At 34.5% G+C, this 56145-nt stretch overlaps 1 long non-coding RNA gene across 1 annotated transcript; it reads right to left on the reverse strand.

Annotated features, from left to right (window-relative positions):
- Positions 1-2106: 2106 nt before the first annotated feature.
- LOC102029684 lies at positions 2107-32912 on the reverse strand. The gene is made up of 3 exons (XR_259104.2): positions 32681-32912; positions 6706-6798; positions 2107-2366 (listed from the first exon to the last, which is right to left on the reverse strand). It is a non-coding gene; the product is annotated as an uncharacterized LOC102029684 (long non-coding RNA).
- Between the last annotated feature and the right edge of the window lie 23233 nt (positions 32913-56145).

Raw genomic sequence — 56145 nt, forward strand, 5'->3', positions numbered from 1 at the left:
TATCATTAAAATATCATTACATTAATAATAGTTATATATTATACATAGTGCTATGTATAATTGTATATGTATGTACTGCATATTATTTCATAGTTAATGATATATTTCAATAGTTAATGACACATAAGTACTAATGATATAAGTACTCCAATACTTCATGATATATAGAATTGATAATAGTGTAAATTTCGTTTTCTCCTTCCAATTGGTAGGAAAAGTCAGGTCTCATAGGTAGAGTTAGCTTAGGGAGCTGAAGCCCTTTCAAAAACTAGCACAGGAAATAGCCTCTGTATTGCAGCAAGCAGCAGAGCTGACAGTGCGAGAAGCACTGTTCCTCCTCGTGCAGGCAGTTGCCAAGCCCATCCGAGTTCCTCTAAGGGCCCTCAAAATTAAACTCCTAACAACAAGCCTGATATTCAGTGACTCAACCCATGACTCTCCTGAGGGTGGAGATAGGACTGCTAACCCCTGAAATAGGACTGCAGCCCAAGATTCCATGCTGCTCCGGTGCTCGACCCCATACTTTCCGGAGTGGCTTTTGTACAACGTCCTCTTGCAATACCTGTAATAAAGTTTTGCTTTTGCTTGCCATCAGTCTTCTGTCTCCTCTGCCCCTTTCTTCTTCAGAGAGAGAGATGAGCTCAGCGAAGGTCAGACTGGGAACACCCCCCCCCAAGACCCCAGAATCACCAGATGTACAAATTGCTGTCATGCTGTAGCAGTAAGGAGAATATTAAAAGAGTTACCATGCAATATATTTTACCAATTTGTTTTGCTACTTAAACAGTGAATTTTTTCTTTAGACAGTGACAAAAATCCCACAGTTTGTAACAGCAAATTAAACCATTCAAAAACATTCTATTAAGTACAGTTTAATTATGTTGAATGAAAAGAGAGGCTTCTGATTTGAAATAAAAATCATTCTGTAATATTCATGCTCATTTACATTGGAAGTTGAAACAAACTCATTGCCACATTACAGAAATACCTAACTGTTTATGGGCTAAATACTGCAAGTGATTTATTTTGGGGCCAATTGTTTAGAACTCAAGAGGATCAATTCCTAAAAGATATGTTAAGTGACTTATTTTTTAAATCACCATTTATTTGTGTTTTTAATGCCTTTCAATGTTTTTATGACTGTTTTCAGATAATTTAACCACTACAGATAGTTTAATGTTTATAATGCAGAATCTAACAATTATTGATATTATTAGAAACAGTCTCTTTTTTGTTAACTAAAACTCCCCATGTTTCTTCAATTGACATTTTGTCATGAGGGTACAATTAGTCCAGTAAGAAACAGGGTCACTTGAGTGACCTAGTAGATATGATCTCATAAAATGTTGAAATATAGAACATTGCTTTTAAAATTTCAATTAAGAATCTGACAAAGGATTATGAATTATCTTCAGCTGCATGGAATTTCATCCAAGGAATTTCTTGTCTTTTTAGCTTAGTGACAGATTTCATTATAACTAAACTGCTTTTAGTTTGCTCATGTAATTAGTAGTCTTTTAGCTAAGGAAAAAAGTCTCAAAAAATGTAAACAGAAATACCATAAAATCTAGAAATACTACTGCTGGGTATATAGTCAAAGGAAATAAACACAATGAAAAGAACCATATACCCATTTTTATTGTGTCATTGTTCACTATAGCCAGGGTCTGGAATTAACCTAAATGTTCATCATCAGATAAATAGATTTCTTAAATGTGATTTATAAACAGAAAAAAGCACTATTCAGTCTTTACAAGTACAAAGTCTTATTTTGCTACAACATTGATGGATCTGAAGAACATCATGTTACCTGAAAGAAATCAAGCATAGAAAAACAACCTCACCATTTATTTTCATAAAAGGAATAAAATAACTAATCTGATATACGTTAATGGAAGAGTGTAGTTATATGAAACTGAGCAGAGCTAGAGATAAGTCAATAGATTGATACAATTTTGTTTGACAGAAATAAGAAATATAAATTCCACGTTATTATAGCACAGCAGGATAAGCATAATTAACAACGATGCATTATGTCTCAAAATAGTTAGAAAAGTCTGAACGTACACACCACAAAGAAATGATAACTTTTTTTGAAAAAAATGATAACTTTCTGTGTTTCATTTAATAATTACTCTGAGTTGATTCCATTCCAATAAGTACATTAGCCAAAACATTCATTGTGCCTCATAAACAATTTGGTTTGAAAACAGAAGCGTATGGCAAAACTTTGTTTTTGTTTGCAAACTCTGCAACCAGTGATGGGAGCGACTCCGACATCTTTCCCACATGAACAGGAGCTTGGTTATCACTTCCAGAATCATAGAATGAATGAAGTTGGTGAACTGAGATACCACTGTGCAATACTGTGACAATAAAATATCAACAATAGATCAATATTAAACAATCATAGAAATTACAATACCACACACGTATAAAATCTATGCGCTTAGTGTGACCTCTTGGACAGTCACATGAACTGTAGGAAGACACTTTCATTTTCACATCCCAAGAAGATAAGTATACTGCCATTAGGGAAAAGACAAAGCAAATTAGTCTCATCCTTAGAGAAATAATTGTTGCTCTGTGACCTCACAGAAAATATGTGTAGAAATAAGTTTTGGGCTATTTCACTGAGCTTATTTTGCTCCTCTTGTCTGACGGTATAACTTCCTTTCCTCACACCATATCTGATTACCTTCCTTTATCTGCCTCCCTCAATTTTGCATTGCCAATTTCTGGTCTCTTCTCAGCTTGCTGGGTTTAGGCACACACCAGCTATGGGGGTCCAGAGCCTCACTTCCATTATTGCGCATGCTTATTATCCCTCAAATCTACTCAGATTTCTGAAGCTTTGTGGAAACCTCCATTAATATAATTTTTCCTCTTATTTATGTGCACTAAAATCTGCTATATCAAAACAGAAGCCATATACCACCCTTGACACTCTGTTACCTTTGTTCAAGAACCAGAAAAGATATGGCTATAACAAGAAAAATCTGACCCACACTTTTGGCTACAAATCAGGAAGGCTCAGAGGATTGATATGCTTTTTTCCATTAAGACGATAATTTTTACCTAAATTTCAACTCTTCCTGAAATAGAAAATGTTGGACTCTTTGTTAGATTACCATAACCATTTTGTTAAACTAGCAAGTCTAGAAACAGTGAAATTTTTAGTGTTAATTTCTCATACTTATTTAATTCCATTACCAACTTTACATCTTCCAGATAGCTCAGGAGTTTATTTCGTTTCCCCCTTAAGAAGCTACTTTTTCCTTACTTTATCAAATGAAGTTCTAGATCTCAACTTAGTACAGTTAATTTTTCCATTTGAGGAGCATTACACTAAGCAGAGATGAATGTCGGTTCTCTACATTTTTAAAATATTTTTAATTGCAGTAAATAAATAAAATTATGTCTTGTCAAGAGTTGCCTATATAATGAATAGTTAGTAGTCATACTTTAAAGAAAAAAAAAATCAAAGCCCGGGGATGCAGTTAGCAATAGATTTCTGGCTTAGCAGGTTTAAAGCCGTGTACTCAATCTCCAGAACTGCAAATAAATAGATAAATAAAGTTAAAAATGTATAGTATAAGAGTCAATGTAGTTATTATAATTAAATTTAGTTTAAATATGTTTGAAGTACTATATTACTATGGTGATCACTTAGCTGACTTTTTTTTTATAAGTTATCAGCCTTGGAATACAGATTCCACCCTTTTGTATAATCACATTTAATGAATAGCTTGTTCCATTCACCAGTTGTACACATCTAGGGGAGTAACCATACTGTTGGGTTTTGCTTAATGATCCACAAAATTGATAAAATAGAACTACTGAATTCGAAAGGTTGATTCAAAGACAAAATATAAGTCAACATATGCAAAGACCTCAGAGCAGCGCTCACTCCCCAGCTTATACCAAAAATACCATCTTGCTTGTCATCATCATCATCATTATCAGTAATAGCAACAGCAATGTCCATATGTTTCCAATCATTTCATTTTTCTCACTCTAAGTACATAGCATCTTTCTGAGTCTAAAGCATACTCATTAGTTTTGCTTTGTGAACTTAATTGATGCAGTGTACATAGACCTCAAGACACTGATGAGACATAGCTTTATTTTTCCTTTAGTCTTTTCAAAGAATGGAATCACCAAGTAGATACTTTCAGTTATAGCAGTTTTTGCCCAGGAGATAGCAAAACCGATATCATGTATCTGCACAACAGGTCTAATAAACTAATGCTATCAGCATCAGACACCTTTGACAGATGCTTACTGTACTCAGTGAAGACACTTTCCAATACAGTGAGCAATGGGACTTATTTTCACCAACTGTGTACAACTGGACTAATTCTGTCTCCTTGAATGTTGCATTTTTAAATGATCAGGCTGTCATAAATCCTTGTTTTCTTGTGCTTAAAATCTCCTGATTTTTCCCTCAGTAATCACTCAAGTGAAATTCTTCTTTTATTTTCTGAAAGCTTTGAATTTTAAAAGTTTCAGAAGTTGCATGATTTACTTATTTATGTAGTGGTGCTGGAATGGCACCCAGGGCTTTGTGCATGCAAGGTAAGAGTTTTACCACTGAGCCACATCCCCAGCCCACTGGAAGCTGAATTTTAGGAAGTAAATGCTAGAAATTCTTTTCAGACCATTTCCCTTTATCTTTTTTAAAAATTTATTTTAAAAATAAAAGAAGGAAAACATATTAACAAACAGACATTCATTTACAAAACAGCATAAGAACAATACAAACAATACAAGGTTACAGACAAAGTGGTAGGAAATTAACAATGGTTGTTGTATTACGTAATGATATCTTCAAAGTGATTTCTCAGGAGAACAATTAGACATAAGCAAGATTGATCAAATAAGTAATCATTAACTGTTCCTTACAGTAAAGCAATAGAAGTCAGTAGTACAACTATGTTAGCTATCCTGTATATACATACGTACATAATTTCCCCTTCTTTCCCTGCTCTTTTCCCACACCCCCGTTGCTCTTTATATTTGAGCATTTTTCTTTCATTTCACAATGTCTATCATACCTCCTAATTTTTATTCAGTCTTTCAGGTTCTTTCACTAGTGAGACAATTCATTGCTTACACATGGAGGTCTGGCTTATTTCACTTATGCAATTTGTAATTGCTAAATTGTGGATGTAACCCAAATGTCCATCCCCTGAAGAATGGATAAAAAATTGTGATATTTTTACATAATGGAATACTACTCAGCTATAAAGAAAGATATACTCAAGGCTTTTACAGGTAAATGGTCATAACTAGAGACCATCCTTTATCCTTTTTGATAGCATAAAGAAATTGCTCTCCTTTGGAGGTGAAGTTTATGGCAGTATGGAAACAAAGAATGACGAAGACACCTAGCAACTTTAAATGTGCTGAAATAGGTCACCCTAGGCCCAGAGAATATTCTTTTTTAAAATCTTTTTTTTTTTAATTTTAAAGAAAAGAGTGCAAAAAAAAGAACAATAGCAAAATACATACAACACAAAGCAAAGACATTAAAAATGATACAGAGTTTCAACTCAAATGATAAAGATTAACAGTGGTTTTTATATTACACACTGTTATTCTTAATGGTTCTCTACCTTTGTTTGACAACATCCAGTGTTAAATGCTATAACTAAAGACATGTAAACCAAGATCAGAATTTTGTGAAAAAAATAAACGTTTGATCTGCTTTTTTAAACCTTTACCTATTGTAAGATTATTACAACTGAGCACAATTTTTTAGTATTTGAATATCATGTACACAGTGTAATACATGAAAATCAATGAATAAATTCAATTTTTAAAGCATTTAAAGCTCATCGCAAACTTATTCAATTATACCTTTCAAAAGTTCACCTCTTCATACGTCATAATTGTAAGATAACTTTAAATACCTAAATCCTTATAAAGTTACATAATCATGGCAGTCATTACAATTACCCCCTCTAAACTCAATAGTAGCAGCAATATTTTTAAATATGTGCTCATATAATGTCATATACATATTCTTACCATGATTTTATTTTTCTTATATAATTGAGCTTCCATTTTTACCCCTACAATTTTATAAACTTCTGAACTCATCTTTTTTTTTTGAAGTTATGTTCTTATTCCTAATGCTTTTCTATTCTATTCTATTCTCTTCTTGGAATTAAAATTCTTTTTCCTTTGAGATGATTTATAGATTTGTTAGCTGTGTATCTGTGACTATAACAGGCGCTTTCAAAAACTTAAAATGAAGAAAGGATTATTTTGGCTCACAGCCGCAGAGGTTCCAGTCCTTGACAAGTTGGGTCTTTGACGAGGCATCATGGTAGCAGCACGTGGTAGAGTAACGTGCTCACTTAACTGCTGCCGTGAAGCAGGCTGAGAAAAGGGTTGTGATCTGGGTACTAGCACACCTCCGAAGGACGTTTCAATGACTTGACTTGCTTCCACTAGACTCCAGCTTCTAAAAGTTCCCTACAATGCACCACGGCCTGGGGAGCAAACTGTCCACACACGGGCCTTGGGGGAACCTAGATCTATCTAACCACGATTCAAACAACAACGCAAGCAATCTATCCAGGTTTAAGAAAACTCGCAAGCTTGTGCTTTTAGAACAAATCAGTAATGATTTATTTTATCTAAATCTTATGAGCCACTTGGAGGATTTATCTCTATAATTTAAATGGTTAATCTTACCTTTTCTTTGTTATATTACAGGGTCAGTCCTGATTTGTGGTCAGGATTCCAATTTCCATAAATATTTTTGCTTCCATTAGACTACTCAAAACCCTGTATAGCAAACAAGGAAGTGTTTAACATATTTTATTAATGAAAAATATTATTTAGTCCCCACCTGTGTTATAAGTAGACATATATGTATGCCTACCTATATATAGTTGCTAACATATTCAATTAGCCTGAAGCCATTTTATTTTGCAGCTAATAAATGCAGTATAGTTTTGTAGATGAATTCATGATGGATAAGTTGCAAACTGATTTTCCTTTACCTCATTTCAAAGATTATATAATTATAAAATGAATACTAAGAAGAATTCCTTGTATTTTCCTGGCAAAACAATCAAAGATAACATCATTAGGTCTCTTACAGTGATCTTAGGTGCACCTCTTACAAATGACATCAAATCATGCAAGTGTCAATCATGTATATTTCCTTTTCCTTTTCCAATCACTAATTAACTATATTTCTTCTACTTCCTTGTGCACAGAAATTCAACAAGAAGGATTATATACTTTTTCTCTTTTGAAGTATGCTGTCAGGTAGATTAATTCAGATATTCAGCCAATACCCAGGAAGCTAAGGATTTAAGAAATTATGTTTTGGCCCGAAAATTACTCTAACTTCAAGTATTGTACTTCATTTTCTGAGTATTTCTAAATAAAAACTTTATAGAAATAATTAAAGAAATGCACAACATTTACCCAAGCTGTACAAAAATATAAAGAATTTCATAGGCTTGAAGTGAAAAACACATTTTTGAAAATGCTATAAGTGTAATTTCAGCTATATGTCTCCTATTTGTCAATGGATTTTTTAAAACTAATTTTGAAAAATAATAATTTGTTAAAAATCATAAGCCCTTAAGAACCCCAACAGAGTGGTTCACTCTATGTCCTCCACTTATCAGATACTAAATTTAACATTTCATTTTACATTAAGGGATATTTATAGGGAATTGAACACCTGAATATAAGTGAAAGCAACTGTGCAACAACTGAGAGCATGGCAAGGTATCATGCAAGAAACATAAAATGCAGAGAGAAAGCCCGAGCCTAACAGTTAATTTTAAAAATAAAAAAAGACATGATAGAAAGATAGGTTAGCTTTAAAGATACTTCCAGAATCATAAATATATGGTATAAAAGAAATAAAATTAAAAATCTATGTGTAGGGGCTGGGGATTTAGCTCAGCAGCAAAAGCGCCTGCCTGGCAAGCGCAAGGTCGTGAGTTCGGTTCCCGGTACCGGAGAAAAACAAACAAACAAACAAACAAAAAAAAACAAAAACAATCTATGTGTAACAAAGCAGAAGTGGCATAAATAAATTAAAATTCCTACATATTATTATTTTCTGCTTTATATTTCTGAATCACTACTAGATATGTCAGGGTAATTTAGTTCACCAAATTGTCTAAACGAAAATTGTTTCCAAAATATTAGTCTAGAAAATAATGAAAATGTGCACTTACCACTGTCAGTTTCTGAGTTCTATTTTATAAGAAACACTTGCAGAATATATGAATTATATACAGTAGCATAAAGTGACATTTCTTACAGCTTACTGGAATTCTAAACTTTTAGTATTGGTGTCATGACTTTTCTCTCTAATGCAGTGAGCTTTGTTAATTATAATCATTGTTAATTAAGAATGTTAGGATATATGGCATTTCCCCAGGTTACTCTGCTTATATGATTAAAAATTGGCTTCTCCATAAGGAAATATTTCAGCTTGATTTACATTTCTATTGTGGCAACTTTAATATGCTCAACACTGCTACCTGATGGCAATGCTTAATGTGAACAAAATAGTCTCTGTTTCCTCCATACAGAAGGGAATTTATCAGAGGCTTTGTTTTGTGAAGATCATCCTATTTCTCAGTTACTCACCATTGGCAGGACTTCAAGTTTTGTGAGCTTAAAGAGCATACAAATAGTGTATATGTATAGATTTACAAATAAGGATGAATACAAAATCAGTACAATTTTACTTGATGACATTATTTCACATTTTCCAAGTTACCCTATGCTTTCAGTTTTGGTAGAAAGAAGGATAAACTTGAATCATTTGCAGGAATATGGGCACACCTGCAGATCATACTGTTAAGTGAAGTAAATCAGACACACAAGCTTAAGTATCACATGGTTTCTTTTATATAAAAACAAAATAGGTAAATACATTACAAAGTAAAAGACAAACAGGAAAAGATAGACCAAAAAAAAATTGTAATCCAGCATGTGCAATGTATCTAAAAAGGTACCTTGATTCAATACAATATTCTTATTTTTTTTCTGTGCTTTTTGTCCTATGAGTGTGGTTATTAATGTGTACATACGATAATTCATTTTATAAGGACTCGTAAGATAAATGAATCTAATGTCGGGAAAATAAAAGGTGTTGGGACGAAGGGGAAAAATGAAATGTGTAATGTTCATGTACCAATTCCCTGCAGTGAATGTTATCATTATGTACTACAAGTATCTTCAATATGGTACTAATAAAATTTTTAAAATTTTAAAAAAGTATTAATGTATTCAATTTTATTTTAAAGAGAAAAAAGAAACAAGACGATAGGAAATTAACATTAGTTATTATATTGCATATTGTTACCTGCAAAGTAGTTGCTCAGATTACCAGATATAGGCATGCTAAATTGATCAAACAATACAATCGTTAACTGTTCCTTTATGTGAATTAATGCAAATTAGTAGTACAATTCGCTATCTTGTGTTTATATATATATATATATATTTTTTTCCTTACTTCTTGTCTCCTGTCCCCACCCCAGTTCTTTCCTTTTGAGCAGTTTAACTACTGTGTAGGGGTGTGTGTGTGTGTGTGTGTGTGTGTGTGTTACTGAGGATTGAATTCTGTGATTTCTCACTGAGCTATACCCTTAACCCCAACAACTTTTTCTTGAGACAAGGCCTTACCAAATTGCTAAATTTTCCATTCTAGGCTCAAACTGATATTCTTTCTGCCTCAACTTTCCAAAACCTGGGATTACAGGTATGTTCCACCATGCCTAGCTTTAAATTAACTTTATAACTTTTCATCTCACTATAAGCACAAAACAGGAGACACAGTACATTGTTTTACAGACACACCACAGATATATATGATAATGCCTAGAACATGGTAGATGCTTTATAATAGAATTGGTTGAATTGCATTTCTTAATCACTATACATTCTTACTGGTTAACATTGATTTACATACAATAGGTGATTGACTTAATATATTAGATATATACTCATAATGATATATTGTCTATGTATGGAAAGATTATATATAATATAAATATGTATGTTGGATACACAATACATAATATGTACATGTAAATTAGAGAAAAACATTCATTTTCTAGGCTAGTTATGCCATTAGATATTTTGAATTTAAAATAATTTTAAAAGAATCCTTGTCAAGGCTCAGAGCTTCTGCTCTTCTGCATTTGTTTTTTGTTAAGACCATTAATGTAGACAGTAAAGATGTGATCAACCTCACAATACATCCTGACAATTACACAATAGTCAGTCTTCATCTTAGGAATGTACACATAATTCTGTTTTTTCTCTTTCACTTTCTATTTATTTATTCATTTAACATAAAATAACTCAGTCAAAGAATAAACATATTCTATTGTAAAACACAATGTTTAATGCCATATATTCGGGAAAATTTACTTTACAAATTTATGTCCCTACAAAAGTAGAATTAGAGGGACTTCTCCCCAAATTCATATCAAATCCTAATTTATCAGTATGCATCAATCTACTAATTTCATCAATCTACTAATAGGGAAAAAGTAGTAACCCAATTCTTTAATTTACCTTTTTCTGATTACAGAGTTATCTCATTTTCATATATATACTGTTCAGTTGTTTTCTATTTCTGTAAAATATACATACAGCCACACCCATAGTGTTCCTATTTTGTAATGTGTTAGTATTAATTTGTAAAAATAAATGCTTAGATTATATGTATCATTTCACATGTCGAATAAATTTTGGATAATTCACCATAGACTACATACTTTGTTTTCTGTGTAAATCTTCATGTATGCTTACTAACTAACTCACAAAGGTCATATTTGTCATTTTCCTAAATATTCTCTTGTACTTTATCATGTTTATGCAGACTGCTCACACAATCAATAATACTTTTTCCTAGATGCTATTATTTTTGTCTGTAGGTGACTGAAACAGATTCTAGTTATCTACACTGGATAATAGATTATAGGGAGGACGTCACACAGCTGATAAGGTGGCTGAGGGAAAAAAAAGCTCAGCATAAGAGCAGCCCCATAGGGATAATGCCTGGGAAGGGAAGTGAAATCTCCTGCACCATACACTGTGGAAGGGAAACTTCTGCCACCGTGGACATTTGCTACACACAAGCTTCATATACTAGGTGATAAGCTTGTGCTTCTCTGTGATGAATACATATGTCCTCATTTCTGAGTCTTGAACCTTCAAAGTTTCAAATTTGCAGCGAAGACGTCTGCATTAATTTTCTATCCTGCCATAACACACAGCAAAAATCAACATATAAAACAACAGACATTTACTTATTCACATTTCCGGAGGTCAGAAGTCCAAAAGCAGTGTTAGCAGAGCTCCGCTTCTCAACGCATTCAGCGGCAAATTCATTTTAGCTCGTGCAGCTGCTGGCAGCTCCGGCTGTTTCTTGGAAATACCCTTGACTATTTAAAGTTAATTGCAATTTATTTAACATTTAAAAAGCACTAAACGTTCAGTTCACCCATGTCACCAGTTGTATTTCAAATGCTGAAAATCATGTGAATTGTGGGTCCCATATTTGCTGTGCAAGAGTAGACCATGCTAGTTAACATACAACATTCATCTGGAGACTCTTACACTGATATATCCCAAAAAATGATAGGGTTTTACTCGCTGGGGATCAAACAACAGAAATCCTACATCTGCCTATGACTTGTACAGTAAATCCACCATTTATTTCTTTTCCTGTCCTGGAGAGCTGTCTTCTCCATATTTGGACATTGTTTCATTGCTTGTTGTGCCTTAGCCAGCATCGCCAAGCAGGGATTCAAAGGTACCCTTATCCATGCTGGCTGGCGGTTGTTTACCCAGACTCACAGAATTTACTTTACCCGGCCAGCCCCATGTGGGAGGATTCTTTTAGGAGGCCAAATAACATTCCATTGTTTGTGTATCACAGTTTGTACATTTATGTATTGAGGGACACTTCAGTTCCGTATTTGGGCTATTATGAACAGTGTTGAAATGAAGTGAAGATAGATGAAAGCGGAAGGCATTATGCCAAATTATCTGAGCTAAGCAGAAAGAAAACAGGGTGATTTTACTTCTATGTGGAACAAGGTGTAGGAGGATAGGCAGGGGGCAGGGGGCAGGAGAAATGGGGAAACCTTGGTTAAAAGGTGCAGATTTGCAATTCTAAGGTGAATTATTTATAAAAAAACGAATGTACATCATAATCAATAATATATAATGGTAATGTATACTTGAAATTTTCTTAGAAAGCATATCTGAAATGTTCTTTCCCACTCACATATACACATATAGGTCAACTGCCTGGGGGTGCACTAATTGATAAGATTGGAAAAAGCCACTGTGAAGCATGCTGCCTTTTTTATATCTGATGTGCAATAGCTGGTATGTGGAAATCTGATTTTTGTATTTTTCAAAATAATCTTTACCTGACACATAAGTCAATGTACCCCCAATAAAGAAAATGATAAATTAACTTTGTGGGGAGAAAAGCTAACTTTGAGACCACTGATATTTTAATGAACTTCATAGTGTTAAAAGTTTCACAATGTATGCGTATAGCAATATATCATATTGTTTGATGTGTATTTTGAAAAGTTATAGTTTTTGTTTCTGAATTATACCTCAATAAAGTGGGGAAACCAAAGAGAAAACTTAGTTCACAATCAAAATGTTATCTACCCATTAGGCTAATTTAAAAGTCTCTCATTTTAACATATATGCTCCAAAGTAAAACCACCTGGCCTTACAGAAGGAGAAATAGGCTGTTAAAATCTCAATTATCTCTCTAAGTGCATTACAGGCTGTTGTACGTGCTCAAAATAGCAGTCGATGATATTTTCTTAACCTTCCCAAAGTCAATGAAATATCTCCAAGTAAAGTGAGCTGTACTTCAAGTCATTATGCCAAGTAATTTTCAAACAAATAACGTGGCTAGCACTACATTACATAAAGATTTCAACAGAAAAAATGAGATTTATTATACATCAAAAAGTGAAATAAATTCTTACCAAGAATTATCCTGCATATTTATGATAATGATTAGTTTTCTTTCTTAGTTTTATTCATATTTTCTAAGGATATAAATCTTGATTTTTCATAATTGGCTACTCTTCATCAATTAAGCATTTTTCTGAAGTCTCAAATGCTACTAATTTAAATATTTCCTCTTTGTCCTGTGTCATTTTGTTTTCACATGTGGGGTTGAGTTGGATGGCTATATTTCCTAAATTAATTATTTAGTGTTTGTCTAATATTAAATACATATTTGCAACTTACTAGTCAATTTTAAGAACAAATAACTAAGCTGATAACATTTGATGATCAGATTTTACATCTTACACCATGCAATGACTGTATTTGTGTGCATGGGCTATCATTAAATGCAGAGTTCTGATAATCACTTGGTAATCCTGGTGATGTGAGGAAGAAGGTTAAGGGTTTATTGTATGGTGGGTTTCTCTCCAATGTGTTTCAGTGATGGTTCTTTTTTATCATGATGCCTATTTCCTCGGAGAGCTGGACTACTGAAGAAAAACACTTGTTTTTTTCAGACCTGGTATTTAAGCAGAGATCTTACCTGTAAGGTTTTCTTCCTCAGAGAACTGTATTTGTGGCACTGAGGTGAACTGCAGAAGCAAGTTGCTATGGATTATGTAGCATGTGGAGACATTATTCTGATGTTTTGCTTTCTTTTAGTTTTTACTTTTATCAGTACATAATGATTAGATTCCCTGTGAGGAATTGGTACAAACACCTTAATTCCTTTATTCAATACTTTTCCTATTCTTCCTTCTCCCCTCGATCCATCTCTTGATTCCTTTACTTTTTCTTTTTTGGTACATGTTCCCAATCAATAGCATTCACATTTGTGTGAAGTGGGTACGTTTCATAGAGTGTCTTAATCCTTTTCATCCTCCTTCCCTCTTCTCCTTTCCCTCCCTTCATCTCTTTATCATCTCCCCCTTATAGAAAGATTGACCACACTACTTCCTATCATCTGCCCTTTATTTTGCCCTTTACATATACTTTAGGTATTTATATAACAGAAACTGCAATATTTAAGCTTCTGTGTCTGATTTATTTCATTTAAAATTGTGGCTTCAAAATGAATCCATGGTTCTACAAATGACTCAAGTTTATCTTTATGGCACAGTAGTACTCCATTATGTGTACAAACCAAATTTCCTTTATCCATTTATCTGCTGGTGGACATTTAGGCCACCTCCAAGACTGAGCTATTATGAGCTATGATGTTCTAAAGAGGGGTATGCATGTACTGCTGTAATGTGGTATCTTTAACTCTTTAAGAAGAAACATAGAAGAGGAATAACTGAGTCAAAGGCAATTTCTCATTTTAAGGAATCTTCATACTGATTTCCATAGTAGTCGTATTGCTTTATATTCCCACCTTTGTGACTATTACACTCAATTTACAGATCCCTTCAGATCATTTCTGCTTGGAAAATTCACTTTTATGGAAATTACTCTGTTTTCTACTGGAATCCAATCTTCCTCAGTTCAGTTTAGTTAAACTGTCAATCTAACACACTTTATATATTCCAGGGATTCATTGCAGTGCTGGTCTATGATGACTTTTGGTGGTTTTTCAGTATCATCACGCATTCTCTTGCTGCTTTACATTCCCCATTTGTTGCATTTTAACCCCCAACACATTTACAAGGAAAAGGATAAGTATGCGGTGATCCGCTACTGCTTTTGGAGTCCCCCCACCCTCCACAACAAAATAAATTAAGTCTACGGGGCTTTTTCCTCTATGAAATTCCATAGTATATATAATACATACAATATATAACACATAACATATTATATATAATAAAGTGTGTGTGCATGTTTCAACAGCACTGTCTTCCCATTTAGCATCAATAAATGTATTTTAAGAAATAAATATGCCATAGTAGATTAATCTACCATCAAATTGCATATTTTGTAAGTGATTTCCTAGAATGTCAGCACACTGAGAAATTATGAACTCTAAACCATGTGAAGAAAGAAAGAAGCAGCAGTTTAGACCTCAAATACTATATCCGGTCTCAGAAATGTATATGAACAATGAAAGAAATTTTAATGACTGTAAGTCTTCTATTTTGCTTCCTTTTAAGAAAATGCCTCAGAAAATTCTTTCAAATAAAGGCAATTTGAACATGTTATTAGATAAACTGCTAATCTCAGACCTGGAAGCTATTTGTCATTTTCCATAGAAAGACTTTATTTCACTTTGCAATTTTTCTTTTCAAATCAATCAAACTATGTTTACTTTAAGATCTTAACATTTTAGACTGGAGAGGAAACACAGGTGACTGAGTGGTAGCAGGCATTTTGTTGAAGCATTTAGTTTCTCTAATGCGAAATATAGACTTCAGCAACCTTTAGGTACTTTCAAGGTATACTCACTGTCTACTTAATAGGAAAGACTGGAGTTTCTATGAAAAATGTACAAGCTTAAATATCACATGGTTTCTCTTATATGAGAAACACAGAAATATATATAAATATACAAATAGAAAAATAGAAGAAAGGTAGATAGAAAGTAGGGAGAAGATATTTCTCCAAATAAATATTACATTCTTTCAAATATATTTTAATATATATGCTAAATTGTTTCATTTATAATACTAGTTTGCTTCAGATCAATGAAAAGAAAGTTTTGTTATTATCTGTTTATTTTTTTCGGAATCTTTTTGGTTTATGTCTTGTGCTCTAACTGCTACTTGAAGATAATGATACAGATTGCAATAACTATTGTTATTGTTTTATTATTTCATTTTGAAATTTTGTTTTACTTTTTCATAAAATAAAAAAAAATAAAAAGACACACCTAAGACTTTTCTTAATAAGGTACAATGGGAGGAAACAAGTAGTTTCAGCTCTTGTTATGTGTCAAATAAGTTTGTGTAAAAAAATGATATACATATGTAATATATATATATAAAATAGTACATATGTATCTATGCATTTATGTGGAGGAGACCACTAATAAGCAGCTCTGAGCAGGATTTAAATTCACCATTTGGCTTTGCATGTTCAATTGTGAGTCTGTCTAAGGTCTTGCTTGGCTCCTTGCTTGGAGATAGGTGGTAGATTAATAGTAAGTGAATCTCTGTAAGTCACCTGTCCTTACTGTAATGGCAGAGAAAGCTGGAAAGCCTCAAAGAATAAGACAAGATTATAGCCACGGACACTTAGATCTGATCTCAACTACATAAAGACTATAGCATCGGGCATCTCACTTGTGGGTGGATTAATTTAATACCTTAGTTGGAGAAGTCCTTGAGTGGTTCTGCCCATCTTGACTACTTCCCTCTCTTCTTCTGATAACCAAATAAATATGGGCCACCCAGAGAAGGTCTTAGTCATAGACCTGAGAGAATCTCAAATTCTGTGAGAGGGTTTTGATCCTCCTGGAGCCTTGAAATCATACCATTTCTCTCTTTTATTTAGCTTTTGCCATACACTCATTCAGGGGATTGCAGACCTGATCAACCTGCAATAACTAAGGGCTATTATTAACCCGATACTTATGCATCTATGCATTTGCATGTATTTAGGCATCATATATTCACACATATATATGGTTTTCTCCGGTACCGGGAACCGAACTCACGACCTTGCGCTTGCCAGGCAGGCGCTTTTGCCGCTGAGCTAAATCCCCAGCCCCTTTCACATATATTTTTGCAAGGTAAAAATGGTTTATCATCAGAGGAAAAAAACACGTGAAATCACATAATTTAAGTAGTTTAACATGAGTAAATGATCAGTTTTGTTCTAAATGTGATTTTATTTTTAATATTAAAATAAATGATGAATGTTTTCAATTGTAGAAATAAAGACTGTGTGTGGCTTCATATAGCTCTACATCCATAGTTTTTCTTTGACAGTATGTATAATGTCTTGATCGCTTGTTTGTTACATACTCAAAGTGGAGAGGAATTTACACTTTATGAATAGAATAACTTACTGACTGTATAAGCCAGTTCAGTGCTTAATTTGGCTATGAAAACACAAATGACTACTTCTCAGCAATTAAAATTGTGAGATCCTGTTGCCTGTGTATTTTTTAACCTGTGTTTGATGAAAAATAATGATGCAATTTTTTTCTTATGTAAACAAAAACTTTGTGGCAAATATTTTCAGAACATTGATTAGACTATATTTATTATATTTAATGTAAAATAAAAATTTCCTCAACTTGAAATATTGGTTTAATGACAATTTTTATTTATTTATTTATTTATTTATTTATTTATTTATTTATTTATTGTCTTTTTGAGACAGAGTCTCTCTATGCAGTTCAAGCTGGCCTTAAGATGACTTTGTTGCCCAGGCTGGTCTCGAACTTGTAAGAGTCCTCCTGACTCAGCCTCCCCAGTACTGGGAAAACAGGTATGGGTCACCACTTCCAGTTTAAATGACACTTTTAGAGAAACCTTGAAAGACCTGGTACTTCAGTGGATGAAAATTTAAGTAACTATTAGCCATTTCCTAGTTGATGATTTCATGACTTTACATGGTGGACTGTAGAAAACAAATTTTTATCATGTGTTCACAACCAAGCAGATATCACTCATAAGTATCATCACATTAATACCTAGAAATATCTATGAGGACAAAAATGTGAGTTCCGTTTTACTGATGTACTAGATATTAGTCTACTGAGTAAAGTAATAAAGCAAGTAGGCATAATTTAAAACTAAGGATAATTTGGAGTGAATTTCTCGAGTACAAATACAGATCAGATTTATAATTTTTGGAAATTATGAGGAAAAGCAATTTTATTTTTCTCAGTAGAAAGACAATTTCTCCTTCTTAACTTAAAGTGTGTATTACATCATGTGAGGTGACCGTAAACATTCACAGATCCTAACAAGGGCTAATAAAGTAACATTGCTCTGTAACCAGAAGATTTTGACATACATGGCGACACCTCAGTAGTAATATCAATATCCCCTGTTAAAAGATAATGCCTATCTGATTCTAATAAAAATAATTTGAAAGTAAAGAGATGGATAAATGGATACAACAGAAAGAGTCACATTGCTCACACAACATAAAATGGAAACAAAATATTTATTGCTCCATGCATGCCTATATGAAATGTCCCAAATATTGATTATGAAAAAATTTTCAGGATATTTATGGCTGCAAATAACAAACACTAGAAAGTGAATTTTAAAAAGTTGTGAAATATTCTCTTAATATTTTCCTCCTATGTATGCCTATCATGTTTTAGTCATCTTTCTCTTGAACTGACTGTAAATACATACATTTAAAGTTTTGTATAAGCAATACTACTCATATTATTTATTTAAATACTAACAGAATGTTTTGTCTGGGTTAGAACTGAGGTAGTGAAGAAAATATAAACTACCTCCGCTAGCAAGTAAAATTATCAGATGGTGTTGCTTGTGTATTTTTAAACTGTTTGATGAAAAATAATGATATATTTTTCTTCCTTATGTAAACAACAGCCTTCACAAAGTGCATGAACTACTACATTACCATGAAAGAAAATGTTCCCTGTATTCTTTCATCGCATGTGGTTTATGGAACACTTTGCCTCTCACTGAGGGTAAAACAGTTGAAAATTACCATCACATGAATCCTCACAAAGGCAAACTTACATTGAATACAATTTCTGGCTGGTAGAGAAAATTCTAAAAGGGTTTCCTATCCAAGGAAGTTCAGCAATACATGTGTGCATGTTTTTGATAAAATCACACTGAAAATATTTTCTGAGTTTGAATCTGAAAATAAAGGATTCTGTAAAAGAGCTGCTGGTTCCTACACAGACACACACACACGCATGCACACACACTTCAAAAATGGAAAGTGAGAGAAAAACCAAGACCTACTAGCAATGAGAAGCACGTGAAAAATATTGTAGCTCAACCAGCTAAAGTCCAGTCCTTGTGGGCAGAGTGAGGAGCTAATCTTGGTACACATTCTTACACATATAACCCTTGCAGGGGAAACTCCCAGAATCAAAAGTAAGGCAAAAAATGAAGGAGTAACAGGAAAAAAAAATGAAGGAGACAATAGAAAAAGATAAAGGCATTTTAGGAGAAAGGAACTGATCCGAATTTTCAAATTAGAGACACAGTTGTATAGATGCAGAAGGCAAAAGCTGTTCAAATTAAGATAGACGAGATGTACAGCAGGACAGATTTGACTTCCATTGCAAACGCTGAAGGCAAGAGCCACCTCAGGGAAAACAGAGAACAATTACCAAGTCAAGACAATGGGAAAAGGAGATTTCTCTAGAGAAAACATTAAGGAAGAAAACAATACCATAATGTTTTCAAAGTACTGAGATAAATATCTTCTCTCAATTTCATACCAGTTAAACTATTTCACACCAATGTGAAGCATACAAAGAAACTAAAATTATGTTTAACACGTTAAGGGTCATGCTAAATCAGTGACAATTTTGATGCAGCAAAATTGGAGAAGTGATTGTAGAATGAAAATCTGAGTATCAAGTAGGAATATTACTTAAAATAATCAATCAAGACTCTTATTTAAAATATGGCATAATTTACTTGAAAATCAATTAAAAAAATAGTCACCCAAAGGGCTAGCACTGGAATCACTTTGAACTGTAAAAATAAATCTTAATCTGCTCAAGTATTCATTATAATCTGTAAACTGCTTTGTGCAATGGTATTTTCACTTTGTTTTGGTATCTGGTAAGATTATCAAAAAATAGGAAAATTTGAGCATTTTATCAAGTAGAATTGACAATCTCTAATATTACCGAAAAGTAGAATGTCTTGATAACTTCTCAGTAAATATCAGCTATCATCATCATCCTCACCAGAGGACCTGCATTCTCTTGGATGGTACAGTTAAGGAAGCAGGGGGTGAACACAGTAAAACCAACACTAACATTGATCAAAGGCTGTGGGACTACATAAAATGGGTGAACAAATAATTATGTCTCCAGAGCTTAGAAAAATCTTCACAGAGTAAATTACATATAATCCAAGATTTGAGGTGAAAAAATTACAGTGTATAAATATGGTTCAAATGTTCCAATATAATATTTGAATTTGTAACTCAAACAAAATATTGTATATACATTTGACTCTTGATAATCCAGTAATAGGTGTATTTGGGTATATGCACAGAAAGACATGCTTTTTTATACTTTAATTGTAGAAAAGAAAAAATGGTATCATGTAGAACAGAGAAGTAATTCATTGCCTGTTGAGATGATCAGTTTCAGTTTATATATTGATTGATTATAATATAAATCCTTACAAGTTTAATGTCTTGGTGAAATTGCTATGTAATGTACATAATGAAATCTGGAGATGTATGTGTAGGTACACAGCACTATGTCTTGGTAATAATGAACTCTTCCGGCATTCCTGCTATGTCACCACATCAGTTAATGCACATTCTGTGCACTGATGCAGTTCCACCCACAACACCCATCAGCAAAATGAATCATTTTTCAAGGTCCCTGTATGGAATATTAAATAAATTAGTGGAAAATATGCAGGCACAAAATGTGGGTAATAAATTCCTGTTAAGTGTAATTTGATGAATGCTATTCATGATTTTTATTTTGGTAATGACATTTTCTTATATAAACAACCTTCTAAAGATATTCTTGTATTCAATTAGACCACATTTATTAACTTAATTTACCAAGAATTCTAGATACACTTATAGGGAAATAAGAAATATAACAGATTTATATAATTCTTTTTCTTTAAGCATTATTATTGAATTTTTTTTTTTTCCGGTACCGGAAATAGAACTCCCGACCTTGCGCTTGCCAGGCAGGCGCTGTGCCGCTGAGCTAAAACCCCAGCTCACTATTTGAATTCTTAATAAGTTACTTTTAGATATAGTTGTGTATATTATCAGCTTGGATGTTCTTAATGTTGATTTTTATTAGTAATATTTTTCTTCTACCAATAATTTCCTTTATGTAATGTCATTTTGATGTTTACTACACATCTCAAAATACCTTTCTCCGTTTTCCTAGAAATATGGAGAAAGCAAGGGTCATGGGAAAATAGCACTGTAATAAGATCATCTCTAGATGGTAACTGTCTATGAATATCTTCTTAGAAGGAGTTATTTTCCATCTAAACATGTTTTATGAATAATTGAACTTGATATCTCAAGCATCTAAATACAGTCTGGAAGAAATCATCCTCTGCATCCTGCTGTGTGAGGTACCCACTGTAGACTGTATTTCTTTTAAACACATCAGATATTTCTTATACTATATAAATAACCTAGTGAAGATGCTGAAATTTGTGGCTGAAGAATTTGTCAGGGAAGTTTACTCAAATTACCTGAATGATCTTTTTAGACTTTAATATATCTATTGCTTATGTATTAGACGATACTGATAGTCTTTCAAAACAAAAGACATCATTCTAGTTGCAGAATTCTGTTTGTAGTAGTGGTGTTTTTATTTCTAGAATATAGTAATTTTCAATTGCTGAAAATTAACTTAATCCTGAGAGTGAGCTGCACTTTTTTCTAAATGGGTAATGTCCTATTGCACCAAAGCTACAGTCATAGATGTTGGACATACAGCATAAAATGTAGAAAACTGAAAAACTAAGTTTACTATTATCCTAATGGAGCATAAAGTCTATTAGGAAAGTAGCTAATTAAGAAGGGAATAATAATCTGGGATGAGAATGAGAGGAATCCATTAAATGCAGGATTTCCCAGGCCTCTTTGCGAAGGAATATTTAAGAAAAGAGTTAAAGAGTGAGGATAATGAGGAGACAGGTATAACTATAGAAACACATGATCTATAGAGAGAACTACATATGAGAAACTAGGGATTTAAAAGAAATTTTAATCTGTTAGTTCATGAAAGTTACTGGAAGAAAGAAATAACACAAACATTCTGGAAGGAGAGTAGAACTAACGCATGGTATTCACAAATGGCAAGGGAATCTGAATACACAGAGGGGACACACAAAGCACGTTAAGGAAATTTAATTTTGTTAGAAACCATTGAAAAGTATTTGAGATTTAATAATACCTCAAATATAAAATAAAAGGACGGTTATAAGTACAGAAACCACATAGCTGGTTTTATTTATCTTCAAATGTAGCACAAGTAAAATATACTGATATCACAATTACAATCTTTGAAAAATGTATAATTTATTTAAAATTTTCAGCAAAAAGCACTCAGATGACAATGTAATTGTTATGCATTTGAAAAACATGTTTATGTCCTTCCACATAGTATATCTGTCCATATACATCCTTCCAGCATAGTGAGGGTAATAGATCTGTTAGTAGTTTGTGGTAACTGGCCATATAAATGATCATTTGATTCAGGCGAATGTGGTAGCAAAAGGGATAAAGACAAATGGAAAAGTTAAAGACCAAATAAGCAGTAAAATGGATGAAGACTTATGTTTAAATCAGTTTAGCATGAAGCAGAGGGAGTGGTCAAGACGCTTTCAAATTTCCAGTTTGTAGGAATGAGTGTGTCAGTCTGTCTTACCTTGAGACAGGGTGCCCAGAAGAGATACAGTGTTTGAAAAGTAATGCAAATAATTTTGCTTTATACTTTATGTTTGAAGATCTTGGAAGATATTTAAGTGAGGAACAAAATGGTGTTTAAGGATGTAGTAGGTTTGTTTACTGAAATACATGTTTGTTATTAGATCTGAGGTGCAGATGTAGTAAAGCACCACTGACTGTCACTACAGAACTGAAATATAGCCTATTAGGCAAGTGGGCTGGGTTACACACAAGAACCTGAAATAAACATATGTATATGTTTAATCAAGAAATAAAATAAGGAACATTGTGTGGCAATGCAACCAATGAAAATGTTATTATAGACACAACTAATGGCAGAGGCTAAGAAAAATAATAAGAAATGGATAAACCAAATGTAAAACAGAAAGGCAAAACCACATTAGGTTTTATACAATTTTCAACAGAGCCAAAAAAAGTAGAATGCCATTTTGTTCTTACTTGTTGTCCACATGTGACTCTGAGATGAAAAACTGATTTCATTGTACCAAGTGGGTTAAGTGGACTAAAAGAACACGAAGTTTTAGAAGAAAATTGTTCCATTCTTTCACTGCGTGACCCTAAAAATAAGTATCGTAGACAACCAGTGGAAACCAGACTAACTGACTCTTTAAACCAACATGTTGGTAAGAAGTAACTGATATGTTAGCCACTAACCTGATAGGTGATTTGAAGCAGGATAAATAAAAAAAAAAAAATCACAATGTTAAAATGTGTGCTATAGAAAACCATATTTCAATGAAGTGAAGGAACTTAAGAGCTAAAGACTGCCAGCTATTTGAGGTTGGATAAGTTTACACTTTTGCTGTTAGTAAACATATTTTCTTCATCCAGAAAGGGAGAATTGAAATTAATAATTACCGTGGAACTCCTGAAGATTTAGATATAAGAAAGGTCAGAAGTATGTGGAGAGTAACTGTAGGAACCTGACTTATCACCAAATAATCCTACATCCCAGAGCAGTTTTGATATAATGAAGGTATTTAACAAATATTTTTGAATGTGTTAATCAATAAATATGCATGTCACAGAAAACTAGGAATAAAATCCAGAAAAAGTCCATTAAGCTTCACACCATTACAGGTCAAATTTTGTTAATACCCAACAGCTTTTTGTATACTTCAAAGTGTTGAAAACTTATTTAAAAGCAAATCAGGACGGAAGAAAAGAAAAATAATAATCAGATTAATAAAGTTGATATTAACAGAAAAACATTTCACAAAGCATAGATGTTCACATAAATTTATAGAACAGTTTTCTATACTGCACTAAAGAAGTGCCACATTTCTAATATAAAGTATTTTTATTTATTATTTTTTCTCTAGCAGTGCTCCTAATGAAAAGTTAAGAAAAAAGTGCTGATGTAAAAATAATAACAAAATTAGATTGTAGTTATATTCTTCTGTTTGTGAAGACAAGAACAAAAAGGTAGTGTGATAAACAGTTTTCTAGTGTAATATTTTCATGACTTTAAAACTTCAGTTTGGTTTATCTTTATGATAATAATTTGAGTTTATTTTATTCCTCTTCCAAATTAATGTTTATTTTTGACTGAAAAGTTATTGAAATGAGGGTAGATTTGCTTTCCGACCTGAGGTCAAGTCTATATGTTTATTGCCACATGTGTTTCCACTTCATCAGTTTCATAAGTGTACTAAATTATTCATGTTCCCAACACAATGCTTTGAAAAAGTTTTGGGTTCAATTAAAACTTTTACTCTCATTTTATAAATTTAAGTTACAGTGTTAACACCTTAGGACATTTGTGTTCTATGAACTGTGATCAAACTTCTTTTGACAACACTTGCATGTTTTATAGAGATTCTATTCCATACTTCTAGTAAATACAGCTAATTAAAATAGCACGTTTAATGTGAACTTTCAATTTATTTATTACTCAGAGAGGAAAAGAGTCTATGCCACAGGTTCTAATGAAATTTTTCTCTTTTCACACTCCTTTCACACCTAGGAAACTTATCTTTTTCAAATTCTTGTGATTGCCAGAACATTCCAGCATGTTGCAGACTTCCACTTTTCTCAGTGACCATCAGACTGCTCTCCACCTTTAGTACAGCCATCTCCAAAAGCAGAAATCTGTTAAGAATACTTGAATCCCGCTAGTAGGACCCTCTAGGTACTCTATATAACTGAAAGTCACTTGATGTTAGGAGCCATGGCTTCTCTTCTTTATTGCTAGTTTCTCTCTTAGTGCATATCACTGATGGCAGTCAAGAAGTACAGAAGGGAGAGAGCAAAAGATCATATTTCTATTAAAATATCTTTTAAACCTATTAGAGGCAACTGTCTTATTTTGTGCAAGTTTGGGGTATATTTTCAGGCCAAAAGACAGGATTTTTATGTATGTTGAGCTCCTAAATTATTAGGGACACTGGCGCTGTTTGTAGTGTTTCCATAATGGAATTTCAGTGATAAAATATTAAGAGCCAGCCAGTCTGGTTAGTATCACAGAAAAAAATAACAGGATAAATATAATTCATTTTTAGTAAAAAGAACATTTAATGTTCAAAATGTGTTAGTTTAACACAACCTTTGAATATCTATTAAAGAACGCTGAATACTTTTTCAAACAAAAATTAGGACTGTGGGGTCCAGATTGAAGATCTCCATATTCACATAATGTCATTACTTTTGTAATTTTACAGAAATTTTTTTTTTAATTTGCTTCATTGGTATCAGCATGGTCATTTGTTTCTGATCATTTGGTCTTGGCTGAAATAGCACCTGGCTGAAATAGCACCTTTGTCATGTTAGCATTTTTCTTATGTTAGAATGAAGCAACAATGGAAATACTGTAACAGTTTCTTCTTTGTTTGTCTACAGTCTAGCACACTTACACTGAGCTACATCCCCAACTGTTTTTTTTAATTTGTTTTGTTTATTTCAAGACAGCGCCTTTCTGTGGCACTAATTTGATTAGTGGGCTCCAGGTTGGGCTCCACCCTGCAATCCTGCCTCAGTCTTCCAGCACACTAGGATAAGAAGCAGGCACCACAACACGGTGTAGTGTCTCTCAACATTCCTGCCAGCACCTGTCACATGATATTTTGCTGTCCCATTTTCCAAAGGCAATTGCATGAACACTCACAATGTATTTTGTAAAATGAGAGTTTTAAATGGAATTATAAAAATGGCACATATTTTAGAACATTAAGCAATGTTTTGTGAATGGGAAATCAACAAAGCAGAATAATTAAATATAATTTATCTAGAAAGTGAATTGAATCTGAGATTCATAATAGTAGAGAAAGAAACAAACATTGAACATTGAACAGCGCAGAAGCCTTTTAATTGTCCCAGCAGAAAAGACAGTTCTGGGCATCCATGTATGTGGATGGGTAGATTTGGAAGAAAGATGAACTCGGTTTCCCTAATTGCTTCTATTTTCTTAGTGAAGCAAATAGACAGGGTCATCAGCTGAGAGTTGATAGGTACAATGAGAGGTTTAGAGAAAAAGAAAATGAGTTGCTCCTCTCTGAGATAAGAAAAAATAGAGCAAGGTGATTTGGCAATTTTGACATCAATTTGCAACCTGTTGCTATGTCTATAAAGATAACACAAAGATATACATCGCCATTCTGTGTGTGCATGTGAAGACACTAAGTTACAGTTCAACATTTTTGAAATTATATAACTAGAAATGAGAGTTAAATAGAGATGGAAGGAACTTGTAAAGCAATATTGCCTTACATATTTGTAGTTTTTTTTTTTTCTGCACAACTCTCTGCAGGAGAACATAAAAATAAAAAGATCTTGGAAGTTTTTTGATGAATATTTTGTTCAGGATCATCAGCTGTGTATCATATACATAAAACTAAGTGACTGGTACATTTTTCTATATCAACTATAGAGAAAAATAGTAAAAATGCCCTAAGAATATCTTAAATTCTGGAATTCTGTCTAGCTATACTACTAAACTTGGATAATGTTGACCAGAGGTCATGTTTATGGATTGGATAGATGTATGAGACTTTTTCTACAATAACTCAAATAGAACATAGACTATAAAATAGATGTCATAGTTATCCCATTTTTAACATGGCAAAATTAAGAACAGATAAATTTCCCCCTATATGAACAAAATCAAACACCTAGCATTCAAATATTAGTTATTTGATTTCATAGAACATTTCTTAATATTCATTTCTATGTAGATTATGGCAAAGCTTCCTGAAATTTAGACCTTTTAAAAGGGTGATTGAATTTTTGAAGACCAAAGGAACAGCAGGTTTTGCCATTTGAATTTAGCTTGAAGTATGCTAAGGATGCTAAGTTCTCTCCACTAGATTTTGTACACATACCAATTGTGGATTTATTGGTCCTCTGGTGAGTTTATGGCTCAGCCTCTATAAAACCATGTGCTTGTGCATCCTCTTAAAAGGAACATTATTCACTGTAATGGATATTTGTTTCTGCAAGCATTAAAACATTAAATATGAGTCAAAAACCTACTCTAAAAGACTTGCATAAAACCCTTCATATTCAATCTTGGTCTCTTTCAGCTTTCTATTTCTGTGTAGATTTTACTCTCACCCTTGCTTATGTTTCAAGAATATCAATTATTAAATAGCTTCATAGTCTTCATGTGGGTAATGTATTACTCACAAATAGTATTTAGTATTAACATGATATTAAAATCCAGGAGATCTCTGTGGCTCTTTAGAGTATTAATAAAAACAATTGAGACTTTCAAAATTATAAATTAAATTATATATAAAGTAGAAGCATTAACTTACCAGGTTATTTTTCTCAAACTGCAACAATAAACAGGATTCCTTGGTAAAGAACCCTTTCAAACACAGTGACAAGGGGCAGTTCTTTTGTTTCTGAAATTACTGAATAAAATTTTGATGTTTTTCAATATTATTAAAAAGAGGACTGAGAGTTATTAATGGAATGCACTAAACTTTCTGCATAACAAATTGACATATGCAATCTTCTCATGGAGCAAGTAGAAATAAGAATAATGATAATTTCATAAAAGTTGTGACAGAATACTTCAGCCAAACTGTAGGTTCACTAATTGTAGCAAGGTTCAAGTCTTTTCATTCTTTTTTTGGTTTTTCTTTTTTTTTTGGTTTTTCTCCGGTACCGGGAACCGAACTCACGACCTTGCGCTTGCCAGGCAGGCGCTTTTTGCCGCTGAGCTAAATCCCCAGCCCCAAGTCTTTTCATTCTAATTGGTTGGCAAGGTCTACATTACTGCAGTTGGAATCTATTTCTAGTTGCTCATTATAAGGAAATGCAGTCAAGCGTCTTCATATCCTAAAAATCTAGACTTGAAAATGACACCTCTGGAAGAACTATAGATAGATCTGATATGTAAATGTGAGTGAAGGTAATCATTAAAACCTTGGGGAGAGTAAGTGAAATGGTTACATCAAGTAATTATACATTTTAAAGTGTAATTTAGTCCTAACTGAACAACAGACTTTATTTTCTGCTAGAAAACTAATCATACAATTAAAAACTAGGGGTGAAAGTGATTAGTTTAAAGAGACAAAAATGCATAAATAATTGCTTAATGCTGAAAATGTTAAAAAAATGTAGAGTTGAATAGTTTTAGGGTAAAAAGTTTAGATCGTTATAAAATCTCTTATATTCATACAATGATCTCTACTGACTGCAAAAAAAGGAGCCTTGTTTGTGGAACAGTAAATAGCAGTTTACTTATTTAGCTATGCATAAAACAACACACTAAGGTCAGCAAGCATTAAAAGCTTATATTTGGTCACATATAACCAGAAGTATTACATATAGATATTAATGTCTCAAGATTTAGTTCACTGCTTCTCAGAATAAGCCTTTAATTTTAATGCAACATTCCACTGCCTTTTTAAAGTCTTAATGCACCTGACTTGAGATGTTAAGAAAGATAGATCAAATAATTTCACAGTAGCTCCAGGAAAAGAAAATCAAAGTCATTGATTTTAATTCTTCTGTGTGCATTCCTATTTAAGTTTAAATGTAGGCGTTGACTATCAGTCTTAGTTAATATACACTGAATATTATCCTAGTCTTATGTGTTTAAAGCTAAAATTAAAATGTAAATGAACTCTCTCATTTCATGGTAGTGTGACAAGCCTTTTAGCTAGAGTTATATTGATATTAAGTATATGATTGTAATATGTAGCAATAAGCTATTAAGTCAGCAAATTATGTTCTCACATCCCAAGAAATTCTTCTGTAAATCCATATGTGCAACTCACTTTGCATCAGTCATGAAACACAAAACCTTATGTAGTCAGAATTCTTTTACAATAGGGACTTATGTCAGTGAACACTAATGTGGTATAAAATACTAAAAAGCAACAATATATAAAGCTTATCACAGGGGCATCTTGTTTTCTTGGTGAATTCCTAAATTCTCTGATTGTGATGCAGAGCTAGGTCTTGGTCCTTAGACATGCATATTGATAAGACCCATTTGTTGATAATCTGGGGCAAATCAACTCTTTGTGCAGAAATAAAAAGAAATTAAAAGGGTTCAACATCCTAAGCATTCTTTAGAAGCTGGAGCTTTTGTTGTTTGGGAAAAGGTTAAGAGGATTATTTATCCCAAACGGTGCACCAGAAGGTTCTGGAAATTTCAAAGGACAGTCTGCTATGTTGTCCATGCCAAAAGGAAGGAATCCGAGACCCTGTGGACTCCAGAGCTCACCTCTAGTTCAATGAGAGATGCTCCTGTATTTCATTTGTTTGAAGATTAATTTCAAAGAAAAGCTTCCAAGAGTTTTTTGACCTCTAATTTAGTAGATTTGCAAAACTGCTTTTAATATCATGGCATAAAGAAAATATTTAATTAATTTTATCTGCTGCAATATATTATATAAAATCTCAACCAATTAGAATGTTAAAGCTGTGCTAGGTCTTCTCTGCCTCCTTTCCACGTGTGAGTCAGAAACTGTTGCAACTGCACAGCCAGTGCAAGCGTCAAAAGTTTCCTCCCCTGCCCATGCCCCCCACACACGTGCTTCTGGTGTCACAAGCAGGTTTCCCCCTGGTCGACCAATGGTACATCCTCCTTCACTGGGCCAAGTGCAGTAACAGTGCTATAGGCATTGAGGAGACTGTGGAGCTCCAACAGTGTGTAGAATCACTAGTTTAAGCTATGATCTTCATAATATAACTACTGTGTCCTTCTCAATGTGTTTAATTTGGAAAATCTGTCAATCTCAGTCATGTTATTTCTTTTATTAAGGAATTTTCAGCTCAAAAAATTATATTTTTCATGCACTTTCCATTTATTGAATCTTTTCTTGCATTAATACCGACTGAATCTATTACTGATTGTTCATTTGATTATTACATCAAATGTCAATTTAAATACTGTCCTCATTTTATTGAGTTTGGTTTATGTAGGAAAGTCAACTCTAAGTTTATAATTTCATTGACATTTTTCTTCCTTGCATCCAGGCACAGAGATCATTTAGATTTATAATGCTAACAACAACAGCAACAACAACAACAACGACAATAATAATAAATACTCTGGACAGCAGAGTACTTCCCAACACTTAGTTCTTTAACTTCATATTTTCACTCCCTTACACTTTGCCTTTTGAGCAGTATTTCTCCATTCCCTCCCCATAGCAATAGTAGTTATAATAGTAGTCCACTAGCAATAGTAGCTAATGTAAATATGTACTTAATATTTTCATTCACTGTATTTTATAATTCACAATATTTTCACTTTTTTCCAAAATCCAACCCAAATTATGAAGTTTCTCAAGATCAAGTACCCCAATGCAACATCAGACACAATAAGCTCTAGAACACAAGTAAGGACATTACTACACGACACGGGCTTAGAAATATTGTTAAAGTTTCTGTTATGCAAATGGTACTCTCTGAATTTAAGATGTGCACTATCTTCATTGCCATCACGAACAGCTCTACTCATGCATCAAAAGGTATAGCACTTGTTTGTGTGTTTAAAGAGAGAAACAGACATTCTTCCTTGCTTTTATTATTGACCTTTTTTTTCTAGTGTGCAAGAAAACAAAGCTAGTTGAGGAATGAATCCTTCATGGGAGATAGCCTCCAACTCTTACAAGTGAACCACAGTCTTACTGCCTAGATAAACTAGGCTAATATTTTAATAATATTTTACTGAATTTTAGTTTGTCTTCATGCTATATACTATGCTAAAAATATATATGCAGTCTAAAATGATTGATGAAACACAGTAATGGCTCTATTATCTATAAATGGTAAAGACAACACTATTATAATATTTTATAATGCTACTGGCTTTGTTTACCATGCAGACATGCAGGATCCATGTAATTCATCTGAGAAAGTTTTACCTTCTCAAATTTAACAAAAAACATTTTAAGACAAGATTAAAGTAAGTTTGTTATATTCTGGACAAATTTAATTTGGAACTTAACTCATAAAAAGTTAAAAAAAAATTGAAGGCTTCAGTTCACAGCCTTACTCGGTACCTTGCTAAAAGATTTTCATTACTTGTATATATTATAACAACATAATTGTTTGATTCCCCTCAATGATTCCATTTCTCTTTACAGAATAAAAATTATGCACTCAGCTACAAAGTGAAATGCACACTACAAATGATCTTCCCTCCTAAAAATGGACAGTTTTTCTTCCGAAGCTATTTTTTATGAAAAGGTCATAAAAAGGAAAATAAATATATGGATGGAAGATCAGTCATAATGACTATTGTAGAAATATAATGGTGGAGTGAAGAAAGACCTACTTTTGTTTGATTTGATATTAAAATATAGGGCTCTGAACAACATTATACCTTCTGTTCCTTGGACAGTACATCTTTCTCCACAGTGATCAAAATGAATGCATTAAGAAATGTAAAAAAAAAAAGTACTAAAAGATTTAGCACATTCTATGCTTAAATTTTAAAAATGGGATAGGAACAATAAGTAGCAAGATAAATTATATGTCCCATTTACATGACGTCTTTACCAGATCTGGTCATTTTTTCTACTCCATGAGTACAACAATCCCTTCTGTGGCACCTGTGGAGCTGTTCTCTGGGCAATTGCTTCTTCAGGTCTTATTGATGGGGTTAGTAAGTTCGGAGAAAGTGAACTTTCTCCATGCACTTTTTCTCCCCCTGTGTTTATATATTTTTGGAAGATTATCTGTGCTAAGTGTTCTAAATTAATTTGGTGTGCTAGGTGTTCTAAATTACACCAATTAATTTGGTGTTCTAAATTAATTTGGATTTTAATAACTATTATTGTTGGTATTCAACACATCTCCCCCAAAGGCTCATTTATTGAATGCTTAACTGAGTTTTTGGGAAGAAGTAGTTGTATTATAAAGCCTATAACTGCATTAAGTGGAATAATTCATTGATGCGATCATAATTTGATGACATTATTGGGAACTGATATCAGCAGAAGGTTTGGCCTAGATAAAGGGACTGGGTCCTAGTGGCATCAACTTGGGAATATGTGGTCCCTGAGCCCTCTCACTCTCTGCTACCTGTGCACCATGAGGTGAACAGTTTCTCTGACACATCCATTGCCATGGTATTTGCCAAAGGCCTAGAAGCAACAGAGTCATACGTGCAGAGACTGAATCTGTGCCTGGGAAAAATAACTCCCAACATGTATGATGTCACACGCACTGAGTTTATGTACCCTGAATATCAAAGAATGAATTTTGAGGACCAAAGAGGGTAAGAGCAGGAAATGTTTGTTGAAAGCTCTTGAGAGACAGGATTGGGCTGAAAGTGGGCTCCCTGCAGGCTCTTTCTCCATGGATACTTCATAAAATAAAATCACAACATGGATGCCACATGGGTCAAACTACAATCAACCTAGAGAATTACAAGTATATTCATTGAGCTAATATTGATCCAATAGGGGAACAAGGCACATAACCAGGGTATAAGGCAAGTATCATTAATTTTAGTTTATCTATAACTTCTAATCATAGAAACAAAAAGGCATTTCTGGAAAGGAATGGGTGTATGAGTGCAGATGTTCTGGTCACCCACCTATGTGTCTGATGCCTCTCTGGGACCGTTGGAACAGGTGCTGCTAGTTACAGTATAATCCCAAGTTTGTGTTTATCTCTAGAAAGACCCACAGGCCTGTCTACTCACCTCCACCTCGAGGCCAGGCCCTCTTCAGATTCATTTCCAGCCACAAATTTTCCTGTGTCTGTCTCTTCCGCACTGATCACCTCAAGGGCTCTCTGACTATCTATTGATTTCTATCTAACTTATCTGTCTGTACTAAATCCATGAACCAAGTGCATCTGTCTTCCTTGAAGTTGTTTATGTCAGGTCTTTTACCCCGGCAGAAAAGCTGGTGAGTACTGAAAACTATGCCAGAGAAGCAGTCATTACTGAGAATGTACCGGATGATACAGCTGAGGAGACTTTGGAATTGGTTTGTAGGAGGAGCTTGTGAAATTTGTGAAAGTAAGCTAGACAAATCGAGAATGTTGTAAATGGATTTTAAGGGGAAATGCAGCTCAGGGCTCAGAATACCCGATGCCTTATTAGAATGCAGACAGTAAAGCTTATGTTGATGACATTACAGATAGAAATAAGGATTTTATTATGAATTGGACTAGAGACCACTCATGTTATATTCTAGTGAAGAATTTGTCCATATTTTATCCACACTTTCAAACTTTTTGTGAGGCTCAGTTTAGGGGAATGGACTGATTACACTGGTTGAAATTTCAAGACAGCACAATCTTCAGACAGTGTCATAGATAGTGTGGCTGCATTTGGCTCAAATTACACTGAGAATCAAGTGTAAACTCCATAGCCTAAGGGTTTGAAAAACTCTGTCCAGAAAAGGAATACATTTAAAACTAAGAAGAAGATGTAATGGGTAAAGTAATTCTTAAAAGAAACCAAATACAAAATATTTTATATTGGAACCATGGAAAAAATGTCTTCAAGGTATCTCAGGAATTGGCCAGACTCCACCTATCAAAGGTTCAAGGCTGTAAACATATAAATGCTTTTGAAAGGAATTGTTTTAAGAAAAGAGCCTGGGTACACCTTGTATACCCAGGGCTTCCTAGAGAAATGTTTCCCTATGTTCCACCAACTTGACACTCAGAATCTTTTACAGCTATGGTTTGGTTGGGCCTGACTACTGCCCAAGCTCATAGTAAATCTTGACATTGACCACATGATGCTAATTTTGAAGGCATGTACAATGTGCAGGACTTATTGGAGCATCCACTCAGATTTCACAGGAAGGTATGCAAAACAAGACAATTTGTCAGAGTCAGAATCCCTACAGGTGTCCCCTGAGAAAGAGCCTGCAGGGAGCCCACTTTCAGCCCAATCCTGTCTCTCAAGAGCTTTCAACAAACATTTCCTACTCTTACCCTCTTTGATCCTCAAAATTCATTCTTTGATATTCAGGGTACCTAAACTCAGTGCGTGTGACATCATACATGTTGGGAGTTATTTTTCCCAGTCACAGATTCAGTCTCTGCACCTATGACTCTGTTGCTTCTAGGCCTATGGCAAATACCATGGCAAAGGGTGGGTCAGAGAAACTCTGCTCATCTCAGGGTGCACGGGTAGCAGAGGACATCATGGAGACCAAGCTGTCACATGGAGACCAAAACTGCAAGAGAGATCCCAGCAAATTGAAGATGTCAGGCAAGTAGACCATGTACAAAGAAAAACTTCAGGAAGAACAGAAAGCCAGCCCAAGACAAGGGTCATGTGCTCTTCAACCAACAAAGCCATAGAAACTGGGCTCCCTGACCGCTTTGGGTGCCATGTTTCACCACCACACACCTGCGTCCTGGATAGGGAGCTACAGGACTCAATGTTTCCTTGCTGGATTTTGGCCCTGTTAGGGTCTGATTCCTTTCTATTCCCGTATTTATCCCTTTTGAAATGGAAATGTTTATTCTATGCCATGGTGTCTTGGAATTATGTGCCTTGTTTCTTGATTTTTACAGGGACTCACAGATAAGAGTCTGCCTTCATGTCAGAGGAGATTTGGACCTGCACCTTTGAGTAATGTTGGATCTACGAAGGTATTGGCGACTTTTGAAGATTAAGTAAATGCATATTACATTGTGAAGTGGACCTGAGGCTTTAGGGCCACAGGAGAAAAAATTTAATTCAAATATGAAGTATTTCCCAAAGATTTAGGTATTAAGGGTCTGATCCCTACTGAAGCAAAATTTGGAGGCGGAGTCTAGACAAGTAATTGCATCTTTTGGCCTCTAGTTTCAACAGTGAATTAATCCTTTCATGAGACAACCATCTGATGGCATTATTTGAGGTAATGGAAGCAGGCTATGGGGCTCACTTGAAAGAAGGAGGTCCTGGGATACGGTCTTGGGGCTTGCGTCTCCTTCAGGCTTTTTCTGCCTCTTTCTGCTTACTGGCCACTGTGATGTGATGAGCTTCCTTGCCTGTGCCACTCCAACGTGATGTTTCTGCCTTGGAGGGTGAAAATAAATCTTTTCCAGACTAAACTGCAGTTTACTCTGGTATTTGTACAGTGATGGAAATCTGGCTAACAAGAAACAGTTTCCCAAATATGCCTAAAAATTGTATGACTGCATTTACCTACAAACTTCTTTAAAATATAGTTAAACATGAACTTTTGACTAGTACAACTCCATGCCATACTGTCCAACCTATATTATCTATTTATCTATCCTATTATCATCTATCTATCCATCTATCTATCTGATGAAATTATTTTTATCTATCATTTTCTCAATATATAAAAAGAAAAGAAAGTGAATAACCAAGAGCAGAGGCCTTAAAATGGGATCAGATAGTATAAAATGCTGTCTACTGAGTCATCACCTTCTGGGGATTTTATAAAAATATCAGACAGGTGTCCTGTACCTGTCAGAAATCTCGCTGAGCATGACCAGAAAATGATCAGATAGGACACTGAATGAAGGGTGTATAGGCCTGGCATGGACACTGTACAAACAGAGCATAGACTGGGGTCTAAAGGGTGTGTGGATTTCTAAGGGTACAGATAATGCCGCTTTCACAGTGGTGTGAGCTCCCTTCTAGATGCCTTAACAGCTCCTAGAGAAGACCCTCCATGGATACCCTTCTCCAGACCCCTCCTGGTTATTGGGAGCTCTACTTCCTTGCCTTAATATCATTTAAATAAAATTGCTTGCACTCTGCCTCCTCCAACCAAGATTTTATTATTCAGAGCCAAGAGATACAAGCCTGGTGTTCCCACATCAGCATGAAAAGTCTTGGCAACAAAACTCTTTCCTTAATTTAAAAAAAATTTGGAAGTGCTGTGATAGAAGTGGGTGTATATGAATCTCCAAAAATTCTGAACTCTAATTTAAAAATGTCTGGCAGCCATAAGAGCACTCAATGGAAAAATGGGCCAACACATTTTAGTTAAGAAAGTTTTACAGCCTTTCTGCTAGATTTTTTATTATCTTCTATTCTCTAGCTTTCAGCAACCATGTTACTGAGGGAAAATGAATTATGGACTTTGGTCTCAAATAATTGTAACCACCTTCTGATATGCCTCATGGTTCTCTGAAGGTCCAGGCTTGCCCTGGTGTTGCCCAGTCCAGGATGTGGCAATATCAGAGGTCAAAGTCTCCTGAAATAATTAAAAGTTATGTAATACCCATGGATCCTGGGGAAATATCTTGAAATCATATATACGATGAAATTTTAATAAGCAGAATACATTTTTAAAATCATATAACCATAAAGCAACATGGCATATGATCTAATTTGAAAATGGATATAATACTTGAAAAGATATTTCTCCAAGGAAAATATGAAAGGAACAAATTACATGAAATACTAACATCACTCATTAGGGATATGCAAATAACATATGATATGCAACCATAGTGAGATACCAATTCCTATCTTATAAACTGGTTATTATACAACCTTTGAAAAATGATCGACGTTGGCAGGATATAAAGGGACAAGAACTCTCATGAATGATTTGGGATGAATGCAGGTGAGGCAGCCATTGAGGAAAACTTACAGTTCCTCAGAGAACTAAATGTCAATTTATGGTGTGGCCCAATAATTCTATTTCCAGGTGCATATCCAAATAGTTGAATATAGACACTAAAGGAATTATTACATATAATTGTTTATAACAGCACAGTTACAATAGTGTTAAGGGTAAAGTAACTCAAATATCCATTAATTAATGAAAATATTAATTAAGACAAATATAAAGAAGGAGTAATGAAGGACTTATATAATGTGGATAGATCTAGAAAACATGCTTGCCAAATAAATCCAAACACAAAAAACTATGCATCGCCTAGTTGTATTTCTATGAAACATCCAAAACAAGTAAATCTCTAAAACAGAAAGCAAATTAGTGGTTAGTGAGACTGCAGAATGAGGCGTAGTTATTTAAAGGAACAATATGTTTTCTTTGATTGATAGAAATGATTTGCAACCAGGAATAATGGTGACACAAAATTGTGAATACATTAAATTTCACTGAGTTGTGTAATTACAAATTGTTTTTACATTGTGTAAACTTTAATTTACACATGCACACATGCACACACACACATACACACATATGCACATTGGGAGACAACATTTGGCCAAACCAATTGAGCCTACTTGAATATTTTATATCATTTAATGAAAATATTAGCATTTACCTAAAAGCATTATTTATAGAGAAAGGGGAAATGGAGAAAGGAAAAAAGGAAATATATACGTATATACAAGATAGTTAAGACTGTTACACAGCTAGATTTTCTTAGTTCATTAAAAAGAAAGTTTTTTGCTAATGTTATATAGACAAGATATCTTGCATATATCTTCTGCTCTGATTTACTGAAGACAACAATACATAGTGTATCAACTATTGTAGGTGTCCTAATAGACTGATTTGAAACTCAGTTTCACTCTTATGTTTATCTATCTTGCATGCCTATGTCTGCTGATCTGAGCAACTACTTTGAAGATAACCATATATAATGTAGCAACTATTGTTAAATTTCTATCCCCTTGCTTTGAAATTCTGTATCATTTTTATTGGTTTTTGTTGTTTTGTTTTTTGGCTGTGTGTTTGCTTTTTGTTGTTTTTGTTTTCTCTTTAACCTAAAATTTTAAAAAATGAAAATAAAAATATAATTTAAAAGCTAACATTTGGCCATCCTTTACTTCTGCCACTTTAGTGATCTGTATAAATGCACGACGTATTTCAGTATGTAGTCATATGTGTGGAAGTAGAGAGAACCATGTTTCCTATCCTGTCTTTGCCTCACACCCCACTCTGCGACATTCACCTTTTAGGTGCCCCTGCCCTATTAATCTTGTGGGACACATTCACTGGTTATTTTTCCAATCATTTTTTATTATATAAAAAAAAAATTTCACAACAAATAATAAAATAACAATGGCTAAAACACTGTGTATCATTATCTTCAAAATAATTACTCAAAGTAGAAGACATAGACCAAATGATTTTTACAAAGAATAAACAGATATTAACACAAAACTTTCTTTTCAAGGGACTAACACAAACTAGTAGCAAAAATGAAGCAACTTCGAATGCATATTAAAATGTTGGTGAAGCAACAGAACAGGTAATTTGGGGGAGTATTTGAACTTCTCCCTACTTTCCATTTATCTCTCTTCCATTTCATTTGTATGCATATCTATATTTCATATTCTCATATAAGAGAAACCATCTGATATTTAAATTCATGAGTCTGACTTATTTCACTTAACATTATGGTCTATTTTCCCAGTCATGGAAGGTTGAGTGATAGTAACTACGGCAATTCTCTATATATCTCCACTAATACATAAAGGAAGGGTTATTAGGATGGAGCCTAAGCAAAGCACAGAGATCTGATGCTTAACACTGCTAAATTATAAACAAAAAGCACTACTTAAAGAACTTTATTTATTTAATGTTCTTCATTTATATTCAAAGAACATTAATATTTGGGAAGTATAATTAAAAACACAAAGATAACAGAGAATGAAGTACTTTATTAAATAATATATATTAAGATAGAATGTGAAGCATACTAAAAGAAAATTCTGAAGTCTGCGAAGACTGAAGGAAACATCTTTTTTACAGGACCAACAAAATAGAACTCATTCCATATATAAATGATAACTAATCATGAAATAAAATGAAAACTAGTTGTCAGTAAGACATCACACCACCGCTTGTAGCACATAATTCATCCACAATTGACCTGGTAATCAGGTGACCCTCCAGCTTAGGTAATTGGTGTTATTAAAAAAGGGAACCAATCCTTAAGTTTTGAAGGCAGAGGTCATCTTACATGTTGCAACAGTGCTATTATTTGTGTTGCTGGGCATATTTCATAGTGATGGCTCTTAGGTCCTTGACCAAGAGAGTCTGGATCATAAAACTTATAAAAGGTAAAACTGTTTTATAAGAAATGTATATGAATTTCACAAAGGAGAGAGTACTTGTGATTACAAATTTTCCATATTAAATGTTCCAAGAGGGAAAGGATAGGAACATGTGCCTTGGTTTTTTGTTATGCTATTTCATTAGTACATGTTTGCCGTACACGAAGTTTACCTGCACCTTGAGCAATGGGTCCATGTACATAATGCAGCTTATTTTTCATGTTCACTTTCCTTGTTCTTCCTACCCACCTCCTTCCCCCTCCTCTAAATCCTGGTTCCATATTTTTATTGTTACTATTACTATTCTTAGCTCATAATATGATATAAAATGTCTTTATTCATTGAGGTACTTTCCCTTCCCCACTGCTTTCCCCTTTTCCTTAGTGTCCTGGGCCTTTTCCAGTTTGCAAGAGATCAATCCCCTTTTTTACCTTCTATCCAGCCTTCCTCATGGTCTTTGTTTGTACTTTACCTTACTCAGATGAGTGATACTATATAGTATTTTAGCTTGTGTCTGATATATTTCACTCAACTTTATATTTTACATGTGCATCCATTTTCATAAAGAGGTCTTGAATTCCTCCTTTTTTCTAGCCAAATATTATTCTATTATATACAGATACTATATTCTGTATCCATTCATCTGCTGATAGGTATATAGGGTGATTCCAGGATTTAGCTAATATAAATTAAACTGTTGTAAACACTGTTAAGTATTTAGCACTGTGGTATGATGTCTTTAGCTCTTCAAGGTAGAGCCCAGATGGAGAATAGCTAGGCTATATGGAATTTCTAATTTTATTTTATTTTATTTTATTTTATTTTATTTTATTTTATTTTCTGGTACCGGTAATCGAACTCATGACCTCGCACTTGCCAGGCAGGCACTGTGTCACTGAGCTAAATCCCCAGCCCCAGAATTTCTAATTTTAGTTCATTGCAAAATTTCCATACTGATTTCCATAATGATTTTAGTAGTTTACATTTCCACCAACAATGTAGGAGGGTTCCTTTTTCATCTCAGCTACACCAGAATTTATTGCTCTTTGACTTCTTCGTGACTGGCATTCTTTCTTTGTGATTCTTTCTTGTGTGAAGTGGAATCTTAACTTTGATTTAGGGCTGGGGATGTGGCTCAGTGGTAGAGCTCTTGCCTTGCATGCACACCTCTGGACACAGTGATCTATGCCACGTGTATATTTGCACATGAGTTCATACCAATGTGTGCCCCTAATTTACTACCACATGGCTTACAGTACTGTGATGGATTAACTAGTGGTGAACTTGTAACACCCAGCTGAACTGAGTCCGTGTAGTACTGGGTGTGGAAGGCCCACCTGAGGATTGTTGCCAACAGCATAAAAAGAGAACTACAGTGGAAGATGGCATGCTGTTGGTTCTCCTGCAGAAGACTGTTACACTGGCTTTACTGATATGAACTCAGCTGTTCTCCCCTCTGTGAACTTACTCTCTTCTCTACTTTTCACGTGTTATTTAAAGTTATGATGCATAATCCACATCTAAGGAGTGGGAAATTACATTTCTTTTCCCTATAGGCAGAATAGGTACATAAGATTTTTAGAGTCCCTGGGCACGGGAAATTTTTATTTATATATTTGTTTCTTTCTGTACATAATAAGGACTAATATATGGTTATAATTTGGGTTAATTCCAGCATTTATTTATTCAGCTCAAATTGTTCTACTTTGGGCACTGACACCCTTTAATGTGCTGTAATATCCTGTAACATGCTCCATTAATTTGTTTTTTGTTTTTAGTTTTATTTTTTGGTGCTGGGTATCGAACTCAGGAACTTGCACTTTACAGGCACGCACTTGTGCCACTGAGCTATATTCCAGGCCCACTCCATTAATTTGTTATCCATTTATTAGGTTGTTCTTTTCTTTTTAGCACATTCTTTCTGTTATCAGAAAATGGTTCAGGAACATTTCCTATGGTATTTTCTGTCCTCATTCTAGAATCCTAAAATTGCCAGTTTTCTAGTGTCTGGCTTCCTTTTACTGGAGAACAGTATTAGAAGTCAGAGTCTCTGTGTGAGGTGTGCTCATCAGTTCTGGAGTGCCACTGCTCTTAGAAGCTCTTAGCTGACAGAGAGTGGATGTCTGTATACTCATCTAGATGCACCTCTGGACACAGCAATCTATACCACGTATATATTTGCGCATGAGTTCATACCAATGTGTGCACCTAATTTACTACCGCATGGCTTACTGTACTGTGGTGGATTAACTAGTGGTGAACTTGTAACACCCAGCTGAACTGAGTCTGTGTGGTACTGGGTGTGGAAGGCCCACCTGAGGATTGTTGCCAACAGCATAAAAAGAGAACTACAGTGGAAGATGTCATGCTGCTGGTTCTCCCAGAGAAGATTGTCACACTGGCTTTACTGATATGAACTCAGCTGTTCTCATTTTTGGAGGAGCTCAGGTCCTCACTGTCACTGAGGATGGCTGCGGTTCTCTTCCTAGAAACTCTGGTATTTACCTTGAGCATTGCTTCCTGGCCCCAGTGCAGATCCCTCAGCCTACTAGCACAGATCCTTCATCCCATTGGCACAGACTTTTTAGCTTCCACCGCTGACTTTTAGGCCTTCCCATTGTGAATGCTTGATACAGACTTGCGTGAGACCATGCCGTGGGTTCTAGGTCTTTAGCTGCACTTTGCTTTGGGACCAAGGTCCTCAGGTGGATTACTTGGGTCTCTTGGGTGTACACATATCTCTTGTACTGTTCTGCTGGATGTTTTATCCAAAACATCTGTTGGATGTTTTGGATAAATATTATAAAATAATCCTATAAATTATGTTTCCTGTATGAAATTTATTCCCTTGTGAACTCTGAATATAACAGTACGCTCTTTTCCTTGTTTGTCTATAAACTATCACTTCAACAGCAGAAAAGTTGACTTAAAATGGAGCTTTCCACAAGAAACACAGACATGGCTTTTCTAAACTGAAAGGTGAGAGGCCCTCCCTCCACGCTGGTGCACTCTTGCTGCTGAATTAACAGTGAAGGGAGTTACTCCCTGAACCTTATTACAAATGGCAAACTGATCCGATCAAACACAATGATGGGAAATTATACTGTATCAGAAAACCATATCAGATTTCCAGGGATCTCTCAGTGTTCTCATGCACAATAATACTAATCAATAGAAAACAGTAGATTACTACTCAATATGGAATCCTGCTAATATGATTCTTTTTGAGAAGATGAGTTTGATTTCTCCACAGAATAGATTCTGCCAGAAGTAAAAGAAACATGAAATACATGTTGGAGAAAACCTTAATAATGAATGCAGATGCTCTGTACAGCTATGGAGACACTATCTTAAGCATGTACATTTAAGGTAGTAGCTTACCATCTCTCTTTACTTAAACTCTTACAAAGAATATTAGTGGTATGCCACATTACATGTAGGGGCTTAAGTGGATTGTTATACTTATTCTAAGCAAAGCATGATGATAGTTGTGTGTGTGTGTGTGTGTGTGTTTGTGTGTGTGTGTGTGTGTGTGTGTGTGTGTTTAAGGATAGCTTACAGAAGATAGCTTCTAGACTATCCATCACCCAAATTTTCCTTGGCTGCTACTTCCTGGAATTTTTTACCTAATGCAAGGCACTGGGAAGAAGAAAGAGGGAGAAAGGAGAATTTCCAGTATTTGCATCATTTGTTTCCACCAGGCTTTTGTGTGTCTGGCAGAAGATATGTTCCTCTGAGCTCCCCTCCCAGTGATAGCTCCTACTCCAAGTCTCTAACTGTGCCTGGGTCCCAGAAGTAATTTTCCCTTCCCTTGCTTCTATTGCCCTTCTTCCAAAGACAGTGACTCCTAACTCTGTTGCTAGGTCCTGGATCCTTCACCGTCTCTTCTTCTTTTGTTATTTTCCTCCTAAGAATGTATGTAAGTGTGTAAGTATATGAGTACAACCTCCGCTTTCCTGCCAATTATATTCAGCCTCTGCACATTCTATTCAGCCTCACACAAACATTTTTCACAAAACTAACATTTTTTAAAAATTATTTTAATTAACTTCAAAATTTTTAAAAATTTACTTTTAATATATGTAACATGATTTGCTTACATGTCTTCAGATAATTCTGAAGAGACCTTCAGAGCAATAATTTTTTCAGCAAATGATTAATAATTTGTTGTACAAATTCATGAGATAATGGAGCACTGAAAAGCTAAGCATCTCATTAGCATCATATTATATGTTATTTATTTTATACAAAGAAAATCAGACCAGGAGTTTATTTAAGAAACTTCGCTAACAGAAAATAAATCTGTTTTTGTAATACACAAAATATTTTCTAATCATGCATTTCCTGTTTCTCCAATAGCTATAACACCAATAACATCAATTTTCAGTAAAAACTGTAGGGAAATTATAAACTTTTATATAAAGGGGTTAATACATTATCTTAAAAAACAAAATTAATATCATACTGCAAAATTATTTTCTAAACAGCTAAATAATAGAGTAACGCCTTGAAAACTGTTAACTGGAGTTTCCCCTAAGGTTCTCAGCTTTCTGGATAAATTTCTACTCCTCTTTGTGTCACTAGGCAAGTAGAAATGAGCCTTGTTCAAATGATCTGTGACAAGTTTTATATTATTCTTGTGTTCTAATGGCATACACTTAAAACTTCCATTTTTTTTTGCTTTGGAAGTCTTGCATTATGATAATATAAAAATAACCTCTAAATAGATATAGCTTACAACTCTTCTTTGGAAATGTGGTCCACCCTTTGTTCTTTCATTGTGTGGAGTTTTGCAGTCTCTCGATGTGTTCCCTGGGCAATAACTAAGCAGAGAAGATAGAAAAGGTGCATGAGAAAAAGTAAATAAAAATGTAGGAAATTGTTGATAGCAAGGACAATTTAAATAGTATTTCATCAGTATTTACTATGTTTATATTTTAGAAAGCAATGATTTTTATAAACAATGTCCATGATGGAAAAAAAATACAATTCAAAAAATGCAGAAATTCAAGTGAGGAATTTCTGGACTATTTATTCATTTAAAAGATAATAATCCATCAAAATGTGATTATACTTCTAGAAAAATAATATTTGCTGAAGATATCCCTCAGAAGAGGTCCACTATTTGTAATTAAAGTAATTTAAATGTTAATGTAGACTGTTGATTGTATTTGTCTTGATATTTAAATTAATATAATTAGTTTTATGTCATAGCAATATGATTTGGTGTAGTAAGTTACTTCTTGCTCTTTGGAGCGATTTCTTCCCATAATTAGACAGCAGCCTTTTTCTGAATTATTTTCTGGTCTCTTTCTAAGAATCTGCCCTGTTCTTCCTTACCTAAATAACTTAAGTGTTACTAGGCTACCAGACAGAGTCTTTACACTTGAACACACCTATTAAAATTATCCTTTATTTTTGTTTCTTACCCAACAAATGTGGAAGAACAAGAGACAGAGGAAGGAAAATGGTAAGTAGCACCATTCCTCTTTCTTTCTTGTTTCCTTGTTTTCTCTGTTTGTTTGAGACAGAATCTCTCTGTGTAGCACAGACCGGCCTTGAATTTTTGGTGATCCTCCTGCCTTATCCTTTTGAGTGCTGGGATTGCAGGTGTGTGCCATCATGCCCAGAAGCCATTTCTATTTCTACCACTTGATTCCTGGACCTGTTAATGCTACCTTTGGGATGAATAGTACCATACAATGGATGCTGATTCAAAACAAATACAATCTTCTAGAGAAGCCTGTTCCAGCCTTGCATTGCCCCTAAATGGTACTATAACTGCATCTTTAAAACACCATTCCATCTTTCTGTCATTTCAGCTGCTTCTGGATTGTGAGGAAATGGTAAGACCAGTGAATCCCCTGATATGAGCCCATTGTCTCAATTCTTTGGCTATGAAATGTCTTCCTTCATCAGAAGCAATACTGTGTGGAATACCATGATGATGGTTAAGGCATTCTGTAAGTCCACACATGGTAGTGTTTGCAGAAGAATTCCATCAGAGAAGGCAAACCCATGACTGGAATAACTGTCTATGTTAATAAGGAGAAAGTGCTGCTCTTTCAATGTTGGAACTGGTTTAATCTAATCAGTGTGCCAATAGGTCACAGGTTGATTTCCCTGGGGAAAGTGTCATATTTGGGACTCAGCGTTGGTCTCTGCATATTGGGCATTCCGCAGTAGTTATAACCAATCAGCATGGCTGAATGGAAGACTATGTTACTGAGCTAATGTGTCACCTCCATTCCCACTACCATGGCTACATTGTTCATGAGCTCACTAGGCAACAGCAGGGGTGGCTGAAGAAAGGCTTTCCATCCACACAACAGGTCATGCTACTCTCTTGATTGCTGAGGTCATCTCCTAGTAAACCTTTGCGGGGGGGGGCCACAAATATCTTTGCATCTTCTGCTCATATGGAAAGGTCTATCCACACACCTCTTCGCCAAATATCTTTGCCACCGATTTTCTAGTCATGTTCCATCTAAGTCCATCATGACCCTGACAGACCACTGGTTATAGCTCATAACTCAGTGCATACTCACCTATCTGCATTTTTAATTCCTAAAAAAATTTACCACCCAATGTGCTGTCCAAAGTGTTCTCCATTGTGGTTTTCCTTCAGTCTTGCTCCTTCAGGGATGTCCTGGAAAGGGCCTATAGGGACTCAGTTGTCCACTTCAGGTGGTGCCTCCAAAACATGCAGAGCCATCTGTGAACAAGAGTCTAGGCATCTCTTCTTTTATCAGTTGATCACTGAAAGCACTCCATGAGGCCATAGGCTTATGCTGGAAAAAGAGCAGGAGCTATGGATACTAGGCACCTTCTTCATGTAACTCACTCGTGCCTCTGGGACCCAACTAGGCTTTATCATGTATGTACCACTCATTTAATGATGAACTGTTACTGTGCATGGCTAACATACGACTTAATGGGTCAGCCAGTACCTAGCAGGTCAGTTTGCTGGGGTCCCATACTCAGAACTCAGTTACTACAAAGGCCTAGGAGTTGTCCATGAGCTGTTTTCAAAGGAGAAGTAGATGTTTGCAAATGATAGCTGAGACTTGAAATACATATCGATATATATATACATGTGTCAGTTTAATTAATGAATACTCTAGTGCTATCACTACTGAAATGCTGAAATAAATCTATGCTTTTGATGTACACTTTCAATATATGAAACATCCTGGGCTGGGGATTTAGCTCAGCAGCATGGTGCCTGCCTGGCAAGCGTAATGTTGTGAGTTCAATTCCCGGTACCGGAAACAAAAACAAAAACAAAAACAAACAAATATATGAAACATCCTAAAAAGAAACCCACACTCCTGAGTTGATCACAATTTTTTAAAATATTACTGTCTAAATCACCATTGGAGGATTCCTTTGTTCACATGGCAGGATGAATTAGTTTAATCTTTAAAAAATTTGCAAAAAATTCTAATTGAGAAAGTGTTTCCTAGAAAAATTAAATAGGAATGTTTACCCTTATGTGGACCAGATGTGATAGTTTTCAGGGTATTTAATGCATCTAGGAACTATTCTACGCTTATGACAGTGTTTAGTTCCATGCACAACTACCACAGATTTAATGAATTAATTTCTTTATTTTATGATGGGACTACCCAATTTTGCTTTGAATTACTAATGTATCTAGTAACTTGGAATCATCTTTTAACCAGTTGTGTGTGGCTCTGAAGAGAAACACGTTCTGTGGAAATGGAATAGCAAATTACAGTACAGGTAGCCTGTAGTTGAGATGCACCGCAATGGAGCTGTGGGGCTGGAGTAGGCCAAAGGGACAACTAGACCTACAGTATATGAATGCAATGTTGTGTTAAATCGTAGACCTGCTTTGTTCAAACATTTTTAGAATCGGGTAAGAAAAGATTGTGAGCTAGAAAGACAAAAATGAAATTTGAATAATGCAATGTATACCAAGATTGTACAAAATTTTCATGATATGATAATGATAAAATGCCAGGGCACGATAAATGGCAGATATGAAGTGGAAAGGATGTTGGAAGAGAATTTCAAAGTACTAAGAACGTCTACATTAGAGGAGTCTTCTCGTAAAGACCTGGGAGTTAGGGAAAGAAACAGTGATGTCATAATAAGTTAGGCCTCTCAAGATGTGAGAGAAGGTGACCCAGGTTCTTTACATAAGAAGTTTTTTGGATTTGAGCCCATTGGAGGTGTTGAACAGGAGTGGAGGCCTGATCCGTTGTCAGAGCATGTGGGCATGAGATAGTTCTGTCTTTGGCTACTACCACTATGGAGCTGAAGGGAGGGGCTCCCCTCAGCACATCAGGCCTTATGGGGCTCTCCCTTCTGTTTCATCACTGAAGGCAGAAGGAAATGTGGTCTTATCCATGTATCTTGTGCCTCTCCCTGTCACTGAGGGACATTTATAAAACCTAACTTCATAGAGTTTCAAGCAAACTGCTTAAGTTAATTTGCAGCACAGTACAATCTTTCATGGGACTGGCAGCAAACATTTCCATTTAGCTGAGGAAAAAGTGACAATTTTGCAGTATGAGTAAGATGTTTGGAACAGTTTTACTCATATTAAATAGCTGAATGGTCTTGGCAATCCTATCCATTTTACAGATAGCAAAAACAATAAGTAGCACTTAATCACATATCTTACACATGAAAGAGACAGAGCTGAAATCGCTCATCATTTACTCTAAAGCTTTTCCACTCCATCATACTATATTTCAGAAACTGTTTAACTCACCATTAGTCAGTTGTTGAGCACTATCTCTACATACTTACTTTGTGTTTAGATAGAGAAATAACAGGTTTCATAATTTAAGTAGTATGAAAAGGTATGAGTGTATTCCAGGGTGCTTATACTACTTAATGGGCAATAGGCTACCTATAAAACCTATTATTCACCTTCTCCCTCCAACAACACGGCAGTGATGAATGTCTGACTTTGTAAAAAGAAGCATCTTTAAAAAAATAAGTTTATTTGAAATAGTATATTTTTTATAATTTTTACTCCTTTAAATGCGTACTGTTTATTGCTCTGTTATTCACAATAACTAAGAAATGGAAACAAATTTTCCACCAACTAATGAATGGATAAAGAAAATGTACACATACACACAGAATGCTATGAAGTCATAAAAAAGGAAAGTGGTATCTGTCATTTGCAAAACAATAGATGGAACTGAAACACATTTAAAAAATAAATCAGACAGAAAGATACATGTCATACGTTCTCTCTCATACATGGATGACTAAAACTTTGAAAGTTGTTGCTTCATCAGTATTTCATCTTTTCTTGAATGCGTTTCATTCTAATGGATGTAATCAGAAGATATTTTTCTCTAGTAAGTATTATTATTTTCTTTTCAGTGCAGAATTATATTTTTTGAAATAGAGCAACCAAAATAATTTTAAATGGTGGAAGCATGTCAGGTGTTCCATGTTAGGTGGAAGCGTGTTAGGTGTTGGGACAAAGAACTACTCCATTGGATATCTGATAGTTGATAACTCTGAAGCTCCACATCCCTAGAGAAAGAGAAAGCTTCTAAATTTGAAATAAAATTTTCATAACCAAGTTGCCAGGTATATTCATAATTCCAATGCTGTCAATATAAAGCCTGAAGTCACAAGAGACCCGTAGTGTTAAATAACGGTCTCAGAGTTGGTGTTAGACAGTTAAAGAATATCTGCAATTCAGGGTTCACCAGCTGTTCATATATAGGACCCTTCCAGGATTTAGTTTGACCTCAAGCCCATTTTCAGATCTTCTCAACTAAATTATTAGAGTATAGTGCATTGTATACCCACAATGGATGACATCACACCTAAAATACAGTACGGATGACAGCTCAGTTATAATTATTGTACCTGGAAAAATAGATCTATTTACTGATGGGTAGACACTTAAGAGTGACCCAAACCCAATCATTCGGTTGGTGAAATCCTCTAACATTTTCAGTATATTCATGCTTCAAAGACACTTTGCTAAAAGTTCATATTCATCCGGTGCTGCATGAATCCATGTACTAACTAACCTGAAACCTCTTCCTTAATGCTTAAGACAGCAAAACACTTCAGAGACACTGTGCTCTTCCAAATAGGACTTGGACTATCTTTGCACTGTGAATATCCCATTTACAAAGTTGTTCTGACAACTCCCATCTTGTGATTATGTTGTGCAGAGGCAATGTTGTCCCCTGAATTAATGGCAAATGCATCAGAGCCTTTACCAACTACACTGTTAGAAATGATTAAATTCATGGAATGTTTGCTTAATCTATTTTCTTTTTTTCCATACACTATGCTTTTTGCCTCAGGCAAACCCATCTAATAATTTTCAATTGAACAAAACCATAACTCATGACCCAATAAATTATTAAGGAACCTTGCCTTGCATCTGATTCATCATTCATCTTACCACAATGGCAGAAAGCCCACTGAATTCTTTAACAGTTTCTTGCCCTGATAAATAGTTCCATTTAAATATAGGACTACAGTTACATGTATTTGTATGCACATATTTTTTAATAAACTTACATTTAAGACTAAAATTTCAACTAAAATGTAGTAATTATACTGTTATTTTGAAAAGTTTTACCATCTAGTTAAATCACGTATAATTTATTTCTTAATCTTGACAGTCCTCTAGTCAGTATTATGTTCTCCTTGAGGATAGATTTCAAAATAAGATATGAAAGTATTGTTTCACATTTCTTCATCATCTTCTACCTTATATGCTAATATTTTAAATAACTTCTAGAAGTCTGAAGAAAGGAGATTATTTGAAAAGCTATTTTGCATTGTAGGAATGGAGTAAACTTGGAAGGGTATTGATAGTCTTAAAATGCTTCAAAACAGGTAGACAATTGCAGCAGAGTAAGTAGTAAAAACTGAACTATACCATTGACCTGCCACTTGGTAGCCAGGCATGCAAACATGCACCGAAGCACATTTTTAGACTATGAAAATTATGATTAATATCTGAACTGTTCTACATGCTACTTGAAAGTACAATTTATTCTAGTTGAAAAATAAGAAATGATTTTTCATACACTGATACTACCTATAAGTTATCAAGTAAAAGTATCACTATAATGACAAAAATGGAATATTTGACAGTATCAGAAAATACAATCTGTCTCTTCAGTTAGCTGTGCTTTAAAACTAGCATAAATACAAATACACATCTCACAAACCTCGGCATACTGTGAATCTTTATAATTTATTTCTTTTTCAAACGGAAAACTGTTGATATAGCATCTTCAAAAACAATTTTGAGAGAAAGAGAAAGAAGGAAAAGCATCATACCCTTTGATTCTTCTCCAGTGTCTCATTTTACTTTGTTTTCAATTAGCAATAATCGCGCCTCGGATAAACCTCATTGGCTACGATACTGCCACTGCGCAAAGCTGTCATTTTACTTTGGATATTACTCTATTTAGTGTTGTTCACAAAAATTAAAGTGCCATTTTAAGTGTCTATTAACTTTAATTTTACAATTACATTTATTTCTTAATTGTTGCAGTTTTTATTTTAGGTTACCTGTTACATCTATTGAGCATTATGAAAACAAAACTATAACTGTATTATTTATTCAAAAATTTGTGAAAAGAATGTTTGTAAGATCTTTTGAAAAACCCCACTTTGAATCAGTTCTCAGTCTACTTTCATTTACTCTTAAAGGTGCAGTTGAGCCAGATGTCTTTTTGTAGGTCAGAAGACAAAGCGGAAACAGAAATGATAATTATGTGTTCATGCGGAGAGTTTCCTGAACCCGTTTACTTAATCAAAGGCAATTTGCACCTGAAGTTACACAACAGCAGGAACAACAAGATGCTGAGGGCATATTGGTCTATGGCTAGAAAACCTCAGAGACTTGTCCTGGACTTTTTCCTGCCTTTTGAAGTTTGACTCCCTTGTTTTATAGATAAGTGCTTGACTATGATCTTCAGAATAAAATAAGAAACAGAACAATAAAAGAAAATTAAATTTACCTAGTGCCTCACCAGTCTCAGCAATCCTTGCCAAAACAAATGATGAAAGTGTGTGCGACATTTACACTTGTGGCTGTATTCACATGTACCATAGGGTATGGCTTTGGGGACCCTCTCTTGCCCGTGACCCTTACACAGGCACTTTCCCTGGCTCTCTGCTTCCTGGCCGCCATGAAGTGAGCAGCTTTGCTCCACCATGCCCCAGATACAATGCTTGTGTTTTGGAGCCCATTGATCACGGGTGTGGGGTGTTTTGTCTCAGCATCAGGAAGACTGACCAATGCATATCATATCTAGCATGTTCGCAAGCATCTAGAATTGTTTCTTCTTATTATTGTTCTAACCCTAGAATGATCATGAAATATTTGTTGTAGTAAATATTTTTATTCTTCTATACTCAAAAAACCCACATGCTTCTGCATAAATAATAGCTGAAGGGCCTGATTTGGAGAAAGGAGGCAGTCACCAAGCAATGTCCAAACTCCAAAGGATTTTCTTATTCCTAAATCCAATAAGTTATATACAGTCTGTCTTACCGCACAATAAAAATGGTCAGTTACAGTTTGAATAAGAAGATTTGATAGTGGGTCTATTTCAAGGACAGAAAAATTACAATCCATTGCATATATAGCATCAGTTTTTTAAGTAACAAAGACAAAAATAATTATTCCAAATTAGGTATTCTTTATGCTTCAATGACTGTATTTTGAGAAAATGTAGACAGAAAGATGGAGATCACCAACTAAATATAATAATTGAATGAAGAAAATAATTATGTGTGATTTGATGTAGATGAATGTGAGTCAAGAATCAGGTACTGTAGAAATAAACCAGTGATCAAGAAAAAGATAGAGGATTTTCTCTTTATTGATTTTTGTGGTTAGTCAGTGCACCTGAGAAATAAAGAGAAGTAGGAAATTAGTTGTCTTGGTTACTTTCCTCTTGTTGCTGAGACAAAATACCCAATGCCCAAAATTAAGTAAGGAAAGGTTTATTTAGCTTACTGTTTGTGGAGGTTTCAGTCCATACTTGGCTGGCTCTGAGGGAGTGCCACATGGCAGAGGGCAAACATTCATGGCCCTGAAAGCAAAGCAACAAGAGCAAAGGGGATATGATGTTTTGGTATGATAGACATTGTGAAATGAAAGGAAGACATTCAAGGGTAAAGGGCAACTGGGATGTGGGAAAAGAGAAGGGAAAGAAGGAGAAATTTTGTATGTAGATATATAAGGGATAGTTAACATAGTTGTTCTACTGTCTTCTATTTCCTTGCTGAAAGAAACTGTCAGTGAGTCCTTGGTTGATCAATATTGCATGTCTCTGTCTGTTTTCATGAGAAACCACTTTGAAGATATCAATATGTAATACAACAAGCATTGTTAATTTCCTACCACTTTGTTTGTAACTCTGTATTATCTGTACTGTTCTTTTGCTATTTTGTGGAAGGTTATCTGTCTGTTAATGTTTTCCTCCTTTTATTTATAAAATTAAAAAAAAATAAAATGAAAGAGCAAAGGGGAGAGGCAACAAGCCTCTTTCCCTCGCTTACACTGTAAACAGGCTACCCCCACCTAAAAGGTGTGTAGCTCTTACATAATCTCCATGCCTTCCTCTTGCACAGGCTCAGGATGTATACAAAGTAAGCACCCTGGCTCCCTGTTGAGTCACTTAGCCAAACTTCTAGATTCCTGAAGTTGACACAATGTATCAATGTATCAACCATAACATTAGTATTAAACATAATTCTTAAAATTGCCATTGTTCACTCTATAGTTTTGACTACATAATTCTCAATTAAACTTGTGCTATTAGAAATTTGGTCTTGCTTGCTTGCGATATAGCATCACTTCAGAAATTACTGATATTACCCTCATATGTTCTAAATTTCATTATGTTATGAATGTAAATATGCTAAGACTTTTAAAAATAATTACAAAACCTGTCCTTCCTCCCTCCTTTCTTGTCTTCTTTCCTTCATCCAAAACTCCTTGCAAAACTTTTATGTCTTCCTTTGTTTTTTATACTTCAAAAAATTAAGTAGTTAATGGAATACATAATATCTAGGCTGCATTATTTGGAAATTCAATTTCCTTATATGAGCATCTTTCATCATTAAAATGATCAAATGAGAAGGTGGGCTTACAAAACTCTTATAATTTGTGGTCACAGTACACTTTTTTGCATGCATCCTAATGAATGTTGTAGTTTCTTTTGCTCATCTACCCTAAACTGCAGGTTACTTCCATCCCAAGTTTTGCAAATAGATGGACCATTTCAAACCTTGCAACACTGACACAGAGTTTGAAGTGTGTCTGAATAGCATTCTAGCTCCTTTATCTTGCACTCTTCTTCACAACCAAGAGAAAACTGCAAAGAAGTTCCTCTTAGTTTGTGTACAAAAATACATCTTATTGTGCTTTATAAATGTCTCAATGAACGCACTGGTAATAGGAGAATTCAAATGGAAGTAGGGACGTGATGGGCCAAAATGAAATGCACATACACCTGAAATCTAAGGAAATTACAACTATCCTGGATTCACTTTACTTTCTTGTTCATATTCTCTTGATTTTTTGTGTTTTAAACGATGACATCAATAAATAGCAGATAAGAATTGCGGCAGCTATCATGTAGTCATAGCTGCAACACTATTTTCAATTGTGGTGCAGCTAAAGACCAGATGAAATGTAAGAATAAGGAAAGGGCTCACTTTCTTTGTTGCTTTTATTTATTTTTGTTTAATTCATTTCACTTAAAGCTAGTCTTGGGTAAACATAAGGGAGAATATATGGTTAGAAAGTGTGGATCTCATTGCTTTGATAAAAATTATGCCAAAAGGGGGAAAGTTAAGAGTAAACCAGATATTTACATAAATAAGGAGCATGTATTTAAACATTAATGTGATATTTCTCCAAAACAGTAACATTACTAAATAACTGGGTAGTGATTATTATATGATGCATAGGCTGACCCAAGTTTTTCTTGGTATTAACATAAAATTATAAGAAATGATAAAGTGAAATGAACTTTGTAGATGGGTTCAAGTTACCACCATTGATATCTGCTAATTATGCTGGGATATGGTGCCAGGAACTAAGGAATGCATAGAAAATATTCCAGGGGGGCTGGGGATTTAGCTCAGTGGCACAGCGCCTGCCTGGCAAGCACAAGGTCATGAGTTCAATTCCTGATACCAGAAAAAACCAAAAAACAAAACACAACAACAACAACAAAAAGAAAATATTCCAGGGGAAAAAAAAGACCTTCAAGATTTACAAAAAACTGGAGAATGTTTATAATTATGTGTTTATTTAAGTATTTCTAGATCTCACAAACAATCCCATCACCAAAAGAATTAATAAACTTTATAGGTATATTTCCTTATATATGATGTTTTAGTGTTGCTAAACATTTAGCCAATCATTTTGCCTAAGTTTACATGGTACTTGCCAAAATTTTTATAATATTTAATGTTAATCTTCAAATATGTGTTCCCAAAACACATTCAACTCTATTCTTACAAGCACTTAATGCTTGCACCTCTATATGCAACATAAAATTTCCCTCAGATTATCAAATCAGTGTAGATAGATCAGAGATTAGGAAATGTAAATAAAAACCTCATGGCATACCAAATACTTGTATTTCCAATTTCAGTGAATAACATTTTATGCTTTAATAGATTGCTTTTAGTTTTGTTCTGTACATATTCCTTAATAATTTTTTTTCTATGTCCTCATATAAGATTGTATCTTAATTCATTTTCATTCTGTTTCAAATAAAACATCCAATTCTCCTGTACTTTGACAGAAAAGTTGCCTGAAGGATATATATATATTTCCTTTCTTTTATTTTCTGAGACAGGATTTCATGATGCAGTGAAGGCTGGCCTAGAACTCACTTTGTAGCTCAGGCTGACCTCAAACTCACAGTGATCGTCCTGCCTCTGCCTCCCAAGTGCTGAAATTACAGGCATGCAACACCTTGCTCAAGTGAATGATATCTTAACGGCAAACTAATTGCAAGTGCTAAAGGGATGGCACAGTATTTTGTTCAACAAAAGGGCACTAGAGCAAAGGTTCCAGAAAGAGATCAGACAGCAGGCAAGTACACCCAGTCCTCTGAAGACGAGCAGAATCCACAGGAGTAGCTACACAGCATGTAGATGGAAATGAACATAGAAATTAAAAGTCCTATGTCAGGGACATGCAGCAAAGCATATGCCAATCAGAATTAAAAGGAGGGATTGAATTGTTGTAGGTGGAAAAAAACTAATTTATTTTAGTTTTAAGTTATTTTCATGAAATAACCAAGTTCTAATAGATTAGCTGGACTTACCCAACAAGCAGATGTTCACCTGGCTATCTTTACTGCAAATATATTTTATTGATATTCATATTCCTGGAAGCATCTGACCAAAGTGTTTTGTAGAAAAATGGTGTTTAATAACTAGTATTGAATAGATGGATATGTGAAGAAGGTTATATCCCTGACCAACCTACTGAACAGGACCTTGTCCATTTTGTAGAAGGCATGCTAATGCTTTTGCTGCTTTGACCAGTTTGCACGGAGCATCCAGGGAATGCTAGGCATGCTGCGCAGCATTCTGACTCTTGTGCTGTTCAGTTTTGCACAGTTGAAATTATCATTACAATTTCTTCTTTTATGCACATATTTCACTGTTCCCTCCCCATCAGCCCGCCTTGGTGCTCTCTGTTAGAGCAGATTATTGTTGCTTTTCTCTTTCTCCATGGACATACAGTTTTTTCATGCCTCTGGAACAAAAAAACATGAGTGGGTAAAAATTATGGTCATTTTAACCCTTTTTATATTCAAAATAAAAATTATCCTTTTAACTTATACCATGGGAGTGTTTTCTATGTTTGTTTCCTTAGATCCTTTCAATGTAGTCAGTGCACTGTTAAAGTAATTATTTAGAATAGATGTCAGTATTTCTACAAATGAATGTGTAAGAACTTAGTTAAAGTGGATTAAGCAACAAAAAAATGTAATATGGTCCTTACATTTTCACTGATGTTTTCTAAATATGTATTAAAATATTTTTCTGTTAAAATTTATATTGAATACAAAATGCTATATAATGCATAGACTTCAAAATCTGTAATACTAAGTCCATGTTAGTTTAATGTAGCACTATTAAAAATTGTATGACATAAGCTTCTCAACCATCTATTTGGTATGCTG

Source organism: Chinchilla lanigera, unplaced genomic scaffold (assembly GCF_000276665.1).
Source record: "Chinchilla lanigera isolate Chin_1 unplaced genomic scaffold, ChiLan1.0 scaffold00001, whole genome shotgun sequence".
NCBI classification, from domain to species: domain Eukaryota; kingdom Metazoa; phylum Chordata; class Mammalia; order Rodentia; family Chinchillidae; genus Chinchilla; species Chinchilla lanigera.